Below are 72089 nucleotides of genomic sequence, written 5' to 3' on the forward strand. Positions count from 1 at the left end.
AGCAAGGGTACAGTCCAACCAAGGGGGCTACTTATTTGGCTGCCTTAATTTGTAACTTAATCTGTGAAGGAGCCAGATCCTAATTGGGGGCAGTGGACATCAGAAGCCGCCCGCAGTCACAAGGCAGCGCCACACACGCCGGCTGGGGCTCCCTCTCTCTGCCCTTCCTTTCCCACTCTCCTCCTTCTCTTTGCACACACTCTTCTTCTCGCCTCTGCCTCTGATCTGGTTAATAAAAATAATAAGTTACAACCTGCGTAAGTTTACAAAGGCTGCGCTGGTAAATTCAGGCGGCCGGGGGCGGGCCCGCTGCGCTCTCCGGGCCTCCTCCCGCCGCGTCTCCGGCTGCAGCCGCAAACCCAGGCCCCGTGGAGAAAGCGATCCAGAACCGCAGTTGCCCGCTGCTCCTTCTGTCTCGGATTTGCGCACACAGACAGCCCCTCCCCCACGTGTTGGCGACTGTTCATCATTCTTCTCTTCCAACAATCAGTCTCATCTCGATTCGGATCCACTGAGAACCAGTCCCCTACAAAAAAACTCCTCGCGCAGCCCAGCGAAGAGCTCTGCGGGACTCCGCAGCGCCCAAACTCAGTTCGGGCCCGGAGAGATTCTCTCCTACTGTGGGGTTTTCAATCAATTCTCATCTGTCGCTGGGGCATAGGAGAGGTGCGAGGTTTGGGGAGAGCTAAAGGAGAATGTGCTCTGAGGGTAAGCTTGTCTTCACTCCTCCCTCCCTCTCACCTCCAAGTTCTCCAGATTGGGAAATGGGAAAGGAAGGGAGAGAAGGGGTCTCTGACTGACCAAGACAAGGGAGCGGTGAGGAAGCAATGAACCTGTGAAGCGATCCCACGAAATCTCACTAGGCTGGGGCTGTGAGCTTCCCCATTCGTGGCCAATCTCCAGCAGTATCTGCTCTGCCTCCGGGTGATACCGCAATAATTTCTCACCCTGTGCGTGAAAAACTGCCGCCTTCACTTTCTCATTCAATGACCCTCACTACTCCTACAACCCTACAGTGAGGGGTTAGCAACAGAAATGGCCAAGAAGGGCACATTTGTCTCTGTCACTAATACCTGATCCAAATACAAGACGGCCTGAAGGAGGCAACGAAATTAACATCCGGATGTAAATGAATACCCAAAGCTGGGTAGCTGGACGTTGTTGATATCAAAATTGCAACAGGTTGGTTCTGACATAAATCTAACGGAGACAATGAATGAGGAAATTAAATAACATTCTTTAAATAGTTAATGGGCATTTTAATATCTTATGCTATATAAAACGATGTTTAAAATATGCAGCTTCATATTTCTTTAATTAAATAAGTAATGCTATTTTCTCCTACATTCAAAGATGATCTTGAGTCTGCTGGTTTACTAAAATGAATTGAAAATGGAACTAAGAATCCCTGTTTAGACTCTGTTTAAGAATCACTCGATATGATGTTTAGCTTTTCATAAAAATTATTGCCCTCTCTAATTGGCTGTAAATTGGGCCCTGTTCTCATATTTCACATCTGTAGATAGCGACAATTCTTAAACTGTGGAAATTTTGTGCACATTTATATAATCTGCTGAAAGTACAAACAATGAAGAATGTGCCTGGAATTTATTCATATTTTTGTACTGACAGATGAGGCGTTTCTGTTTCAGCTGAATGAAAGGACTTTTAACAGACATTTAAAGCCAGCACTGAGAACTGAACAAAAAGAAGTTCGTTATTGAAAAATAGTATTAGCATTGGTAATGAACCCTACATTTAAACACATGTGCAAAATTTTGACAACAAACTATGACTTTTCTACTTGACTTTTGGTTTTGTTTTGTTTTCACCTTTAATTGTGTGAACTCTCCCATCCTTTAAGAAGAGTATCATGAACAATTAAGATAGGTGGAAAATAGAAGAACTTAGGGTGTTTATTCCCCTTTTCAAGGTAAAAATATTAAACTTCATCTCAAATAAAATAGTCTTACTGTAATATACTTCCAACCTGGGTTTTCAGAAAGAGCCAAATGGGAATCTTCAAGCAAAAGGCTAAAGAATAATAAAGAGGAACACTACAAAAACATTTAGATGTTTTGGAAATGTTGCTTGTAAAGAATACTGAGCATATGCAATACTGCATTTCTGAATTACTGCATTTCCAAATGCAGTCTCCTGAATAGAGGGGGAGGAAAAAAGCTATCTCAGGCCATGCATAATAGGTGATGTAAATTTAGAATAACTAGCATTTCTAGAAAGCCTTGTGCTTTTTTATGTTAACCTTTAGTCTTTGGTGCGGGTTCCTTCTCAAATTACATAAAATGTACTTTAAGAAGCACTCACTACCTGCTACAGATGTCCAGGAAAAACTGCATTATGGAAGTCGGAAACATATGGCAGTTGCCTATTGCACAAGGAAGGTACATATGAAAGTTATAAATTTCTTTCTTTAAGTCAGCATTGTAAACGCATTTTATAGGGTTCACAGTATGTATTACAGCTGTAGATTTAATCTTTGAAATATACATTTTTTTGGAGATACTTGTGGCTTGGGATTCTAAGAGAAAAAACTCATCTTGATGTGTTAGAAATAAAGAAAAGCAATAACAAATAAAAATAAATATGTAGAGAGGCAAACATTTTTCTTTTAATTTCCCAGTTGGTTATACTGAAACAGACAGCAGACCCTCCATTGGCAAGGGATTACTCACAACACAGGAGCTGTCCGTCAGCAGAACAGGCTGCAGTTGCTGAGTTCCACTCCGAAGAAGCAGAGATGTCAACCTGGGCAAAGCCAGCTTGGGGCCGATATAAAAGCCACCAGATTAAGAATTGGATCATGCAAATGTCAAAACTCCACCAATTCAATTTGCTATTGAGAAAAATTTCCAATTACTTGCTGATCATTTTTCTATCAAAACATTAGATCTAATCTTATTTCATTTAACGCCTTTGAAACCACATGTTTTGACTGCAATCATAATTTAATATTACATATTCCATATTATCAATGGATACCAAGTACTATAAACTACCAAAGTATTTTTCCTTAAACCTTCAAAGTTATTTTAAAGTAATCCCTCCAATTTCCTACCTGAAGCTTCCTGTGGTATCTTTAAATTCAATTTTAATTTGTGGATTTTAAGAGTCACAGCTCTCTCGTTCCAGTTTATTTGGAGAAATGTTAGAAGCAAGTTATGTGAATGGTCTTGTTCAAAAAGAAGTTTAAACAAACATATACCTGTTTAAATACCCTAAGGATGGGCAGGTACCTACAGGTAAGGTCGCTGTGGGTTCGCGTCAAGATAACCATCCTCAGATCTCGGTTGTGGAGGCATAGGGAAACCCACGGGGCTGATCCCCGCTTTGCTGAGCTAGAGTGAAATTTACTTGAGGGGAGAAATGAAGCAAAATAATAGCAGACGCTCCCTTCTAGGGCAGAAGTTTTATTTGGTCGTGTTTTGAGTTCCCCTTCGTGATCAATTGCTGCGTGGTCGCTTCTATGGGTTTTCTTTTCTTTTACAGTTCCTGCCTTACTGAAGGCTAGTTCTGGCCGGGCTTTTGACTACTCGGTCTATGTGGACAGGTGAGAAATTGAGTTTTCATTATTGAGGGCTTCCAGATAGATGGGGGAGAGAAATCCCTGGGGCGCAGAAAAGACTTTCCGGTTCTTTTCCATCTATTCACAGAAATTTGGAACAAGGAAAGTGCCAGGGAAATTTCTGATTTCTTTCTTTTCCAAGTTTCAGGTCGCTTCCCTGAGCTCCCACCCTATCCCGCCCAGGCCATTCTGCGCCCCCTCGTCAGCATTTATAATTAGGGCTCTTCAAGGGGACCCCCAAAATAGCATTTATTATTCATTATTATTTAATAACAAAACAGCGATAACAGTAAAAAGAAGTTAAAAAATCAGTCCAGTTTCCGGGGGCAACTTAGAATCTCTGGGGCGGATCGGGCGGGTAAAACATTTAGGAATTCACCTTCTCGACAAGGCTCTGCGTCTAAAATTAAAACCCAGTTTAGGTTTCTGAAGCTCTTTTTGCTTTGGTCAATATCTGCGTTTTCTTTCATTCTGTTTCCGTTCCCTTCTGAGTTTGGTGCCTTTTTTTTCATTGCCGAAGACAATCTGATTTACAGTTTGACTGAGAGTTGCATTTCTGTTTAGAAGGTGAAACTTCCAAGTCAGTTAGCCAAATTATTCCCCGACGGCTCCAATATTGCGCCAGAGTCCCGGAGTCAGTTATTTTTATGTCTGACTGTATTTCAAATGTGCAGGGTGATAAATAAAACCCTCCCCAAGCTACAAACTATCTCAACGTGATGAGGAACAATCGACAAAAATTAACCCAGCCAAGGCGTTGGGGTGCTCGCGAGCGGCAGGCGCATAAATCAGGGTCGCGGCAGCTTCGGGAAGCAGCGCGCTCAGAGCCGCGCTCCCGCTGCCGCCGCGACTCTCAGCAGCCGCTGGGCTCGCCTGGCCCGGGAGAGTGGGGCTCGGCCGCGGAGGTCCCAGCGGGGATCGGACTCGGACCCGGATTCAAAGTTATCCGAAAAAGGAGTATGTTGGGGGAGAAAGGCATGGCCACGCCTGAACGACCCCCTCATTCATCACTGAGAATTCTCCAGTGGGGTGTGTGTGAGTGAAATCAAGGGGGACTAGAGAGGCACACTTGGCGGGGAAGGGGGAATTGAGCAGGGAGTAACAATCTCCGACCCTCTTTAGATTCTAGAGGAGTTTCTCCGATTGCTTAAGTCACTTGAAAGGGAGATTTGTCTCAGCTATTAACGACTAAACCCTTTTTACGGGAAATCAAGGCAGGCGCCCTGGGGAGCTCTCTGCGGCGGCGCTCTAGCCGCTTCGAGTCTGGAGCCCGACTGCATTTTCACTTCCCGGTGCACACGCCCCATTCCGGAACGCCGGCTCCCGCCGAGTCCGCACCCCAAGCCTCTGAGCGAGGTGGCCGGCCGCGGCACCCCCGGGACACGTGGGTCAAGCAGGGCGGGGGCGCCTCGCCACCTGTTGGAAAGGTGAAGCCAGGGACCCGCGCCGGCGGCGGCTGCGCGCGGCAACTGGCGGACTCGCGCTCAGAGGCCCCAGGGTGTCAGGGCCGCGGAGCCGCGGGTTCCTGTTGATAAGTGCAAAGAACAGCCCTCTCGGTGCTAAGTGCACAGTAAGTGCGAAGAATAAATACATCATCTCTCGGGGCGTCTGTCTTGAAAAGGCCTCTCAGCCCCCTGCCGTCCAGAGCCCGCCGAGCCTTATTGATTAGCACGGGCGCCCGCGCCGCGCCTGCGCCTGCCCCCGCCGGCCGAGGAGGGCGCGCAGCCTGGCCCCCGGGCGGCACTCTCCAGGCGTGGCGCCTGGCTCCTCGGAAGAGAACTGTAAGAAGGAGCATCAAGACCCTCAGAAACATCCCCAGGCCCATCAGACCGCAGCACCCTGACCGGCCAGCCCTGAGGGTGACCCTGACCCCAGCCACAGCGTGTGCGGCCCGTGTGCGTGCGTGTGCGGATTCGCCTCTGTTCCCGCCGGAGATCCAGCAGGGCGTAGAGAGGCGGAGGGGTGGCTCTTACTGTCTTCCGTGCCTTGCAATTAAGACTTTTCTTTTAACAGTGGGTTACAGAGCAAAGTGAGTGCCACTCCCGCCCACGGGGCGCTCTGGTTCCCGGTGGCGCGGGCCCCGCTCTTCTGCGGCGGCCGGGCGGCCGCGCCCCGGGGGAGCCCGGGCTACCCCCGGGCTCCGGAACTCCGCGGCGCAGGCCCTTCTGGCGCTGGTCCCGGCGGACCCGGGCGCTTCCTGACCTTGGCAGCCGCACCGCCCACCGCTTCCTCCCCCGAGGGCGTCCACCCGAATCCGCCCTGGCCCGCGGCCCGCCCGCTCCGGAGGGTTCGGAGCGGGGGAGGCCGACTGCGCTCCGCTCGCGGCGCCGCGCCGCCCATCATTTGTGAAGTGATCCTGCTCGCCGGACGGGTGGTGGCATAATATCTTCGGGGCGGGGAGGCGCATCAGGGGGGTTGGCAGGAGACTGTCAACCCTCCCGCGGTGTAGCTGTTCACAGCCCGCCCAGATTCGGGGCGGAGGTTTGGGGTCGTTCAGGCCCCGGCCTGCGACCTCCGGGAGGAAGGGGGCTCATAGTTCTTTAGGGTCCGCGGAGCCCGCCATCCTCCCGGCCGCGGGGCGTGGCCCGGGCCGGGCTGGGCACAGGGCGCCCCTGGGGCCCGTCGGCCGCACTGCCCCGAGCCCGGCCCGTGGCGCAGCAGCCTCGCCCCGCACGTGCCGCAGCTCAGGCGCGGCGCCGACCAGGCCAGCTGGCCGCGGGCAGCAGCCGCGGGAGACTCCGGAAGCCCGGCCGGAGCAGGATGGAGCGCCGACGGGACCCAGGCTGAAAGGGAAGCTCTGCAGGTTGTCCTGATGTGCGGACGCGATGGAGGCGACTCTGAGCAGCTCCAGAGAGCAAGCCTTGGCCTCTGACTGTCAAACCTCCGCGGAAATGGTCTCTAAAGGAAGAAGTCTCCCGACTCTTTACAAAAATGTAAAACCACCTAGGAAAGGAAGCATCCACGTGGATGGGGAGAAACAATTGAAAATAATAGGTAATTAGAAAGAGGAACCTGCAAGGAATCTTAATATACATTTTCTTTGCACTTGAGTGCAGGTTAATCCCAGAGTTTTTTAATGATATAAACCAACTAATCCTCAAATAAAAAAGACAAATTTCCCCAAGCCCTGGGCCTGCTAGTGGCTATTTCCCCGTCAATTCCCACAACCTGTTACCATTATCATTGCCCCAGACAGTGGGCGAGGAATGAGCTTCTCTCCCACTGCCATTCCCGTTTAAAACCCCTAGGCACTCCACCGATTAACCATCTTGACTTTTCTCATTAGTGAGGTTCTCTTTGGTTTTTGGTGGTGGTGTTTGGTTTGGTTTGTTGCTGTTTTGAAAGCAACATTTCACAAATTTGTAAGTAGGTCGACTGTTGCAAACTATTCCCATCTTAAATCATAGTAGACCAAAAAAAAAAAAATGAATATGAAATAACCTGTGTATGAGGTAGTGATCTAAGATGGCTATGGGCTCTCAGTTGCTTAGTTATTTCTAGGACTTCATTTAAAAAAATGAAAACCATTTTGGGGCAGTTACAGTTACATTAGTACATGTTGTGGAAATAAGCTTGCAGTTAGAGAAAAATTATTAGAAACAGCTGGGATGTTAATGTTTCAAAACCCAAAGTCCTCGGTATGCTCAGTATCTCCTTTTCATCATATTTTTTCTTGTGCATCCACATAATGCACTACTCTCTGTGTAATACAAGACACTTGTTTAATAAAGCAAATGTTAGTCTGTGTCAGGGAGATTTGGTCCTCTCTCCCTCTCCCGGTCCATGTGCAGAGCAGATCAAAGACTTGATTACCTCTGTCTTTCCAAAAGCAGCCAGATGGTGTCTTGATTTTTTCCTCAGATTTTTTAGCAATAGAATTCAAAGGACTAAAGAATCTGTGTGATGCTACAGATGAAAGCTCTACCCAGGTAAATTATTTTTTAAATTAATGTCATGCATACCTTACATTATTCCACTAAAGTTTTGAGGAGTCTCGTGAGAATACATATAATAAATAAATATGCAAATGGCGAGTAAAAGATTAGAACCAGGTAAAATAGAAATCACAATCCAAGGTCAAGATGAGAAGAAAATAAGAACTCTGATATGCATGTGGAGTACTAGACAGTGATTAAAGAGAAGCTTTAGATTTGTCTCTGAGCTTCCTAGCAGCAGGGGTAAAAACCAAAACATGATCTTCACTGAGCACAAAGGGAAATCGTATCAGTTCCTTACAGTAAGTAATACATGCCCTAAAGTGATAGTGATGGTGGAGATGATATTAGGAGCAGCAACAATGGTACGTTTTACATGCTGCTCCATTTGGGAGACCAGCTGTCCCCTTGCCCCAAGCCCCAACACACTCAGACGCTCTTCTTGGGCTGTTTTTCTTTGTTACAATTAGACTAAAGCTGCTTCTCTACGGAGAGCCAATTTGGTCTGGAAAGAACTTTGGAATCAGAGAGAGATGAATTCAGTGCTGGCTTCTGCACTAAGTATTCTGCTATAACCCTTGGCAAGGCACTTTATCGTTCTCTGTGAGACCCAGTTTTCTTTATAAAATGGAGACGATTTATCCCATAGGCTTAAGAGAGGATATTCCAGAGCCTGACACCAAGAAACTTTTTATAAGTGTTAGGCTGTTATTGCTGTTTTTATTGTCATTAACATGACACAAACGTTAGTTTCCTTTCTCTCTTTCCTCAGCTACACAGCATTCAAGGGCACTTCTACTTTTGGACCTCAGAGCAAATGAGAAGGCGAAAGTTCGGACTTGAAGACCCGTCTGTACAGTTAGGCGAGCAAGGTCTCTGAGCTCCCTTACCCTCCCTGCTTGCCCGTAGTGGTTAAATTTCTGGAGAGAGAAGAGAGTGTTGGTGAGATGGGCCTAGCCTTGAACCAGCAAGGGTATGAGTGGGTTGGTCCCTGAGGCTACAGGTCCCCAATGGACACTCCTAGTCACCTGAGGGGATGGCAGCTGTCTGGATCCCCCTGATACGGGATGAGTTACAGCATGAATGAGCTCCAGAGGAGGTGGACAAATCTCTGAGGGTTATTTTGGAGGGGACTGGAGCACTCCAGTTTGGCAGGTCACTACAGAGAGTCAGTATTCTCCTAAATATTGAGGGTTTGGGGCAAGAGCTAAATACAAGGTGACACTCTCCTGCCCCTGTCATCCCTCTCCCTGTGTAGAGCATTTAAACTGAGTACTTGCTGAGGACCCAACAGTGGTTCTAGGTTTTGTGGAGACAAGTTCTCTGTCCTGGATCCGCCGCCTAAGACTGTCGGGCGATTGGCCTCCCAGAGGTCTTCTCTTTTTGTCTCTCTTCCTTCTTCCCTCTTTTACCTGTTCAGTACCCATTAAACTTTCACCCTTCTCCTGCTAAATCTTGCAGGTTGATCATGGGTTAAATATCAGTCTAGTGTATCTAAGTTTCTATATTATATTTTCCAATGTTAGTTGTATCTTAGAAAGGTATGGAGATGTGTATGTGCATGTTTGACCTGTTCTACTAGATTGTAAGCTTCCCAAGGTCATAGTCTTCATGATGTTTATGCAATGATTGACTGAATTTAGAAAGCAGACAGTGTGTTTCAGGTTGAGGCAGCTCTATGCTTAAGCTGCCGAGAAGCAGCATGACATACAGGGTGGGCAAAGACTTGGAGACTTGGTCTATAACCTTTGGCTTCTACCTGACGCATTTAGATGAGATGATCCCAATGTTGCCGTGTTGCACCAACATTTTATGGTCCCGAGCCCACTTGCCAGCTGAGAGTAATCGCATCCTGCTCTGAATTAGCCCCCATGGCATTTTCTTTTTCTGTCATTTAGGCATGTAACGCATCCTACCTCACATTAAAATTGTTGAAAAGTATTTCTTATTTCCTCTATTAGATCATAAGCCCCGTGAGTGCAGGAACGTTATCTACAACAGCGTTCCTAAAAGAGCTAGCCCAGTGTTCTGCACCACTGTACCCAATGAACATTTTTGAGCAAATAAAATTTGACCCTTTATTCGTAGCATCCACTAATTTGATGTAAAAATAGTGCAGGCTAACACTCTTCCATTGTGTGGCAGAGGCCACTAAACTTTTGGGGGACTGGTGCACATGGGCCCCCCTCTCTGTCAAGTCCTGCTGTGTCTCCATGTCAGCCAGGGTGCACACAGTCACGCTTGTGCTTGTTGGTTGTGGGCTACAGGCCGAATGATCCAGAACAAATTTCCAGCTCCTTTCCTTAGCAAATTCACAAAATATGGCAGAAGGGAAGCAGGCTTTCTGATGGCTTTTCGTGAAGGAATTTTCCCCACCTAATGAGAGTAGATAGTGGGTGTCGAGCAGTGTGGTGTGCAACAAGCAACGGGGTCCACCTCGTCCTGGGAAAGGGCTTCACAGAGGCCTGCCTTTTCCTGTGGCATGGTTTTCTTGGCCACATTTGCCAACTCCCTGGAGCTCTTGCAGGGAAAAGGAGGTAGGAGGAAAGTGAGAAGACAGCTATACTTCATTAAAGTGTATGCATGTGGATTCTTCTCTTGGCTTTAATGGGTTCCAGAATAGGGCTACAGGCAGAACCAGTAGACTGTTTTCTAGAATAGCCCTGGTGGGAGAAAGATACAGTAAATTCTCACAAAAAGGGATTTCCTTGCTTCCTCTACCAGTTGGGTTACGGGGTCTGCAGCCCTGTCCCTCCCTCAGTCCCCTCTGCTCACCTTAAGCTGGAGCTCACCCAAGCATCCCTTCTTGCTGTGGCCCAGCCAGAGCCTCAGTCTGGGCCAGCTGGCACAGCATTCCTGCACTCCTTCTCTGGAAGACTGGTGCCTCTGGAGTTTCTAGTGCTTCTGGAGCTGCTATTGCTGGCTGCCACCAAGTTGCTGAACTTGCCTGTTGCCTTGGTTGCTGGTACTATCTCCATGGTCACCCCAACTTCCCAATGCCGGGCTTGAGTACATGCTTGGGTCTTGCATGTTAGAGGCTCTGCTGAAGTGCTCCCTTCTTGCCTGTGTGGAGTTGGGCTAGGGTGGTCCAAATTACTTGCCTTTTCCTCCTGCTGTGCACTCTCCTGCTTCTCCTTTCCCCAGCCCCACCCCCACATAGCAGGGAAAGTCCCTTTTAGTGAGCTAATGCACTTTGGCCATCCCTTCTGAAGGTCCCCTCCTTCACTGGCAGGCCCAAGGGTGTGGAGTGGCACTTCCTTTGCACCTCTTCTCAGAGCTGCAGGAAGTCCCTATGCACGCACATAGGAAGGCTGGTCTCCGTTCCCCTTCAGACCAGTTAGATTTTCTTGAGCTCAGTTGGATGCATATTCATCCCCATCCATTTATGGTGCATTTATCTTATAAATCTCTGGCTTATTTATTTCAGAAAATTCTAACATTCTAGAAGTTATTTATTAGTCATGGAAATTAACACTAATCGCAGGATCAAATCCCTGAATGACAGTGAAATAACCCAGTACTAGTTTACTTCTCACTTAAATGAGAACCCTGTGTGGGTCAGGTGGCATCTTTCCTCCAATTGGTGACACAGGAACCCAGGCTGACCCCTTCTTGTAGCTGTGCCATCTGGACTTCCATGTTTGCTGTGGAAGGGAGAGAGCATATGGGGAGAGTGTACCCGTTCTTAATTTCCTCAGCCGGGAAGTGACACTTGTGACTTCTGCTCACATTCTCTTGACCAGAAATCAATCCCAAAGCCCCACATAGCTGCAGAGCAATCTGGGAAATGTAGTATTTCTTTTTTTCCCAGGAAAATGGAAATAAGACAATTAAATGATTACCTAGCTTTTTCTCCATCACAAGTTTTGAAGGGAAGCTCCTCTCCTTTCTGTACAGGGGAACTTCCAAAGCTGGGATGCCCCAGACTCAAAGGACTGAGAAGTTAGAATCCGTTGTTTAATCAGGTATAAAAACTAGCATGAGTACTGTGGGCCAATATTCGGTTTTTGCTCTTACAGAGCTGGTTCAAGGACAAGGTTCCCTCTGAGGTCAGAGAGAATTACATTCCGTGGAATTGAAATGAGGTGTCTGGAGGAAGATGAGGATGTGAAGAGCCAAAGGATATCCACTTATTGTGGAAACAGCCACAGAAGTGTTAAAAGCCCTAAATCCATCTATTACAGATTTCCATAGTGTTTTTATTACCAGAGTAGTTTCCAGTGACTTGGAACTTCGGGAGGTTTAGCCAACAAGCTATAGTGATTTTTCCGAACCCAGGAATTAATCATGTCTTTTCTGGCCTTTTACTTTTAATCCTAATACATGCTATCAGCACTCTCCCTTCCTTCTCTGTCTTGGTTAACATTTTATTTGTATCTTTAATGATTTAACAGATGTCAGACTTTGTTATGGGTTTGACAAGGGCTGACGTTGCTCGAACATCTTTGCCCAGGTCTGGTTCATTTATGAGGGGATAACAAACCGCTGATGTCATTTTCATGTGCTTTGATGGAAGTTTTAGCGTCCCAACTCCCCTGTGGATGGCGTTTTACACTTCTAAAGTGGTTGCAGCCTTCTTGTTAAGTTCTTTTCCCAACACTCTCTTGCATGTTACCTTCTCACCGAACAGTATATTGTAATACCATTTAGGATAGTTGGGTCAACACCAGTACTCTCAAATTTTCCAGATGAGAAGTATAGTTAAGAGAAGAAAACTCGAAATCTTCCATTTCCAGCAGAGATGATGGACATTGCATGTTGATCTGCATTTCTAGTCTAAAGAGTCTAGAGAAACCTTTGTGTTGTCCGGTCTTAGAACAGTTGAATTTATTGTTGAAAATAGCCTGACATACTGTTCTCATTCCTGAACTTGTGCGGGAGTAGAAGGCCTGCCAGACCCTTAGAAACTGTTTGATTGGTTAATGTTCACTGGCCATATTCAGAGCACCCAAGGAGGGCTGTAGCCAAAGAGGGGAACTACATGGGGATCCATCGAGTGCCAGGAGACATATGCTGTGAACTGTGCTGACCACAGAGAAGACCCGGCCTACACCTTCCAGTGTTTATAGCCAAATGAACTGTGTGAAAAATCAAAAATAAATTAGCTGTATTAACAGGGCATGGAAAGCATGCTCAGAGACGAACCAAGGATAATACCCAAAGGAAATGTAGGTAAAAATATTTGACTGATATTCTTTTAGACAGAAATGTCAAAAAATGTCCAAGTAGGAGTCAGGGCCAAGCAAAGGAGTTGGAGCTGAGAGGTTGTTCTGGTGCAGATCCTTTCACTTCCCGACTGTGTGACTTTGGGGAAGTTCTTTAACTTTTATGAGGCTCCATTTCCTCAACTGAAAAATAAAGTAATGCAGACCCTGGCAAATACATTAACTGATTGTGTGGATCCGATGAGACAGTATATTTGAAAGTGCTTTAAAATGGTGAAGTGCTACATAACATAATGGTCAAGGCAGAGAGGCCCTGATTTTGTACTCTCTCCTCTCTGCTTTCTCCTGTATCTGCTCCCCACCCCACATCCACACAGGAACTGCGTGGTTCTGCACTGCAGCATGAGGAAAGAATCCAACAGGAAACAACTCTTTTGGGTGGAGGTGGCTTTTGGGTGGAGGTGGTGTGGAGGTGATGTTTTTTGGTGTGCTATTTGGCACCATAAGTATATGTGAAAACAGGAATTTTGGTGGAGATCTAGCCCCCCACCCCCCGGCCAAAGTTTGCTTCCAGCTGCTAAAGTCATTTACTGTGTGGATGGAAACATAATTTAACTATAGTAGGATGTGGCACTTGGTGGTGGTTCTAGATCAGTTCTCTAAAAGTGTTTGCCAAATTAGCACTTGCAGGAAACCATCAGGCGCTTATCTTTTACCGGGTCGAGGAGAGTTTGTGAGAGCCTGCTCACCAGCAGAGGTTGAGGCAGGGGCAGGGCAGACACCTGCAGAAGTAGAGAAGGCTGTAAAGTGTGTTAAAGGAAAGCTCACCCATTCCCATCTTAAATGTTGAGTCCTGGAGAATTGCTTCAGCGTCTGAAATGTGAATTCCGTGGGAACTTGATAACCGAGCTGCCCTATCAAATCGTCTGTAAAAACTACTCATGTGAACAATCACCAAAACTAAACTTTTGAGAAAATTCAACAAAAACTCAGAGAATTCAACCACTTGGTCGGACCAATAAAGGGTGACCATTGATTCAAATGAAAGTGAGTTGGGTCTAAACTGTTTTTCCCATCTGTGTCTGTGTGTGTGTGTTTTGAGGAATGGGGAGCACTGCAGTGGTGGCATTTAGGTAATGAACATTTTCAACACTGAGTGAGAGTTAGAATTAGGGTCATAGTTTTCTATAGTTTATGCAGGTTGGAGCAGGATCCAGAATGGCGTTGAAGATAAGATAGGAGGGAGTAAAGGCAAATGCTGGGGGTGAAATGGCCCAGAGAACCCAGTTGCACAGGGCCCACCGCATAAACACTGGAGTCCAGACACAGGCCAAGCAGATTTCAGAAGCACCCTCAGTGGGTTTAGAGCTCCGATTAGGAATGGCTCGGAGCTCGCTAGGTGGTCAGAGATGTGGGTTGATGGCATCAGTGCCAGCATGTGAGAGCAGAGAAGGACCAAGGCAGCTGATGCTGGACCAGAAGTCAGGAACCCCAGGTTCTGGCCCCAGCACTTCCCTTAAATTGGTGTAGACCAGTGCTTCTCAAACTTTCTGTGAAGGAGTACTTTTTAAAATTTCTAATCCATTTTGGACTGACATGTGACCTTGGTGTACGTGACATCACTCAGCTTGTGCCGCATGTGACTGACGAAGTGAATTAAATGACAATTGAACTGGTCTACACTCAGTTCAGTGAGATGAGTATACTGATCATGGGCTTGCATGTCACAGAATGTCAAACTACTATGAATCTTTAAGTGTTTTTTTTCTCAATTTTTGGTCTTACCTCTTTATAGATTAATAAACAGTTTAAAGACTGTCGCTGGAGTAGATATTCTGAAAGTTGTTTTGTACCGTGACACTTTATCAATGCAGATGTGGGAGGGGCACTAGTCATTCACAGGTGATGCTTCCTTTGTGGGTTGTTGGAGAATGAGATTGTGAAACTACATAATGGGGAATGCTTCTGAAAATAGAAGCTTAAAGTACTGGTTAAGAAGATGCTGGTTGTCTTCAAACCACCATTTCTCCTTCTTGCTTAGTATTGGAACCCACAAGCTTTAGATGGAGTCATGAACCCTGAAATAGAAACTACGTTTCCCAGCCTCCTTGCAGCTGGGTGTGGTCGTTTGCTAACTTGTAGTCAATAGAATGTAAGCAGAGGTGGTGTGACAACTTCTGGAAAGCCTGAAAGAGAAAGAACTGGGACATGGACATAATTGCTGGGGCTCCATCATCGATATGCTTAGCTGCCTTGAGAGGGAAGGCCCTGAGAAGCCCAGCAACAGGACAGACGAATCTCAGTCCACTTCACCGTGGACTCAGTGTGCCATGCCAGGCTGCAATATGAGAACAGGTATGTGGGAAAGAAATGAGATTCCATAGTTTAAAGCCAATATTATTTTGGTATTTCATTTATTTGCTGAACCCAATCCTAAGTGATATAAGTGCAATTTAAAAGTCCTGATATTTTTATTGAAATACTTATTTAACAAAACATAGCTGATTTCCCTACTCTTTAAACAGAAAATATAAAATGTGATTTAACATTTTTGTGATTAACAGGCGTCCCCATAAAGCACTATGATTATATGTGCTGTCATCTAGGAGACCACAACTCCCTGCCTGTGAGGACTGTGCTAACAAGACTGTTTTCTTTGTCAGCTCCACCTCTTCCAACTTTCAGTGTGCCTGCATCCAGAAGATAGAACTGTCTTCCTTTAAAATTCTTCTGCTTCCAGGTGGCTGCAACATGGAAATCAAATATATGAAAGCTGAGTTAGATCAATTCTCCCTCTATTATTAAACACCTACTAATGTGCCAAGCACTGAGCAAGATACCAGGCATACACAAATGAATCAGTATAATCCTTGCTCTCCAGTTGTTTAAAATCCAGTGGGGCATTGTTAGTGACATCAACAAAATATTCTAGGAGAGTGAAAGAGGGAGCTATTATTTGTCTGGTTTTGGAGGAGGATTGTTAGGAGAAGTGGGAAAGATTTCACGGAAAAGATGACGTTGGAGCTGGGTCCTGATGTGGGGTACCACCGGAGAAAAAGTGTTGATAAGGTCAGTCCCCACATGGTGACTTTACTCAGGAGAGCCATAGCGGAGAGAGTGGGTGGTGTATTGGGGAAGGAGCTCAGGGAGGCTGGCACACGTGACTGGAAAAGGAAGTTGAAGCCACATTTGGAAGGACTTTAAATGTTTTAGTTAAGAGTTTGGTCTTTGTAGTTAGTTAGGAGCCATTAGAGTGTGTTGTTTATTTGTGAATTTCTAAGCAGGACAAAGATATGTCAAGATCTCTAATCTTAGGAAAATATACCACACTGTGAAAAGTATATTGAATGGGAAAAAGAATAGAAAAAAGTGAGAATCTACTGCAGTATAGTATAGACCACAATCTCCTACAGTATAGATGAGAACAGGACGCAAGACATTGGCCATGAGGGGCAGAGATGCTTGTGAGAGATGTTTTCAAAGAAGCAAGGAGACTTGGGGGGATTGGTTGTAAATTTAGGATGAAGGAAAGTGAGGAGTCAGATAGTTTCAATGTGGGTAATAATACTTTTAACTGACATCTGACTCAAAAGGAATATCAATTTGCGGGAGAAAGGTGATTTTATTAAATCAGAGCATCTTGAGATAATGCCTTCAGAGCGTCAAGGTTTAATAGTCTACAGACATTTACAAATTTCACTTATCTGCTCCTGAGGGCAGGGACCATGTTTATCTTTTTTCCTGGGGTATCCTCAATAAATGACACTCGATGGTGCCTGCTGCACAGTAACAAACATATGTTGAGTTAATGTCTAAATAATTCAACTAATAGAAAGGTCTAGGGAAGCGATGGGGATTTGCAAGTCAGCAGTTAGCTGTGTGATGCTTGCGGCTGTGGGAGTTGATGAAACGAACAGTCAAAAGCACGTGCAGAGGTGAAAAGAGGATGTAGGAACTTTAGAAAATCTTATTTAAGAATGAAGAGGAGAGCTGGTGAGGATGTCTCAAAAGGGATGATCAGATAATAATGTGTTCTAGAAAACAACATAAGACAGTTTTAAGATTGAGGTCAGTGGTAAATTCTATTAAATGCCACCAAGGAGGAAAGTTTCTCAAGGATTAAGGTCAATGGATCTAGAATTAAGACTGACAGTGATCATTTAGAGAGCAATTTCTGTGGAGTGGTGATTCTCAAACCTCAGTGTGCATCGGAACCCTCTGGAGGGCTTGTCAAACAGAGTTCTGGGCCACACCCGCCTCAGCCCCAATTCTAATTCAGGAGGTGTAGGATATTTGCATTTTTAACACGTTCCCATGTAATTCTATTGTTGCTGGTCCAGGACCATACTTGGAGAACCATGCTATAGAACATCAGAGAGAGAAGACAGTGGGATCATTTGGGGATGGAAGAGAGAGAGTTTTCTAAAGGAAGAATTGCTGGAAAGAACAACAACAACAAAGGGCCCACTCTACCACTCTACTCACTGGTTAAGACTTCATCGCCTCCTGATGCAGAAGCAACAGAACAGATTTTTCTTCAGTATTTGAAGCTGAAGAGCTTTTGTCAAGATATGCAACCTCTTTGAACTTCTGTTTCCTGTTCTGTATAAATAGGAGTAATAATAAAGCCAACTTCTGTGCATTGCTCTTAGGAGTTAATGAAATAACATACCAATGGTATAGCAGCATTCACCTCAGTGTTTCGTCCTCAAATAAATGATTATTGACTCAGAGCATACATATTATTTATCCAAAGGCAAATAGCCTGTACGCCTGTACGTAAATTAATGTATCCGGCAATAATAAAAACTGCCTGTACGAACTTCCAGCAGCCCTCCAAAATATGTTTTTATAGTTGGCACTCCAGTGACATCTATAAATTATAAATTGAGCAAATATAAAAGGCTTGATGACTGTTTTCAGGGACAGTGGAATTTAATACTACATACCACAAAGCTTTTTCCTTCTTTCTCTTTGAATAGGTACCATTCCAAAATTTGTCTCCTGAAATATTTTCCTGTGGTCACTTTTTAAAATAAACACTTAAGTTAATCATTTAACATTTATTTCATTAATGTGATGAGTGAATATAAATCACTAGAACGTGTTTGAGGAAAGACTACAAAAATCTATTAAAATAAAAAATGTGAATGTTAGCTAAAGAATTTAATTGGAAGCCAAAACAAACACTGTCAATATTCTTTATTAAACAAATGAAGTCTTCCTTTAAGTTATGCTATGTTTAAATAATGCATCTACAAGACTAAGTAATCAAATCAGCATTTTGAGAAATAAAATTTAAATATATCTTACAAATATTCTAATCCAGTAATTATATTTAGGCAGGGCGTAGTTACTGAATGTATTTTTTATGGTTATATAATAACAACATTTTAAAATTGTGTCTGCATATTAAGAGAAGTAAAATATTATCTGTGATAATATTGATCTAATATAATTGTTCTGAAAATTAAATAATATACATAAAATCTTTAGATTACTTGGAACTGAGTAAGTATAATAATAATAGCAATAATAAACAAAATAGCTATTCTTATTTTTGTCTGAAGTTATAGTCAAGCCATTACTACCTTAGTCTAGTTTAATCACCGTGTAATAGAGAATATCATTAGCCTCCTTTTACAGATGAGGGGAATTAAGCCTTCGTGAGGTGAATAACGTCCCAAGTAACATAACTAGTAAGTAATGGAGCCAGTGTTAGAATCCAGGCTCTCTAGCTCCAGAGCTCCCCCTTTCCCCCCACATAACCACTACAATATAATGCCTCCATGTGTTGAGGTGCACAGTATGCATGAATCGAATAGAAATGTTAATAAGGGAAAGCATAATACTGAATACGTATCCAATGCATTTAATTTGAAGGATTTAATTACTAAAAGCATGCTTGAAGCTAACGTGAATACAGAAAATGTGTCTGAAAGGAGACTGCGATCATGTTGATGATTACCAAAACATGCCAAATAAAATGCTACACACATTTTTAAATCAGTATCTCAAAGAGATATTTGCACTCCCATGTTCACTGCAGTGTTACTCACAATAGCTGAGACATAGAAACAACATAAATGCCTATCAAGGGATGAAGTGATAAAGAAAATGTGGTGTAGATAGATACACACACACAATGGAATATCATTTAGCCATAAAAGAGAAGAAAATCCTGCCATTTGTGACAACATGAATGTACCTGGAGGGTGATATGCTAAGTGAAATAAGCCAGAGAAAGAAAAATACTGTATGATCTCACTTGTATGTGAAATGAGGAGTTCCTGCATGAGAAGAGAGGAAGATGGAACATAAAAACTGAAGTGGATAAAGCCGTGCATGAATGCTGAGCTCATCAAGCTGGGAGAAGGGACCAGAGAGATGTAAAACTGAAAGTGCCAAAGTTGGGTGGACCCAGAAATAAGAGCAAGTGCAAGAAAGCCAGAAGCAGACATCCTGCTTCATAATCATCTGAGATGATTTTTAAATCTTCATGCTGCTTAGTATGTAGAATGCTGGAAAGAGCATCGCTCTCAACTTACAACAGCCACAAAAAATGAAGCCATCAGAAATCTGAGATCACAGGACCACCAATTAATCCAAAATCTAAGGAAACACAGGTACCTCCAAGGGCAGGAGCAATTAGGGATTACCTGGGGCTGATCTTACCAGACGCTGCACAAGCTGATATGAAAAAGTCTGCTAAAAACTTCAACAAATTGCTGAAGGCCAAGTGTGGGATAGCGTGAGAATACAGAATGCCTGAAAGCAGTAGACAAAAGGGGAGATAGCATCGCTTTCAGGCTCTGCTTCACAGACCTCAAGAAGCTCTCACTAAAAACAGTGAGGGCAGGGTTAGAGTCCTGAGAAAGCCATCCTAGGATCTGGGGAAGGGGAAGAGCAGCCACAGTAGGAGGGTCAGGAATGCCTGCCTGGGTCCTTCTATATTTTTTTCTAAGGAACAAAGGCCTTAAGCTGCTAGGGAAAGGGCAGCAACCCTTGGTGCACTTGGGGTATTGGTGAAGACCCGTTGCAGCTGGTGGAAGAGAACAGAGAAATCCTTACCTCTGAGGGAGGAGCAAGAACTCTGGTCCTAGACCATTAGATGTGTTCTACAGCTGGGGCAGGGCAGGATTACCAAGAAGACCCCATCCCTACAACCCAAAGACACAGTTCCTGCCTAAAACTGAGGTGTAATGAGAGCAAGAGAACAAGCATTTCCCCAACTCCCTTAAAACACAGACTAAGAATCTTCAACAGCTAATAGCAGACTACTGCTTGCAGAGGGGCAAGGGTGTGTAGAGAGACCCATCTGAGGCAAGGAACAAAGGAAAGACCTAAAGCTGAGGATGGGACAGATATTGAGGAAAACCCTCTGGCAAACCAGCCACCACCCTAAACACAAAGTAGTTCTATGGGAATTTGAAACATATGGTTCACTGAGAGTAACATTAGCAGCAACATCCTCCATACCCATTTAGACTCCTGACAAAACTGACTCAACCCCCGATACTAAAGGCCTAGAAGAAAACGTATGCCCATTTCCATGCATAAAATCTATTTATCTTGGTCTCTACTGTATTGCATAAGATGTCTAGCTTTCAACAAAAATTACAAGGTATACAAAGAAGCAAAAACAAATACAACACAATTTCAAGAGACAAAGCAGTCAACAGACTGGACTCAGACATAACACAGATGTTGGAACTATCAGACAGGAAATTTAAATGATTACTATGTCAATGAATCTAGTGGAAAAGGTGGACAATATGCATGATTAGATGGATAATATCGGAAGAGAGATGGAAAGTATAAGAAAGAATCAAATGGAAATATTAGGAAAAAATCACTTTAGGAGAGATGAAGAGGGGGCCGGCCCCGTGGCCTAGTGGTTAAGTTCACACACTCTGCTTCAGTGGCCCAGGGTTTTGCTGGTTCAGATCCTGGGCGTGGACATGGCACAACTTATCAGGCCATGCTGAGGCGGCGTCCCACATGCCATAACTAGAAGGACCCATAACTAAAATATGCAACTATGTACTGGGGGGGTTGTGGTTTGGGGAGAAAAAGCAGAAAGAAAAAAAAGAAGATTGGCAACAGTTGTTAGCTCAGGTGCCAATCAAAAAAGCAAAAGAAAGATGAAGAATGACTCTACTGCCTACTTGAGTCATCCGTAGAGTCAATCCAGCCAAGGGAAAAATCAGTGTACTTGAAGATGGATTGATAAAAATCACCCAAACCGAAAAAGGAGGAGAAGGGGAAACAGAACAGAACATTCAAGATCTGTGGGACAATATCAAAAGTCTAACATATGTTATTGGAACATATGTATATACAACACATATGTAATTGGAATCCCAGAAGAGAAGAGAGTGAATGGGGCAGAAAAATGTTTGAAGAAATAATGGGTGAGAATTTTCCCAAATTAATCAAAGATTCCAAGTGACAGATCCAAGAAGCTCAGAGGATATCAAGCAGGATAAAAACAAACATACAAAATAACCAAATATAAACACATATTCAAACTACTGGAAACCTAGGACAAAGGGGAATCTTTCAGGCAGTCAGAGAAACAAAAGACAAATTACTAACAGAGGAACGAATCAAAGAATAACACTAGATTTCTTACCAGAAATAATGCAAACAAGAAGACAAAAAAGGGCCACACCTTTAAAATGCCAAAAAAGAAAAAAAACCCTATCAGAATTCTATACACACAAAAATAGCTTTCAGATATGAATAAGATGTAATGACTCCAAAAAGCAAAAAATAAGAAAATGTATTGCCAGAAGATCTGTGCTGCAACGAATCCTGAGGAGTGCTATGCAGGCAGAAGGAATGTGGCACCAGACCAACATTTGAATATACATAAAGAAAAGAAGAGTGCTGGAAATAAACTAAAGGGCGAAAAATATAATTCATTTTTTCTTAATTTTAATTCCTCTAAGAGATAAATAATGGTCTAAAGCAAGAACAGTGAGGGCGAGCCCAGTGGCATAGTGGTCAAGTTGGCACGCTCCTCTTCAGCGCCCTGGCGTTCATGGGTTTGGATCCTGGGCGCAGACCTACATACCACTCATCAAGCTGTGCTGTAGTGGTGTCCCACATACAAAATAGAGGAAGATTGTCACAGATGTTAGCTCAGCGACAATCTTCCTCAAGCAAAAAGAGGAAGATTGGCAACAGATGTTAGCTTAGGGCCAATCTTCCTCACCCAAAATTAAAAAGAAAAAAAAGCAAGAACAGTGAGAATGTACTGTGTAAAATGTATTATGTAAATGTATTATATAAAAATAAAACATATCACAAAAAGAACACAAAGTATAGGAGTGCAAGACTAATAATACCAGTTGAGAGTGAACTCTGATTAGCTAAGTATCTAAATTTTAAACGCTGTGGAAACCATTGAAGCATTTTAAACAGGGGTATAAATAATAACAGTGGAGATAAAAGAGAATAATAAAAAATGCTCAATTAATATAAAGGAACAGAAAAAAGAGGAAACAGCAAAGAATAAATGGAACAAATAAAAAGCAGCTGGTAACATGGCAGACTTTAACCATATCAAAGATTATATTAAATATAAGTCATCTAATCATACCAATTAAAATATAGGGATTCTCAGATTGTATAAAAAGTGAGACTCAATTCTATGCAGTCTAAAAGAATCCTCCTCTAAACAGAAAACATAGACAGGTTGAAAGAATGAAAAAAGATATACCACACAAACTCTAATCAAAAGAAAGCTGGAGTAGCCATATTAACATCAAAGCAGATTGAAGAACAATATCACCAGTGATAAAGAGAAACATTTCTTAATGATAAAGGGGTCAATTCATTAAGAGGATATAATAATGATAAACGTTTGTGTACTTAATAATAGAGCTTCAAAATCCATAAAGCAAAAACTTTGCTTGAAAGAAGATATCAACAGATTTACAAGTATAGTTGAAGAATTGACACCTCTTTCATTAATTGATTTAAGATGTAGATAGAAAATCAGTAAGAATATAGAAGATCCAAACAATACTGAAGACAAAATTGACCTAATTGACTTTTATAAAACACTCCATCAACGTCAGAAAAATATGTAGTCAAGTACTCTTAGAATGTTTATCAAGAATGACTATTCTGGACCATAAATCAAACCTTAAAGAAATGTAATAAAATTGAAATTAAACAAAGTATATTCTCAGACTGTACAGAATTGAACTAGAAGTCAACAACAGAAAGATATTTTTTTAATGATAGTAAATTCTAACTTTTACTTTGCTTGTTAGAATTTTGTCATCTGTCCTCATTACTACTTCCTTTATGTTTTAAAAAGTATTGGTTGAAGAATAGAGAGTCCTTGCTTTATGATGAGGGGGCCAATGACAGTTGGTCGGAGGGATTCCTGGTAAGGATGGAACAAGCAAAACAGGTACAGTCGTCAAGGACCAGCAGTTACACTCGGTCAGATAGGACAGCAGGTCAGATATCCAGGCAGAGGAGGAAAGGATTAACAAGCAATCCAGCACATACAGATGGATCAGAACAAGGAGGTCAGGACTCAGAGTGCTAAGACCAAAGCCCTAGGCTTTTCAAGGTTGAAAAGCCTGGTAAACCTGCAGGTCAAACTTAGAAACTTAGAATATTTAGGGCTTAGAAATTGGATTCTGAAGCAAAGATTTGCTGTCCCCTATCTCTCCTTTGAGGACAGAAACTGGACTCAGAGCTTGGTTTTGCTGCCATGTAAGAGCTAATACCCATGGAAGGAAGATAGTTGTGCCTTCTTTTGTTGTAAACAAAGAGGTTAGCACCTTCTGGAGGTTCTGGTCTTGAAGCAATGAGGGAAGTTTGGGTATAAGCTTGGACATGATAAATTGAAAGGGTAGCGTAAGGAGAATTTTGAATGGTGTGTTCTTCGCATGGGTAAAGGGTCAAGGTGCCTGGAGCATCTAATGGGTTGATGAGGAAAAATCTGATCCTTGTGGGCTCTTCCCTGCCTCTTAGTGTGTCTTCCAGTCCCTCTTCCATTTCATTATACGTGGATCACCTGGATCAGCACAGTTAAGACACGTCCCGACGTGCTGACAATCCTGTAGGGGCTTCCCGGTGTCTGCAGAATGAAGTCCAAATTGTGGTCTATGTCAGTGTTACAAGCCTCCCTGCATCTCCACGCAAATACCTCATCACTTCCTCACAAGTGCCTGTATCGCTGTCACACGCAAACTTCACACATTCTCGGAAAGATTGGGCTCGTTTAAGCCTCTGTTTCTGTCGCACATGCTATTCCCTTTAACTCAAATATCCCTCCACTTACTTTTTACCTGTCAGGCTTGTATTTATCTTTAAATATTGATATCAAATGCTGGTTTCCTATGAATGTCACTGCTGCCCCGCTCCCGTCACAAGAGTTATTCACTGTTCACTCCTTAGCTCTTTGTTCATAGCTTATTACGTTACATGCTTTTCAGATTTCAGTTTTTGTATTTAGCTTTAATTTTTATAAAAGTTATAGAAGCACATGATTTAAAGATGCAATAGTTCTACAAGACGTTATGAAAACAGGAGTTCACTGTCTCTGCTATTTCTAAGTTCCCAGTGGAAATAATTTTCTATTTTTATTGCTGATTATTTCAGATTTGCCTTCATATCTCCAAATTTCATGTTTATCCTGCTAATTCTTAATTTTTTTTATTATTAAGGCATTATCTATTGGCTTTCAAGATGAAAGATGAAAACTTAGGCCTCTCTCACACCTCTCCCTTCTCTCCCTCACCACTCACTTGCCCACTTCCTGTCTCTGCTCCTTGGAACATACTTATATCATAATTTTAGTTATACTTGTATTCAGTATTTATAATATCATTACAGAAATGCTATTACGGGTAAGCTTATCTGTTACCCAAATGTCAAATCCTCCTTTTAACACATTAAAAGGACTTTCTGCCAGATTTATATTCCTGAGCCTTGCGACCTCTTCCAATATGTACTGGTTACTCTCTATGTGCAGTTCTGCTTCTAGGATCAAAGGAATCCTGGAGATTCCCTTTTCCTGTCTCTGTTACTGGATCTTGCATTGATTGGACTGCATGTTTCCTATTTCTTGCTGTACTGCCTTGATTTGGGGGAACGCTTCCTTCCATAGCTTCCTGATAAAGAACAACATACAGGGTAAAATTTGTCAGAGAATGTTTGAAATGCATTTGCTTTACTCCTTCATTTGACTGATAGTTTTGCTGAATATATTTCAGAATGAAAATAAATTTTCCTTGAAATTTATTATATACGTTATATTCATTTTCTTCTCTCTTCCATGTTGCTGTTGATAGATGTAGTTTTCTGATCCTTGATCCTCTGTATGTAAGCTGCTTTTCCCACTGGAAATTCTGTAATTTCTTTGTTCCCAATGTTCACGGTGATGTGCCTTGGTGTAGATCTTTTTTAATTTATTATGTTGAACATTGGATGGGCCCTTTCAATCTAGAAACTCAAGTCCTTCAGATATGAAGAATTTTCTTGGATTACTTTGTGAACTTTCCCCTTATCTTTATGTCTTTTCTTCTCATTTTCTCAAATTCCTTTTGCTGGACTTTTGAAGCTGCTGAACTGACCTGTTAATTGTTTTTACCTTTTCTCTCCTATTTTGCCTCATGTACTTCTCCTTAGGCTTGACTTTCTTGGAAATTTCCTCAATGTTATCCTCCATCTCTTCTATAAATTTTTTCATTTCTGCTATCATATTTTAATTGCCAAGTTCTCTATATTTTCTCTAAATATTTCACTTAAAAATAATTCTGTCTTGCTTTATGAATGCACGGTCATCTCCTATCTCTCATCTCATTGTAATAATAGCTATCCTCTCTGTGACTATTAATAACAGATTTTTTAGAAAGTTTTCATCTGACTACACTGTTTCCTCTAAGATGCTGATTTTTTTCATGGATTTACATCTGCTATGCACTGAATTGTGTCCCCCTAAAATTCATGTGTTGAAGTCTTAACCCCCAACTATCTTTGGAGATAGAGCTATTAGATAATTAAAGTTAAATGAGGTCATAAGGGTGGGGCCCTAATCCAACAGGATTGCTGTCCTTATAACAGGAGACACCAGAGAGTTCACTTTCTCTGTCTACCACGTGAGGACACAGAAGGTGGCTGTCTGCAAAGTGGGAAGAGAGCTCTCCCCAGGAACTGAACTGGCCAGCACCCTGATCTTGGACTTCCCAGCCTCCAGAACTATGAGAAAAAATTTCTATTTTTTAAGTCACCCAGGCTATGGTATTTTGTTATGGCAGGCTGAGCACACTAAGACAGGATTTTTCATAATAGAATCTTTTCCTGTGTGTCTGGAGTCCTTGATTGCTCCAGCACCCAGACATGGTCTCATGGAGAAGCTCTGGCTTTCCTAGTAGCTGCTTGGAGGAGCCTGGTACTATATTCAGAAGTGCTGGGCAGTTAACGCCTGTTGGGTCAGTCTTTGACCAGCAGAAGACTGAAAATAGAAATGAACCAGCAAATCAATTGCTCACTTTGCCTCCTCTTCCCTCCCCAAAACAGACAGTTCCAAGCTGTTATGGTTCCATGTAGACTCTCTGGAGAGAAGCCACGTGACCAGTTGTCCAGCCTGTGCTGTCTTGAGAGGCTGTGATGAATTGCCAACGCGCCTTCTGGCATTTGCTTCCTTTTTTCCCCCTGCCTGTTTCCTCCTCCCCTTTCTGGTGTCTCTTGAGGTTGTATTCTCCAAAAAAGTGGCAGCATATTCGTTTCGTTTCAGGATCTCTTTTAGGCTAGAGCAAAACTCCTCACATGTTAATATTCATAAGAATTGCCCAGAGAATTCAATAAAATGCAGATTCTTCTTCAATATTCTTGGGTTGGGGTCTCAGATTCTGCATTTCTAACAAGCTCCCAAGTGATGCCAACTGCTGGTCCATGGATCAGATTTTGAGTCAAAAAGCTGTAGAAAGCACAGGATAAAGAAACTGGGGGCCGGCTCCGTGGCCGAGTGGTTAAGTTCGTGCGCTCCACTGTGGTGGCCCAGGGTTCAGATCCTGGGTGCGGACATGGCACCACTCGTCAGGACACGCTGAGGCGGTGTCCTACATCCCACAACTAGCAGGACCTGCAACTAAGATATACAACTGTGTACGGGGAGGTTTGGGGAGATAAAGCAGAAAAGAAAAAAAAAAAGATTGGCAACAGTTGTTCAGCCCAGGTGCCAATTCTTAAAAAAAAAAAAAAAGAGGAAGATTGGCAACAGTTGTTAGCCCAGGTGCCAATCTTTAAAAAAAAAAAAAGAAACTGATATGAGAGGCATTGTGGTAGCACCCCTGGTGTGCTGTGGCCTTGCACTTACTGAAGCTTTCACCTCTTATTAATTGGGCTGAGGTACAGGTGGATGACAGAGCATTAGAACATTGTGTCTCCTGCACTTTAACATTACGGGAATGATGATAATTATAAGGATTGTGCTGTTGTGTGGCTGCTTTTGACATCATCAGAAGCCTTGCAAAAAAAAGAATTATAGGCTAAAGACAACTTTTAACCTCTGTCATGTTGTAAGAGCCAGAGGACCTGTGGCAGCTTTAGAAAAACTTTCATCTCCTGCAGCTATGGGGCTGACTAGGCTGAAATTCAGGCCTTTGATCTGAGTATAAGGGAGACAAATCTGCAAAGAAAACTAAATATATTGCCTCAATCATTCTTATATGTCTGAATCGGAACTCTGACAGGGAAAGAGTTGGGATCCTGAGAACTAGGATAAGAACATTTGTGTGAATGAGCTTGAGAACCATGAACCCCCAATTTCTCTGAATCCCCTAGCCATCAGAAGTAAGGTCCTTACTCCTTGCCAGAGGCAAGCAGCCTCCCTTACCTGGAGAGTGTGTATGACCTCACCTTAAAGGAGGCACCTCAGAAGATGATGCTTGCTGTCATCATGGTCTGCCCTGCACCATATTTTATTGCCTCCAGACAATAACCTGGGTCAGATCTCAATACACCAGGAGCAGAGAAGTGCAAGGCTGATTCCAGAAGAAGCAGTTACATACCGAAAGAATTGCAGAACTGGGACATGCACATGTGCAAGCAGATACATGGGAATACATGAAAATATTGAGGGGGTGAACTAGGGGAAGCTGCAGTGTCTAAGTGCACTTCATTGTCTTGGGGACATATAAATTCATTGTCATGGAGATCTCACACATGACTCAGGATTCTTTGAGTCTTGTGTGTTCTACCAAGTATGTCTATAGCTGGCCTTAATTCACTGAGATGGCTCCTTAAAGCTTGGGCATGGCAATGGCATATAGTAAATGAGGTATTGATTCTGGAACTTTCTTGTCAGAGGATTAAAGAAATGGTCAGAAGGCTCAATGTGGTGGAAATCTTAGAGTGGATGGATTTACTATGTGGGGCACCTCACTGTGTTCCCTGAAAGCAACAGAGAGCAATTCTTTCTCTAAAGCAATAAGAAATGCATTGGTGAAGGGGACCCCAAATATCTTTGAGGAGCTTGGCTGCGACAATGAGAGATTCTGCCATGGAACTTGGATCCTCGATGTCAGTGAGGATGATGGGATTTCATAACAGAGGCTGGTGACAGCACTAATTATCAGAGGTAAGGGGACATAATTATTGTAATGGACAGCAAGACAAGAATGGCAACCAGTGAGCCTTGACCCATAGACCTATGATGATGGCTAATAGATTACAGATTTCTTAGCGCTAAGATAGAGGGGAAGTTGACTGGAGTGTTACTTAATTTGTATAATAAAAACAATTGATACTCAGCAAGTAGAATGCAGATGTCACTTGTAGCAACAGAAAAATTATGGTACCTTACCCAGTTTCCAGATATAGGATAGTTCACAGAACCAGAGGCTGTTGAACAAGAGGCCAGTCCTCTTGAAAAAGAACCTGAAATGCCGCCTCAAGTACATGTGATAAATATACACTGGTCCTTCCCTTAATGGCCCTGTGTTCAAGGTAATTGTGCTCTGTGGAATACCCAGACATTTTGAGTACCGTAAGATATAAGGGCTGAAACTTGGAGACCTGAAATACCATGCTGGTTCTCTGGTTAGAGCGGGGATTTATGAAGGTCAGATAACATATGGACTTTTAACCCAAGTGTTTTCATCACGAGTCCAGTGGGCTCACAGATCCAACCTGTAGTTGTACTCCAACTATATACTTAGCAGCTGATAGAATTCTTGAACAGAAGGACCAATTGAAAGCTCCTGTAACCAATCCCTGGCTCTCCTTGGCCAGGATAAACATATCACAAACATTACAACATCCTAAGAGGTACTGAAGAAATTAGCACCACTATCACTTAAAAGATGCCAAGTGTGGTCTCATCATGTCTCCATTCAATTTACCTACCAGACCTCTGCAAAAGCCAGATGGATCACAGTCCATGAAGGTGGTCTATTGTAAACTTAATGTGCCTGTGTAGTAGTGATGGGGGCATTGGTGGCTTCTCTCTCAGCTGCCATAGCATCAACATGACTCTGACACTTGGAATGCAGCTGTTAATTTGGGGAATGCTTTCCTTTGATTCCCGGCCGTAGGAAGAATCAAAAGCAATTTGCATTTATGTAGCAAGGATAGCATCATGCCTTCCCTGTCTCCTTTCATAGATATCAGACCTGCATTGCACTCACTCTCACTGCCTATTCCAGTTCCTTTTCCCACTATCCATCACAGGCTTTTCCCCCAATAAATAAATTGTACAAATAATCCCATTTTGGAGGGGGACATTTCTTGGATGATCCAAACTAACGTAAGGTGGGAGTAAGATTGATCCTTTCTGACATCATTCCCAGTCACCCATTTATGGAATTGCTGATTCTCCTTCCTCCAACCTGATGCTCTGTTAAATTAAAGTTCCTTGGTCATAGATGGTGGGGTGCTTCCTATAGGAGACAAAGTAAGATCCACTGAACTGGAAGCTGCGATTGCCACTTGGCCATTTTGTATCAAGTGTAACAGTGAACCAACAAAGCCTGGGATAGTTAACCCTAATTACCGTGAGGAACTTGGGTTAGGTCTACAAAATTGAGGGTCTAGAATAACTATGTCGGTTACCCAAGGAAGTCACTGGATTGTCTATCGGTGCTTCTGTGGCCAGTGATAAGTGTGAGTGAACAACTCCATCAAACATAGCAAGACAATTTGAGGCTTAGACCGCTTGGGAATGATAGTCTGTCTAATTCTGCTAAGTCAGCACAATGCTGACCAAAAGTGAGGGAAGTCTAGGATGAGGCAGAGGAGGGAGATGATAACTACCAGGTATGGTTCCAAGAGCAACTGCTGTAGCCTCAGCATTATAGCTTAGATTGATAACCCTATTGTCGTCTTTCTAGGAGATTGCAAGTGGCCATTATTTTCAAGGATGAGACTTGCATCTGTTCTCTCAGGAGGGAAGTGAGGACGTCTTGTTCTTGTGTGAGATCTGGTTATCATAGAAGGGTCAGAGAAGATCTGAGAGGTGCAAGGGTGGGCAGTGCTAGACCGGTTAATGCACCAGTCCCTATTTGTTTGACATTTTCTGTCCCCTAGCTCTCAGGTGTTACCTCGATTCCTAGCCTGGGCAGTCACGGTCATAAAGCCCCAGCTGCTGCTGTTTCACTTTATCTTATAATACCACTGATTGCCACAGCTTCCCCTGAGGGCTGTTCCGAGAGACAGTTGCTCCAAACAGCATCTTTAGAGACATCCCACGTTGACTGACAACCAGCTGCATTTTCTTCAGACCCTGTGGCTGGTCTTGGTAATGCACTACTTAGTGTTTGCCTCCCCTTTTCCCTGCCTTTCTTCCCCTTCCCTCTCACTCTTGCTAGCCTGGAATTGCACTTGCTGATAAAGTATTAGCACATAAACTGCCTTGGGTCTGTTTTCCTGAGAACCAGGCTAAGGTAGCCATGTGTAATAGGAATGTTTTTCAATTGTATTTTAATGATTTGTTTTCCTGTCTCTCTTCCATTTTAGATTGATATTTCTAAGAGCAAAGATCGTATCTTAAATCAGGGTTCAGCAAACTTATTCTGTGAAATGGTCAGATAATATTTTTTGGCTTTGTAGGCCGTATGGTCTCTGTTGCAACTGCTTGACTCTGCTGCTGTAGTGAGAAAGCAGACACAGATAATCTGTAAACAAATGAACATGGCTATATTCCAATAAAACTTTATTTACAAAGGCAGGATTTTGTAACATAGGCCTTGGAGTGCTGACCCCTGTGTTAAATTAAAGCAGCATGATGTGATGGAAAGAGCTAGCGTTTTGCAGAAAAATAGATCTGGATTTGATTCTTAATTCTGTCACTTACTGCTGTGTGATTGTGCCATTTGCTTTATTTCTCTGAGCCTCAATTTTCTCGTTTGTTAAAGTGGACCTGGTAATCTTTCATGTTTTTATAATAATTAAAGGATATGATGAGATTGTGTTTGCAAAATATTTGACATGGTATAAATACTCCATAAATTGAAACAATTGTTTTATTTTATTTTACCTTTTCTGAACAGCACCTGGCGTTTAACCCAGAATATTTTATGTATTCAACAAATGCTGGTTAAAGAAATAAAATATATAAAATCAGCAAACTGCTTTCTGTGCACGATGGGATTCCCTCAGCAGGCTTCCTAACCTCCCTCCTGTCCTTTGTCTAAACTCACTGATGCCCTGTGCATCAGCTGGAACCCAGACTCCTACTAGTAAATCGTTAAGCTGAGATTCTGCCATCAATCAGTCTCACGACTTTCAGCCACGTGAGTGAGTTTTCCAAAAGTCTGATCACTAGAGAACTTATTTCGTCACTGATGTTCCCGCTTGAAGCTCTGCAGATCGAGTGTATTGGAATATAAAGGCTGCCTGAAGATCTTTCTTCTCCTCCAGCTCTAAGTGTGAGAGAGTCTGGGCTATTTCTGAGGCTTACAGTATATTAAACAGTGAAGAAATGCCAAATGTGGTTAAAATAAGGTGGTATATTTTAAATGTTTATGTGGAATAAAATAAAGCTTTTAACCCTCAAAATAAAATGTATTATGTTCTTTTTACTGTAGACTGTCAAAGGTCTAGATTTGAGGCCCATCGTGCCTGTGAGCCCGGGGCAAATGGACCTCGGGTTCCACTCCCCTGAGCTTGACCCTGCTCCACTCATAAGACTTCCAACTTGTTAGCATTTTAAAGCATTTTTCAACAACTGTTTTATGCTTCTGAGAAATAGTTCTACACTTCCATAAAATGCACCTGGAAATATGGGTGCATTTTGGATAATAGCTTTCGTATTTCAAAATTAGATCTGATAACTTACTCTATGGTGGAATGAGAAAAACAGAAGCTCAGCCAGAAGAAATACTATAAAATGCAGTTTAGGCCGATATACCTAAAATCGTGCATGGGTAAAGAGTAATATCACCCTACTTGGGAAAATATGTTTTGGAAAGAAATGTTATTCCTTTTATTAAGTTTAAAGGATTGACATATACATAAGCAGCATTAAAAGTATATATCAGTGTGAGTTTTTAATGTGGGTTGGTATAAATTATCCGTGGAGTCTTCTTGAACTAACATGCTTTCCTCCAATCTTTATGGGTGTGACCATGCCCACAAAATTGAGTAAGAGAGACTATGGGGACCACAGGCACAGAATCTTGTCGTAGACAAGAGATTCAGGAGATGGCAAGAGAATGTGCCTCTCTTGTGATTACATCCAGCTGAACATCCTTCTGGCTGTCAGAATTCTATTTTATCGAGCAGGATTTATAGAGCAGTACATGGTGGCAGGCACTCTGCTGCGAATGTTCACTTAAGCATCCTCAAAGACGGTTACTGTTTCTTATTTATCACTACAACCACAGTGCTGAGGACACAAATAAGAGCTTAGTAATTGTTTGTGGAATGTTTTTGAATGAATATGCTATCATATTTCATCCTCACACTGACCCTGTGAGATATGTATTATAAACCCAATTTTATCGATAAGAAGCTGAGGTCAAGTAGCTAGTAAGTAGTAGAATTAAGATTCAATTTGGGATCGACTATGCTGAGATGTCTGGAGGTCAGAGTATTGTGACACAGGCATATGGAATTGGCTTGATGGGGCTTTATTTGCATATAAAACACACGACATGGAGAAGCCTGCCTGATTTGAACACTCGTCTGGTGCCAGAAGGTGACTAAGTGCGTCGCTTTGATCCAACTAAACTTAAGCGGTCATGACATTGTTCTTCCATAGTGTCTATTCTTATCAGACACTGGGACAGACATTGGCTTATGTTGTTTCTAATTCTTAGACCTGTGATGTTTTCCTGAAAACCAGGGCCAAGACTTTCATGGTCAGCTAGAAGGTGTTTAGATTGTATTTTAATTATTTGTCTTCATGTCTTTTTTTCCATTTTAGAGCCAAATATTCAAGAGCAAAGATCATGTCTTATAATGAGAAGCAGCACGATATGATGGAAGCAGCTGAAGTTTCACAGTTAAACAGATCATCTCATTTTATGGGCAGTGAAACTGAAGATTAAAGAAATGAATCAACTTGTCCAAAGTCACACTGCTGTTAAGTGGTGGAGCCTGGATGAGAATCCAGGGTAGTATAATTCAAAAGCTCATAATATTCCCACTTCCTTCCTTCACACCCCTGAACAATGACAAGTGATCGAACTATGTGACGGCGATATTGTTTGATCCTAACGTGTACTTGGATCCTTTCTGCACTGGTCAGGGCACATATCTGGATTTATTGATGTCTCGTGTTTTTACACTTTGAAACTGGGAAGAATAAATTAGAGAGTGGAAGTAAGTACAAGAGTAACCAACACATTAGTTGCTGTGTATGGGTGTTTGCAGGTTCAATCGTTTACGTTAATTGTGCTGTAATACTTGGCTTTCTATAAGTGGTACACTCACATCCTGGCTGTAGCTTTGATTGCAGCAGCTCCTTCCAGATGGTGAAATCAGGCTTGTGTGGCTTGATAAGTAATGAATGATCTGACCCAAGCTAGTTTCTGGTCAGGTTGACCATAGTCCTATGTTAGAGGCTTCTTCCCTCGGTCCAGGGCAGACATAGTTCTGTGGACCTGCTAAAGCGATGCTTTAAGTTAAGACTGAAGGACCACATCACCTAAAGGGACGTTTGGCAGACTAGGCACCTCTGTGGCAAGTGAGCAAGGTGTGGGGCTCCAGCAGTACCCCAAGCCTTTAGGGAGCACCTAGGTTGATAATTCTGCTGTCGATAACTCTTCTGACCTTCTGTGGAGATGATATGTGCCAAGAACTCTACCCAGAGTAGACTGAAAGCCGATATTCCAATCTGGTTGCAGAGCAGTGAACACAGAGACTGGTCCTTGCTGGGTGGTCTGAATAGAGTACTGTTCCAGTTCAAAAGAATAACTTGGAAATTTGTCTACATACACGTTCGTGAAATGGTCTAATGTGTCTTAGAAGACATCATTCATAAAGTGCTGCATTCTGAGGAGATGGTACATAATCCAAGCATCAACACAAAATATTTAAATTCATTTCATCATTTATTCTTTCATTCAACAAGTATTGATGGGCTGCCAACCATGTTTCAGGCACTTTCCTAAACCACTGAGGCTCAAAGATGAATGAGATACAGTCCCTGCCCCCAAGGAGCTCACAGTCCAATGGTAGGCAGTATATTAACGGACAATTATAAAACAAGATGGGTGTTATTGGCCAAGATAAAACTGCAGGGGATATTATTGGAGCACCAAGAAAGGACCTTTAAACCAGCCCTGTGTGCAGATGGGGCTTCAGGAAAACTTCCAGGAAAAGATGGCTCTTGTGTTGAGTCTTAAAAGAGATTCTGTATTACACCTGGCAAAATATAGGGAGAATAGTGTAGTCCATGTAGAGGAGCTTGGAGCAGTCAAGCACCAAGCAGTGATGTGCCTTTTTTGAGAATGTCATGGAGTTTACTGTTGATGGAGCACAGTTAGGATGATTATAATATGTCCGGAAGGCAGTCTTCTTTGTCTAAAATCATAGCCATATTGCTCTCTCTTAAGTTCTAATTTGGTGTGATCTACAGGTATCCATAACTTGAGTAATAAATCAGACCTCAAGAGATGAAATTTGAATCTCCAGTAATCATTACAACAAAAGAGCTTGTCCTTTGTTTCTAGATGAAGATGCCTAAGTTTGATAGGACCCATCTGGTTTCTGAAGGGACCAGACTGCCAAATTAAACAGAAATATAGCTGGGACCACCATCCCTGCATCTTCTAGGTTTTGATGGTGGCACTAATCTCTATCATCCCTCCTAGTTTGTAACATAGTTTTTGATTTGCTGTCTCGGTTCATGAGACAAGAGCAGTTTCCAAGGTTTCCATCTGGTTTTTCCCACTATGATAGCTCTTAGTCCCTAAGCCAAGGGCCCAATGTGGCATTACTTGAACTGCCTAATAAGTCAATTCCAATTATAAGGTAGTGAACTGAGGAAATGACCACTGGTGGGTCCATGGAATTTGTAGGCTAGACTGTAACCATAACTGCACTTATTACCTGGCATCTGTAAGTCCCCACTCTAACAGGGGGACAGTGATGATGCTTTGGGTCTCTGGGATTCAATGTCAATTCAAACTCTGAATCCAATAACCTTGGTATGTCTGGGTGTTCCTCTTTCCCCAGTGTATCCAGTCAGCTAAATATACGGCCATAGATCCCACTGGGGAAGAACTGGGAAAGTCATTACAGTATGTAATTGTCACAGTGTTGCAGTGTTCTTCCTTCTAGGGACCCCTTCAAGTCAAGGGATTCTGGATCTGAAAACTGAGCAAAGGATCATAGCTTTCTTTATGATTGAAGACGTTAAGCAGTACCCTTGTTGGCTACTGGTCTCTTTTGCCCCTACAGATGCCATGTTACACTAATCATCTCCACAACTCCCTGTGGGTCAAGACCCCTTGACTACCCCTCTGGTCTTGCATGTCATTATGATAATTGTAGCATCTTGGCTTTTGGTGCTTAAGTACCCCCAACTAGCCTCTAGGACTTTGGGGTTCCATTATCTCCCATGAATATTAACTCAGGTCAGTGACTAACGCCCCTATAATCAGCCCCAGCCTACAGAGGAGAGTCACCATGAATTCTTAGTGACGCTCATGCCCCTCTCACCATTGCATTTTTAATGGCCTCAGTGAATGATTTGCTCTCTAGGCTTTACTTCTCTAGGCTTAATCTTCTGGCCCTTTAATATATTCATTCCATCATGCCCACTTTCCTTAGCCTCTTTATTTCTTCCTCTACCATCAGCCAGGGCAACCCAAGCAGATCCATTTCTCTCAGCTTGGCTTTTTCCAAGCATCTGAGAGCTGCTAGGGTAGTGAGTTTGCTGCATCAACTGGAGTCTTTACCAAGGTATTAAATATAAATATATCTGCTTGGAGAAAGTGCCTCCAGGCCAATAAATTTTTCTCTTTTAATCTTATATTCTTGAGTCCTTGATACACATTCTGGATACCTTATATCAGACTGAGTCTAATCAGGAAAAAGAAACTACAGTGTAATATGAACAGGGGATTTTTAATATAAAGAATTCTTAGACTATATAGGAGAGTAACTGCAAAGTTGTAAAAAGGACTCTAAAGGGAACCCTAGGGCTGAGGAAGCATACCCTTGGAAGGAACAGCTTAGAAGGGAGGCTCCCTCCCCAAGGCTGGGCTTCAAACCTCACTGGGGTAGGTGTGGTTGCAACTGATGGCCAAGATGTTTGCTAGGTTTCTTGAGTCAGAGTTGGTCTGCCATTGTCAGGCAGCAGGAAATAACCAGTTGGAGTGTAGAAGACCTGAGGCTGGTGGGCAGGCCTGGAGAAGGAGCTGGGGTGTCACTTCCAGTGCAAGACCTGGGGTGCACCAATGTTGACAACAGGAAGACTACAGCGAGGTGGTCACCAGGCCCAGGCAAGGGCTGTGAGGTCGCCAACCAAAGCTGTTCAGCTCCACAAACACTCCTGCACACACCTGAGAACTCCCATGCAGCAACAATACCACTTCCTATTTCTTCCTAACAAGATCGAGCTATCCTTCCCACAAGTGAAGAAATTCTTGCCCAAAATAAGAAGATACATAGTCCCAACAGTTTCAAGGGGCTCTGCAGAGCAAACATCTTCAGGGGCATCCATCCAGGGGCCTCCATGTGAGTTACCAAAGGTATGATCTGGATCTCATATGTGGCTTTTTAACTGCCTGTTAATTGCTCGGAGATTCTCATCATCCTTCTGTGGGGCATCAAAACAACTTAGAAGTAAGCAGCCACCTCCTCTCTTCTTGTAGTTATTGTTATCTCACTTCTTTCAAAAATACCTGGATTATTTCATCTGCAAAGGTGTTTGCTTCTACTCAGACATTTTCCCAGGCAGCTACTAGAGAAATCTCTAGCAACTGAGCTGCTGACTTGTTCCAGGGACTACCTGTGCCCCACTTACCATTCAGGATAGCATCCTCTTTGCCTTCAGGTGATGAATAAACCAGTCTCATGTTCTCTTCTTACCACCTGTTTTCTCAGACCACCCTCAATACCACTTACATTAGTTCATGCCTGTTGAGAAGCAAATGCTGAGATGGAATTAGACATGTAACAGACTTACTGGGAAATGGAGCTGGAGAAGGTGGGGAGGGGCTTCAGACCACATGCAGGTCTGACATCTATGGAATGTGAGAGACAAGGAAAGGGAATTGGGAAGGAGGAGTCTTGGATGGCAGTGTGATTGCAAGAAAAGTTCATCCAGGGTAATGAGGAATTCTCAAGCAACATCACCCATTGGAGAATCCCCACATCTTGCCAGATTGGGCTGTCTGAGTGCCCTTGCTGTGCTCAGTCATTGTCTGGGAGAAGCCTGTGGAAGTGTGGCGTCATGTGAAAATAGTCCAGAGAAGCAACAGTGGAAAGAGGGGCATTAGCCAATTATTCTCCCAACTGTAGTGAATTTGAACAGCGCATTTTCATTACTGCCTCAGAGAGTCTGCTCCGCAAAGCACTTTCCAGCACTCATCAAGGGGATGATTGATGGATTGGGGCACCAAGAGCTTGAGGAGACAGCAGCTTGGGTTTGAAGAAGTTTAAGTGGGACGCATAATAGAGAAGGGACTGAGGCTTGGCAGGGTCGCAGGATGAATGGTGTCCTGACTTACCCCAGCTTTGCTGGAGCCAGGTCGTGAGCTGCAGCAGGCATCAGTGGTTGATGAGCTGTTAAAGGTGGGTGGGAGGGCCTAGTACCATCAAAGTGTGGGCCTCACCAACTGAGTTGTTAGAGTTTTTTTTTTTTTTTTTTTGGTGAGGAAGATTGTTGCTGAGCTAACATCTGTGCCAATCTTCCTCTATTTTTTTTTTGAGGAAGATTAGCCCTGAGCTAACATCTGCCATCAGTCCACCTCTTTTTGCTGAGGAAGATTGGCCCTGAACTAACATCCATGTCCATCTTCCTTTGCTTTATATGTGGGATGCCCACCACAGCATGGCTTAACAAGCTGTGCATAGGTCCACACCTGAGATCCAAACTGGTGAACCCTGGGCTGCTACAGCAGAACATGTGAACCCAACCGCTGTGCCACTGGGCTGGCCCCAATCCTCCTCTATTTTTTTGTATGTGGGACACCACCACAGCATGGCTTGATGAGCAGTGTATAGATCCGTGCCTGGGGTCTGAACCTGTGAACCCTGGGCTGCTGAAGCAGAGAGCACAAACTTAACCACTACACCATGGGGCAAACCCCTGAGTTGTTACTTTTAAATACTGCTAGAATCAGAATCAGGAAGATAGTATGAGGTAAGTGGTTTGTTGTTTGGAATCTGGTATACCTAGGTCTGCATCTCAGTTTACTTACTATTAGAATTGGGATAATAATAATGCTGATCTCAGCTGAATGTGATGATGAGGATCAAGTAAGATCATCCACATAAAACTCTAGCAGAGAACATGACTCATTGCGCTCATTAGATTTCCATTGTAAAAAAATATTCAACACTTGGTCAAAGACTAGAACCATTTCATACTACAAAAGTGGAAGAAATAATGGAGTGGAAACAAGGAAGATAAGCAGGGATGTCAGAATATTTCATTGATCACATTCTGTTGCTAGGAGGTTTCTTTTTGAAGATGGGCATCTCAGTGTCTTTTAGTCCAAAAGGCAGTTCCTGGATATGGCAGTGAACAAGCTAATTAAAATATCTGTGCTAATGGAGCTTACATTCTAGTGAGGGAAGGCTGTGTGTGCCCTCATTTCTGTAGAAACCATTTCTTCCTGAATCAGAGGAGCTCTCTGCAAAGATTAGGAGTTCAGCTGGAGCAGGGAGGCTGTAGGTGGATTTCAAGAAGGGTCAAGGAGAGAAATATCTCTTCTCTTGCAATCGCCATTGGTTGCTTTACCAGAATTTTCTTTCTTCTCAGCAGATAGCATAATGGTTAAATGTGTGAGGTTTACTCAGATTTGCATTTTGTCTTCACCCAACTGAGTCAGCCAATGGGAGATGCTTCAGAAGGTCAGAGAGAGAGAGGAGAGAGGTCAGGATATTCATCCTCTCAGCCATCTGCAGGCCACAGTTTGGCCGCGGCTGGCCCTTCTATCAAAAGCTGTTGGCTGATCTTGCGATGTTCCAGCCTGGGATGCTAAGGACTTCCTGCTGGGTTAGCCTCTCTCTCACCATTGCTTGGTGATTTCCCCCAACCTTGCCCACAGCTTTGTAAATAGTCCCGTCATTAAACTCTTTATTTATCCCTTTTGAGGGTGCCATCTGTTTCCCGCTGGGATCAATCTCAACTGGCACAGTTGTTTTCATCCCTCAATCTGTTTCCTCATTTATCAAACAGGGATGATAATAGCACCTATAGCATAGAATTCTTGCGATGGTTATATGAGGTAATGTAGGTAAAATACTTAGCACAGTGCCTAAAGCATAGTAAGCGTTCAATGAATGTTAGCTGTCATTATCCTTACTGTTATTATGATTATCATTTTTATCTGAGACCCAGATATTGGGACTGAGATAAGAATGCTGAGAGCTGGGCTTTTGACCAAAACCTCCGCTCAAGTCAGGATACTTGGCAACAGTTAGTGCAACCAAAGGTTGCGTCCCGTTAGGCCTATTACATGATAAATTCTTCTCTGCCAATATTCCTGTGACTGATACAACTCGCAGCAGGAGAGTTCTGATCATTGTTATTTCTGAGTGTGTTTATAAGACCAAAGGTTAGTGCTGTTCTCATTTATGTATCCCTTGATGCAAATTAAAATAATTTAGGGAAGGAATTCTTAATCAGTAGCATGAGGTAGAGGAAAAAACTCTTGAAGCACCTAAAAAGGCACTGTTACAACCCAGAGAAGCAAGGCTTATTTCACCCTGAATACTTATCATTATATAATATATTACAGTGAAAAGAGAGCAATGCCTAAAAGGACTGCTGCAGTTTGTCCACTTTATCTGTGTAATCATTCTTGCGGCCTCACCTGGGCTTGGATCAGTTCGTTTTTTTGGTCATTTAGGAGATAATAGTCCTAATGAAGCTGTACTGCAGATTTTATCTTCGTGTAGGCCTCATAGCACAGAGAAATCTGCTCTCTGACTGAAATCTGTACTCACAGCCTGATATTCCAGTTCACAAATGCATGATGGTCACCAGAGGAACGGAGAGAAAGTGGAGGGAGGGTTTGGTACCTATCAATTCATGCAGCAGAAGACAACTCCAAGGCCATATTTTCTGGGAGTAGGTAAATAATATTATTTTCCTATGCAAAAGGCTAATTTATTTTGTATGTGAGTGGAATACATTGTCATATAAAGAAAGGACGATGTCACAAACACATAAGTTCTAGTAATACACCCACAGTGTCTGTCTTAGCTTCCTAGGGCTGCTGTAACAAATTACAACACACAGGGTGGCTTAGAAACACAGAATTTTATTCTCTCACAATTTTGGAGGCTGTAAGTCGAAACTCAAGGTGTCGGGGAGGAGCCTACCTTCTGGTGGTCGCCAGCAATTCTTGACTGTCCTTGGCTTGTGTCAGCATCACTCCAGTCTCTGCCACTGTCTTCACGTGGCTGTCTTCCTTCTGTGTCCGTGTCAAAATTTCCTTCTTCTCATAAGGATACCTGTCATATTGGATATAGGACCCACCCTAATCCGTATGACCTCATCTTAACTTGATGATATCTGCAAAGACCCTATTTCCAAATAAGGTCACATTGGTTCTGGGTGGACATGAATTTTGGGGGGACATTATTCAATCCACTATAGTGTCTGTCACTCTAACTACTCAAGGGTTGGTTCATCTCTTAGTGCTTCTTTTCGGTTCTTCTTTCCTTCTTTGATACTTGATTCCCATCTTTTTAGCCTTTTTTATCTTTGATATGATTTGCTCATCCAGGAGAGAAAGATTTAAGTTATGTCGTTTTGGTGATTACACACCAGACACACTCTGCTTGTGGGGCAGGTGGTTTGTGCCCCACCCCCATGTGGTATAGGCTCCTATTTTCGCTATCTCTTTGTACACAGAGGATATGGGTTGGCGGTGGGGGGAGGGGTGGAGAAGAGATCTCAGTGAATGATGAGCCATCAGCAGCCTTCTCCACATCACCTTTCTAGTCCATAGACCTCAATGAGATGCCCTGCCAAGTAATTCCGAGTTCTCTGTTGCCCACCTGACAACTTCCTCCTTCCTCATGTTCTCCTCCCTAAAGCTACTCCCCAGAGGACACCCTTAGCAAGCAGACTTCCTTTTGGCCCCATTTAATATATCGCTTAAATATCCCAGGGGTTTGTTCTGTGCCCTAGTGGTTAAGTTTGGCACAGTCCACTCTGGTGACCTCAGTTCTGCTCCCGGGTGCAGAGCTACACCACTTGTTGGCAGCCATGCTGTGGTGGTGACTCATATACAAAATAGGGGAAGATTGGCACATATATTAGCTCAGGGCAAATCTTCCTCAGGAAAAAAAAAAAATCCCACATGCCTTTCCCATTTCCCAGCATATTGTATGTTTACCATAATTAAACATGAAGAATTGATAGATTGTTGGGCAGAGAGGAAACATGGAAACAGAGAGAGAGAATCTTATACCTTTCTAGCCTCTCTCTGCTCAGCCTCTTCCTCATCTGTCCCCAAGTATGGAAGAGTTGATAAGCTGATTGTTCAGTCTGGGACAATTGATTGGCGGTCTGATGATCAGGGTTACTGTGCTCATGCTCATGCACTCATGGGCTGTCTTCTGTGGTCCTCCACCGTGCAGCTGGTGCAGCAAGAAAGCCACATACTGTGTTGTTGCTCCCCTCAAAACATGCCTGCACTTGTTGGTCATTGCTTTGATTTCTGTACCATATGACTGGCCAGAAGATGGTGGGAGCCTAATATGCGTCAGGAGTTGGGGATAAGACGAGGCTCCACTCAGGTTTAGACAATGCTGCATACACAGTTCAACCTAGTTTTACCTTAATTTTGCACTGGAGATAACTGGGCAAGGCTAAGCTGATAAGAAACAAACAAAACCCCCAAAGCTTTGCACTTTGTTTCCCTTTTATGTGTCTTCGTGTGTGTGTGTGTGTGTGTACTCCAGCAGGAGCCTCTAAGGAGGGGTGATTGTTGGAGCAGAATATGGGTATTTTGGATCCTTTTGTCAAATATTGTGAACACCCAGCAACACTTCTAACAAGGATGTTATAAGCAATGTCTAAAATAAGAGACCTGGGTTTATTCGTTGCCTTAATGTATCTAGGCCATTCATTACGTCAAGTAATTGGGAAGTGGACACATTGCGGCAGCCCATGGTATGTTCTAGGCGGGTCATTTCAAAGGTGACACTATGTTACACTGTTACTGAAGGTATGAAGCATGTACTTTGAAAATGGCTTTGCACTTATTCGTTGCATTAATGTACAAAAAAAGAGAATACAATTTCTTAGTGGCTCTGACTAATGTGTTACTAGTAATCGTTAGACCCTAGTGCTTATACTTCTGTATACTTAATTTTTACAGGACACAACACTCTCTTAATAATGGTGTTAATGGAATATTTCTTCCTTTTTTTTTTTTTCCTTAAAGATTGGTACCTGAGCTAACATCTGTTGCCAATCTTTTTTTCTTCTTCTTCTCCCCTAGGCCCCCAAGTACATAGTTGTATATTCTAGTTGTAGGTCCTTCTGGTTGTGCTATGTGGGATGCCACCTCAGCATGGCCTGATGAGTGGTGCCATGTCCGCGCCTGGGATCCGAACAGGTGAAGCCCTGGGCCACCAAAGTGAAATGCTCAAACTTAACCACTTGGCCATGGGGCAGCCCCCTGGACATTTCTTATTAAACTTATTCAGTGGCTAGCTTTGAAGTTGTGGTAATATTTTATATCTTAAGTCGTTAATTGAATATATATTGGAATCTAGTTCTTTGTCTTATAAAAAACAAAGGTTGTTTTAACTGTGAAGACTCCCATGTATGAAAAATCTATTACAGGATCATTAGCTAAAACAGAATTTAGAAATATGGCTTATTTCAAGTTAAACCAAAATATATATTAAAATTCAGAAGCCATTAAAATCAGCAGGATTCTTAACCATCTTTATTTATCTATTTATTTACTTATTTATTTTAAAGATTGGCACCTGAGCTAACTGTTGCCAATCTTCGTTTTTTTTCTTCTGCTTTTTCTCCCCAAATCCTCCCAGTACATAGTTCTATATTTCAGCTGTGGGTCCTTCTAGTTGTGGCATATGGGACGCCTCCTCAGCGTGGTCTGACGAGTGGTGCCATGTCTGCACCCAGGATCCATCCAGCAAAACACTGGGCCGCCGAAGTGGAGCCCGTGAACTTGACCACCAGGCCACGGGGTCAGCCCCAACCATCTTTAATAGATTGGTTAAACAAAGCTAAATTTGAAAATACTGATATAGAAAATTTTGACATAATAAAATAATCATTTGTTCTATTTCATAAGAATGAGTATAATATTTTTAAGGAATTAAAATTTTACTTATCTCCAATTTTAGTTGTTTGGTTACTCATTTAACATTTGTTTTTATTCCAAAGGAAGCCAAGCTGATCTAAATAAAGATTACTAGAAATATATATATATAAGTGAAACTATTAGAAATATTTTGTCACTGGTTGGCTACAATTATTACCTGTAGATTAGTATAATAATGGCTGACAGATATGATACAGGTAAAAATTTTCAATAAATTGAGAAGAAAGAGAGAAACCTGTTTTTGTGGGGCCCTTTTTCCAGAACTTGAGTGGACTCTTCAGTGGGACAAACTACCTGTTTTTTCCCGTAAGATCATGAAGAATTTGTCCAGAATCATTAGTAACAGTGTATTTGTAATTGCTTATGTATAAGATTATCTTTGGGGAAACTAACGGTAAAGTTCTCACATAGCTTTTATTTCCAAATGTACCTGCATGTCCCATGGGTGTCAAAGGCAGCATCTCTCAATTATATTTTCCCTCTTTATGGCTTTGTCAGTGAACTTTCAGGAAATGGCAGAGTAGCTTCATTTTGAGTCTGAGGAAGCAATGACTATAACCAGCATCCAGGAGATCTTGCTAGGGGGAGATTAAAGCCCACAAAAATTAAATACTTATCCATGGTGACCCAGAAAATCATTAGGCCCGAATCCTCTGACTCTTGAGACAAGCCATCCTTTTTCTCTCACTTATGATGTTTTGTGCTTCCCTGTGGCACCTTCTGAACATCCCTCTCACTGTGTGCTTTGGCACGGCTAAATTTATTGAGGCTGTTAACTGGACCTTGAAATGCACGTTCCATTTTGTGGTGTTAGGCAAATTCAGATATAAAATCTGAACTGGGTCCTTATGACCACATACTGCCTTCAAGCCTTTTGGACAACTTCAACTTAATATCACTGGGAATTCCTTGCATGATCACAAGCAACATGTGACCCTCAAACTCTTCTCACTTCATTATAATCACCTCTTCTAGGGCATCTGACTGGATTTTTTTTTTCATTTATGCTGTCTTCTCTCTTAATTGTTTAAAGAAATATTTGTATGAAAATGAAGGTTGCAACTGAAAAATATTCAAAGAGCGTTTGCGTTGTTTTTTCTTGGCTTAATTGTTCAAGTTGAGTTAACTGCAAAGTTACCAATTCATTGCTAATGAGATTGTCTGAAATCTGCCAGCCCACTCCATTCTTGTCTCGGGGTCCTGTGCTACTGAAGTGCTTCTCATGGCATAGGCATTGTTCTTCCTTATATCCATGGCTGTGTCTGTTAAGACCTTTTATACAATAGCCTCAGAACTCTGGTTGCAATTAGAGTTTTGATTAGCTGTCAGTGATGTCATAGCCATGGTTATTTTAAATCCACTGTGCTAAGTGTTTTCCTTTTCTTAATGTACTGTAGAAATTCCATTTCTTGACAGCAATAAGACACTTCAGGCAGTGTGTTTCAGGGCCAATATTGCACTTCTCGTGGAGTTAAGACACTTGGCCTTCAGCCTCATGACTTATAACACAATCTGAGTTATGCTATAATCACCCAGATATATACATGGCCTGTTGTGTTTTATTGCTTAAATGGAACCTATCCCAGTGCCTCATCAACTGACAAGGTGGGAATATAGCCCCAAATGACTGTTCAGATTCCCACTGGGAGCTGCATTTGGTCAGATCTCCTTCAGGCTTTCAGGGATTGCACTGAAGGTCTCGAGGCCTTTGGTCCATTTACCACGCAACAGAAACCAAACCCTCCAGCATCTCAGCTCTCACTGCCAGACTGCCCAGCTTAGGTTGCCAAATATCTCCCCCTCAACACGTTTATTGAACTTTAAAACAGCAGAACAGCATTGAATGAGGTCCAATAATTTTTATAGGATATATTTTAGTCACTAGACTTTGAAGACTATTCCAGCATTAATTATAAAGTTTCTGTGTCTGGATAACATATTGTTAACAGTTATTTTGCAAGTGCTAATGGCAAGATGGAAGATTTCCAAAAATTTTATTGAGGAAGTGGCAATTCAAATGTTGAGCATTACAGGGTACATACAAAATAAAAATAATCTTGCAAACACGGCACTGTACTTCATGACAAAAATGGGGATATACTTTTTATTTTCTAATCGATTCATATCTATTCAGCATTTCCACCTCTTGTTGTTCAGGGAGACCAAGAGGCCTCCTTTTTTTTGTTTGTTAATATTTAAAGGCAGTGCAAAATGCCAGCACTCCAGGCTGGTTTGATATTATTTACCACAACATCATGAAGTGATTTTAAGACAAGTTGTTGTCCATATTTCTTTCAATAGCAAATATCACTGAAATGAGATCATTGGCTTCATGTGACAATTTATGACTCTGGAAATGCAAGAGCTATCTTTTCTGCAGACTTTCAAAGCCCTCATCTAGCACGGTTTTCCCTCCAGAGCTCTCCTGTGTGACCACCCATCTTCCGAACTCACCCTCCCACAGTCCTCTGGCAGCTTTGGGTCGTTAGCCTGTCAGAACCCAGAGAACAGAATAATGGATAGCAGAGGCAGGAGGCAGGATGGAGAGGACTCCCGTATGTATGGTGTCAGGGCAAGACTCAGAGGGTTGAAGGACCTGCCCAAGGTCACACAGCTGGGGGGCAAGAGACGGTGCATGTGGGTCGAGGAGGGTGTCGTCTTCACCACATTGCTTCCAATCATTTCAAATATAGAGTGCAAATTATTAGTTGCAGAATCAAGACCACTGGGTTCAAAACAAACTGATTTTCTGTCAATTTGGTGCTATTATATTTTGAAAGGGATTTTAGACCAAGAGTACAGCTGCTTTCCAACTTCACTTGATTACCACTTTCTTTTTTAGGCATATCCTGATTGTTAGACAGCTTCGGACTAAGTTTCCCTCATTAATGCGGTGAAATAATTTTTTTACCTGAAATGTAGTCCATATTTTACATTTTGTTTTAAATCTATAATTGGAATGCTTGTCAACATTGGCTAATGATATCAACTATATGGTGCTGGAGTATCACTGCGTGAAGTTCCCTGCTAAAGCATTTTCCTTAAGGTTCTGCTTTTCTGGGGTCAATCTATACTTCTCTTGATTTTCCTTTGTGGGTAATTTCTTTAAAACACCATTTTCTCTGAAGGATCATACAAGAGCAGCGGGATCAGGAGCTGGCTGTCTCTTCTCACTCAGGAACAATAAGTATACAGAAACTGAAATTATCCAGGAGATTTTCACCCACTTTTGCTAAGTCAAAAGAGGGTCTTAAAAACATTGTTAAGGGTCAATAGCCAGCAAGGGAATAATTCTCATTAATGGGGTTTCTTCTTATTAACCTAGGTATTTATGCAATTAATTCTTATATTTTCATATTACTTGTTTTACTCATTTATATAAATCCTAAATATTAAAGCAGATTATTAGATTACTCTTTAGCTTTCTTAACTACTTTGTTTAATAACACATCAAAGGCATATGAGTTAAATAACTCATTTCTGGAGATTCACGATCTAGCCTAAAAGCAAATACTTCTTTAGTCTGCCATCCTATGAGAAGATTTATCATTTGTTGATTTATTGCTTCTTATGAGAGGACTTATTTGCTATTTATTGCTTAGGAGGTACTCAGTTTATGCTGGGTGACTGTATTACCTCTCTGCCTTTACTTCATAGGGGACATATCCTTTTGTCATTTTTATGCTCAATGTGTTATGATGTCTTCACCTAATGGATGCACAAAAAAAAAGGTGTTCACAAACCAGTGGAAAGCTGAAGATATATATTTAATTCATCACATTTGTTTTTTCATTCAAGAAAATTAATCGCTATTCCTGAGTTACAGAAGCCCTGTGTTTAGAAAAAATAATGATTGTTTATATGTAAATGACATTGACAAAATTTTCTGATTTTCCAAGCTATTATTAAGATTAATAAACTAACACAACAGAGCACGGAAGAGGGAGAAGCTTCTGCATAAGAACCAATATCAGGGGTTAGATGATAAACTTTCAGTGAATTTCAGCATAAAAATGTCACTCTTCTATTTTGCTAACATACCTCAAAAAATATGTACAAAACTGATTTTGAAACGTAAGATTTTAAAGCTAGAAACAAAACTTATGTAAATAGGATTTGGTTGCAAAGATGACCTTGGAAAATAAAGCAGTTTTCCTGTTGGTGGTCGGGCCCCCTGGGAGCCAATTAGTGCATTCTTAATCGAAATTATATGTTAGGTCCTGAAACAGTGAACCTCTAAAAGGTGTATAGTTTATCCCCAGGATTGATGTAGGTACTCTGCGATTGGCTGAGTGTCATTAAAGAAAACTTGGAATAATTGTTACCTATACAGGAGTCCCTGGAAAGAACAGTAGTTATCTGTTACTGACACTGAGAGTTTTATGACTAATACTCCAGAAATCTCACTTCCTTCCTCTTGATTTCATTCCGTGTCCTCATGACTCTGTAGCTGTTCTAGCAGATATTAAGAACCGAGGTTTGGACCAGACCCAGTGTAGCCAAGGAGAGGAAGAATCCTCTAGAGTTTGATGGCTTGGGCTTTGGAGACTGAGCTCTGGGTTTGATTGCTGTCTCTGTTCTCCTATCTATGACAAGTTGGAAAATTCCCTTTTCTGTATTGCTTCTAGACAGGACAGAAAGACAATTACAGGGATTGAAAGGGCAGACTATATTTTCAGGATGTATTAAAAATATGAGATGTCTTTTTTTTTATGGCAAGGACTCTTTATATCAATAACCCACTTATTTCATGATCTTGTTGAATCATCTATGAAGAAAATTTTTGAAGGTGCTCTTATTGAAAGTCTGTTAGCTGAGGCAACAATCTAGATGATCAATAAAAGCTTTTCTTCCTCATCCAAGGCATTCAGCCAGACTGTCTTACTCTTAGGTGTGACTGGGTTACTGAGTTCTAGCCAATGGAATGAGCAGAAGTGATGTGTAACTTCCCGTGATGGAGTCTCTATACTTTTTTCCTTCACACAGATTGGTGCAGAGGAGTCTGGTAACCTTGGAAGTTGTGTGTTAAAGCTGGTGGAGCCACAAGGTAGAAGGAGCCCAGGACCCTGAATCAGCGCCCAGAGGTGAGCCCCAGGTGATCAGGAACACCCATTTGACTGTATGTGACTGAGAAATAAGCGTTTGAGCTGTTAGAAGCTTTGGATTGCTTTTTCATAGCAGCAAGCATTACCTTAACTAGTATTCTGTCTGATTAGAATCTTGTATAGAATGTATTTTCTTTCACAATTTATTGCCTATGAATATTAGAAGTGCTGTTTGTCAGCTTTCAATGACATCATTGCAAATGAGGGAAACAGTTCACACTGAATAAATGTTTATCTGTCTGACCATATTGTCACTAACTGATTGTCACTCTTTTCTGCCATCCTTGAATTTACTAAAATATTCAAACAAGCTAGTCCAATTTCAATTTGTCTTTCACTGAGGCCACATATCCCCCCATCCCCACCCTGCCACTGGAATTCTGCCTAAAATGAAACAGCAACAGAACAGAGGTCAGGAACTTGGAAGGATTCAGATGGAGGAAACTAGGTACAGCTTGATTTAATATCAATATTTCATATGTTCAGAGAGTGGAGTTTCAGGCTACAAGATAACAGCCCATCATTTTTATGCCCTTCCATCTGTGAAAAGCTGTTCCTCAAAGCACAGTGTATGAACAACCTAGCAGCTTTTCATTTTAGGCACCATATTTTCAAAAAAAGAGATCTTTTGATGCATAACCAGACTCAGAAGATAATTGAAATCTATGGAGTTTTAGGGCCAGACTCATAAAGAATGCAGATTCCCCCTGGAATATATTGCTGGGGAAAGGTAGAGAACGCAAATCTTTAACATAATGAAAAGTTCACCTCCTGCATGTATAAAACAAAGACTACACCGTCTACTACCTGCCAGTGAAGAAACTAGTATGCACGTTTAAGAGACAGTAGACTAGGAGGAGCCACAGGGATAGAATAAACATGCAAAAGGATGGGTTTGGCTGGGGGAGGGATGGGTAGGTGGGATATGCAGGGAAAGTACTCTGTATGATACTACGATGATGGACATGTGTCGTTATAAATTTGCTCAAACCTATAGAATACACAACAGCAGGGGCGAATCCTAATGTAACCTATGGACTTTGTGTGAGTATGATGTGTCAAAGTACGTTTATCAGTTGTAACAAATGTACTGCTCGGGGCGGGGGTGGATGTTGATAATGGGGGAGGCAGTGCATGTGTGGGGGACAGGGAGTAAACGGGAAATCTCTGTAACCTTCCTCTTAATCTTGCTGTGAACCTGAAATTACCATAAAAAAGTCTTTAAAAATGTTTTAAAATTAAGTCAAAGCTATAATACGTTTAAATTTACAGCGTAATGTTTTGTTTAAAAAGTATGAATAATAATCATACAGATAAACCCCACTAAACCAAGTCTCATTGGAAAATCGCAAAACATAATATAGGAGCAGATCCATATGCTCTTATTTATAGAGGAATTCCTGGAAGAATGAAAAGCAATAGAAAAATCAGGGGTTTCTATCCCCTTCCGTCCTCCTATCACTCCTGTGGCATTGTGGGAAGCATCAAGGCAAACCTTGGACCAGGGTTCTCAGGGACTGTCCCAGGTCAGGAGCTAATTAGGAAGGTATCTAGCATCCCATTAAGGCACTCAACAGAACCCACAACGTTTGAAACACTGGGGGACACTACAGCAACAAAAAGGCCACTTAGTTTGAGGGTGGCGCTTATAGCTCCAAGCCAAGCCGGTAAATGGGGTTGTTGCCCTTCATAGGATGCTTTTGCAATCACGTTTTCCCATGGGAAGTCAATGTGAATAATTCACTTCATAATTCCCATAGGAGCTGCTTTTCAGAAAAGTAGTGCTTTTGTTGAGTCATACCTAAACCATAACAATAGAAAAATTCCAACAAGAATACATTTTTAAATGAATCATCTTTCTTCCAAAGATGATTCCATCACATCTCTTCCATCACATCTCTCATCACGCGAACTGTAAGCTATTTCAATATGTTATTCAGGTAAATCATAGAATATCCTTTTATTAAAAACATCTTAAGTATAAGGAAAATAGATCTCTGAGATGCTTTTTGAGTCATTGTTCATTCATTCAAATTTAGCTAAAAACCTACTCTGTTCTAGGCCCTGGCTACTGTAAAGCCTCAAGGAAAAAATAAATAAAAAATAAACAAGCAAATCAATAAACCAAAGCAGCTAACAGTTAGTGGACATCATGAAATGGTATGAAGTGCTGGACAGCCATCATTTTCTTTACTCTTCACAACAACCCTCTAAAGCAAGTACTGGCGGTATCCTTGCTTTCCAGATGAGCACACTGAGGTTTAGAATAGTTAACAACCCAAGCTGGTACAGGGCAGAGCCCAGGCTTGTTCTACTCTAGATCTGTGCTCTTAATCTCCACACAATCATGTCTCCCGAGGTCTCTATTCTGGGATGCCACTGTACACTCTGTTGGAGGGGACAAATGTGCAACCAAGTAGTCTGAATGCATCGAGAATGCACATTGTGATACGGGAGCACAGGAGAGGGAGAGCATAACTGCACTGCAGAAGTCGGAAAAGAGGTGCTATTATGTAGAGGTTGCTGGACGGTGATCAGGGACAGGCGTTGCAGGCAGTGGGGAGTTGTGTTCAAACCCAAAAAGATATGAGATGGAGCCCCAGCGATGACACTCTCACTGTGGAGGTTAGGCTGAGAAGTAGGCAGAGGCCCCATGGTTCAGAACTCTAAATGTAGAACATGTTGAAGAGATCCTTAAGCAGAGATATTAGGTGGATTTTTTCAAAACAGCCATTTGTAGTACAGAAAACGGACAGAAGGGGGCAGGGCTGTTGGATGGGCGAATGACCACCTTTGTGTAGTACTTTCATTGTTTTTTGTTTTGCTTCTGAGGATCCTATTTTGTAAGAAAGAGTGAGATTTATGTCTTGTGGAAGGAACCATATGTAAATAAAGTATAATGTCATCTTCCATGTCTTAAAGGCCTACTATGAGCTAGTTGCTCTGTTTGAAACTTTGCATGTGTTATTTTACTTAATCCTCAAAAATATTTTTGCAATTATACTTCATTTGTATTCTGTTGGTAAATACCTCTGGGAAAAATCCATGTTTCATTGATGAGGAAATGGAGGCTCTGAGAGTTTAAAACACTTACCCAAGATAGTACAACTCTAAGTAGCCAAAGAATGAGTTCCGATTATGTTCTGAACAAGGAAGGTAGAGTTAGATGACATTTTCAACCTTCCAGAAGGCTTCGTTGAGATGTATCAGTTCTGGCAGGTCCGGTTTTTAGAAAGTTTCAATACTTTTGTAATCACACAATACTTGGTAAACATTGGTCAGGATGAATTTTCAGTCTTCTCATTTAACAATATAATTTTGCAATTGGAGTATGTTCATATTACACTGAACTTTAAGGGAAAATACCAGTGACAAACATAGAACAACTCTCTTAGATTAATAGCAACCTATAGAGCAAATCTAAAGAGATCATGTAGTAGTATCATCAAACATATTTTTTACATTGATTTCTGGAACCAGGCACTGACTGCTTGCCATTCTCTGCAGTGGGAGTTCAGGCAGCATCCAGCCAAACTAAAACAGATTTTGTGAAATCAAATTGAATTTTTTTTGGTATTTGCCCTCAATGTAGCACCATTTCTCATATACTTCAGGCTGACCTAAGTTTGGGAAATTTGCCAATCAATTGTTCAGACTCCTTTCTTTATTTTAGAACCCATAGGATACTACTGACCAACGCAGGAAAACATCTGTTATAAAGAAAGCCAAAAGCTACTAAGAACTTAATAATAGACAGTCACCTTGTCCTTTTTATAGGCTCTCCAGGGTTGAATATTAAATTCAGTCAACCCAGTTATCTTTAACTGATTACACCCTTCTAGGAGCTGATGCCTCACTTTGTCCAAAATTTTCTAAGGTAAATAGGATAATTTGCCTAATGATTCCAGCATTTGGAGTAGAGCTGGAGAGTGGGGTAGCAGATACAGCACTACTCATTTTCACTCCTTAGCAGAGGGTTGAAGTTCAGCCAGAGGTCTTGTATAATAGGAGTTTTTAGAGGATATTTAGTGAGGTCCCTATTGGAATGTTATCTATATTGCAAACAATCGTACATCATTTGGTAATCATGGGCAAGTTTCAGCTTGGGAAAGACCTCACGTTCATTAGCTTTATGCAAAATGGAGAGGTCCCAATTTCAAGGATGCCAGCATATACTTCTATCCCATCAAATCCCTCACGTCAGGCAGGATTATCTACTGGAGGAGTGGAGGAACAGGAAAGGGAGAGAATTTCTCGAGCCATCCCTGGACACCAGGAAGTTTTCACACACCCTTCTTGGCTAGGATATAAAATAAGGGGGTAGGCTCCACGGTATCCAAAATCTCTTAAAACGTTAACACTCTCTGCTCCTAAACTCTGTTACTTGCTCTCTCAGTGTGAAGGTGGGGCTTGAGCTGTCCAACCTGAATGGCCAGGGAAAGATCCCAGCAGGGCCACCTGTTGCTGGTGTCATGGAGACAGGGCCGAATGCTCCACGCTTCTTACATGCGGATTCAGCTAGCCCCACTCCCAGGCAGCCGATGGGAGCTCAGCAAGCAGCTCACGTGTTTTGTCAGCCACAACATTCACAGAAATGGCGTAGCCACCCAAGCTGGGCTGCAGCTCTCCATTTTCATTATTTTAATTCTTATAACAAATCTGCCCTGGCCTGCTAATTCAATGGCTTTCAAATTTTGGGAGACACCACCCACAGTAAAAAACAAAAATACATTTGATACACACCTATACACAAACACACAATGTACACAAAAGTTTCATAAAATAGCATTTAGTGTTATTCCATGTGATGCCCTCTGATACTTTCATTTTCTATTTTATTTTCTTTTGAAAGAAGGGCTAAATTGATATCATAGCCCACTATAGATCATGATGAACAGTTTGACGGGCATTGTTCACACTATTCTAACTGGATTAGGCACTCATTTTTATTTCATTTTCTCTTCTCAAAGGATATGTAAACTAAGGGCAAGGACACAGCATGAGAGGCTGTCAAGGACTTGTATTAAGTACGGCAAATAAATGCAAATTCATGACGGAAACTAGACGCATTTCCTTGCTGTCAGTATTACTGCAGTGCTTTAAAAAGCTAGCCTGTACCATTTGGAGGATCCGTGCACATCATCCAGGTCCTGGAATCGTACCTGAAATTCACAGAATTAGAGTGCTTTCACCCAGCACTCAGGTTTCATTTCCAGGACGTAGGCAGTAATGAAGTTCCTCACCATTCCTCGTGTTCTGTCTCATTCCTGCTCAGGCGTGTTTATTGAACTTTAAGTTATAGCAGATAACTTTTCCATGGTTAGGTATTAATCAGCATAAAAATCTTCTGTTTAAAAAGAAAACAATTTCTATATATACTTTGTTAACTGAATCGTATCATGGGTTTTTTTTTTCATGCTTTTCATAACTAAATATATGTTTTTTGAGAAAATGTAAACACATTCACTCATTTTTAAAGATGATTATGGTTTTTGGTGTGCACTTTTATAATACTTTTATTTAAATTCAGTAGTTTCAAAGCGATCTTAGAAAAATTTCCCAATATTTTTCCTTAAATCTTCACTATGAGTTAAGAGATTTTGTGGATGGATGACACAGGGCTCAGCATGCTTAAATTCCTTGCACAATGTCAAACTAGGCATAGGGGGAAAATATCCAGGATTTCAGACTTCTAATAAAATTATTTCCTTAATTAAGCCTGTTCTATATTAAGGCACTTGATAAGAATTTAAGTGGAATATATTTTAATTTAAGCTTTTCGGTTTTCTGAGTGTGACTGGTTATAACATGGTGCTAAAGAAAGAAAATGCACAGGATCCCTCCACAGACTGTTCCACAGCCACAAACTGTATTTTTATATCCTCAACTCACCATTCACCCAGCATTTGTTCATTCTTTCATCAGGTGGTCCACCAACATATGTTGAGTGTCAACCATGTGGCGGGTGCTACACTTGGCAAAAAAAGATGGATTGAAGACATCTAAAGATGTACAAGACATTCTCTTGGTCCTTAAGGAACTTACAAGGCTACAAAGTTATAAATTACTATGATAACAATTGCCTGTTGGTGGTACAGCCATTACCTATACCATGTGTGGCAGGAATTCAAATAACCAATTTAATAAAGTCGAATTGTTATGGAAAAGACTAGGGAGATTCTGGCACTACTTTGAAAAACACAATGAACATTTGAATGGAAAAATCCAACAAGCTTCCAAACGGAAATATTAGTCCATAAGAATTCAATTTCTCTACTATGAATGATGACTCCTCAAGATATCTACTGAATACTAATAGGAAGAATGTGGGAGGTTTGTATGAAAATGGAGAATTAAGGTAAATATTATACTAAGAATTTTCATCAAAGAGCAGAATCCTTTGTCTTGATGTAGTTGTTAAACATGTTAAGTAGTTGTTAAACAGGAGTTGTTACTCCATGAATTTTTATTTTGATATAAGTAGGATAGGGAATGCAGACAATAATCTCACCACAATTAATATTACTCTAAGTCTGCATGTCATTAGCAGACGAATGAATGTTGAATGTACATTGACAAATAGCTTTGCCCAATGAGAATGCATCAACATTGAAAAGAAGGGGATTTGAGAGAGGAACCCTTGGGAACACAAGAGAAAACTGGATCCCAGTTCATCTCACAGATTCTAACGCTATCCACTGTGGAGAAGCAAATGCAGAGAAACAATACTTTGTAGAGGAATGTGCTTGAAGGGTTCAACCATTAAACAAACTTCATTTTACCAGTTGCTCTTGAGGCATAGAAGAAAAAGGACACATAAAGGCCCTCTGGAATTTCATGCAAGGTTACCGTCTGACCTCCCTGGCACTATCTCGGTATAACAACAAGAAGAGAGAAACAGAAACTATTCACACAGATACTGCTGGAGGGATGCTGACCCAGCTAGAAGACTGTGATTCACTGGGGCTCAAATAGACAACCCGAGATGGTCTGCTCAAACCAGTCTCACGTGGCGAAATGGACCTGGCTGTCTGATGCACCTACAATGGACAATTCTGAGCCTATGAAACTCAATTACAATACTCAGAAAGAGGGATCTACTTTAGTTTAAATCTTAAACAATATCAGTGGCATGGAAAGTTATTAAAGAACAACCACCTTCCAAAGAAAACAAATGAGTAATTCAAAACTAAATCCAAATGCCTAAACAATTTGAAAAAACTCCAATTTTGTAGCAATAAAAACTTTAATTTCTAGTAACAGCAAGAGGCTATTGTTTAGCTTAATAGGACTAATATTAATATAAATGGCAAGTTTGACTGGTGATTCAGGAACATGGGTACTCATGCTTGTCATGCTGATTTCTGGATAAGTTAATGATCTGTATCTAAATAAAAATACTTATTTCCTTGCTTCTAGCAGTTCTGCATCTAAGAATTTATTTAATCCAAGAATATAAGCATAGATGTACTCAAATGTTGATCTATAAGGATGTTTCTTGTAGGATGGGTTATAATGGAAATTATACAAAAAGGAAACAGAACAAATGTCCTGTATTAAGGGGCTGATTTGCCCTATCCTGGCACCTTCACATGCTGGACACCAGCCCACTGCCTCAGCCTGAGCACTGGACTGCTCCCACCGCAGGTCACCATCATCTCTTACCCAAACTACTGCAATAGATCTTCACTGGTCTTGGGGCTTCCACATTTGTCCTGCTCCAACACATTCTCCCATAGCAGCAACACTGATCTTGAACTATTAGCCAGATCACGTCATTCCACTGCTTACAACCATCTGAGTGCCTTCCATTGCACTTAAAATAAAATCCAAACTTGTACCACAACTTCAGAGTCTCTGCATGAAATGGCCCCAGTTACTCTTGCTTCTGTGTGTGCATCCTTTGTTGTTTCTTTTTCATTTTATATTGAAGTGTAATTTATACATGGTGAAATGCACAGATATAAGTGTATAATGTGATGAGTTTTGACAAATGTATTCACCCATGTAACATATACCCCTATCATGGTATAAAACATTTCCACCACCACAGAAAAATACTCTTCTCAGTTAATCCTTGCCCTACTCCCTAACTAAGGGACTATTGTTATGATTTCTATCACCATAGCCTGTTCTAGAATTTCATGTAAATGGAAGCATATGGATTAAGTCTTTTGTGTCTGGTTTCTTTTACTCCACATAATGATTTTGAGACCCATCCATGTTGCTGCCTGTATCAGGAGCCTATTCCTTTTTACTGCTGAGTTTTTTCATTGTATACCCAGGTGTTAATCTCTTGCCTGCCTTTGACCACATTTTATGGTATCTTCTCTGTACTCACTAAACTCCAGCCGCACTGATCTTTGATTTGTTCTTTGAACAAGCTTCTCTTGAATCTTCACGATCTTTGCATCTGGTGTTCCCTCTGCATGGAATGCTCTTTCCCCATTCTTCGCAAGGCTGGTTTCTTCTCATTTTATGTTGCAGCTAAACTGCTACCCTCCTCAGAGGGGCCTTCTCTGACCAGGCTATTTAAGCACCTCTGCGTAAGTTTTCTCTGTTATTCCTTTCTTTCTGTTATAGCACTGATGACAATTTGCACTTGTTTTATTTATTTTCCTATTTACTGGTTCCTTGTCTTTCCTTCCAGAACATAAGCTCTCTGAAGGCAGCTACAATGTCTCTTGTTCATGGTTTCATCCCTATCACTTAGTGGAGTGTCTGGCATCGGGAAGACATTCAATAAATTTCGGGTAAGATAAATTGATTTAAATAAATAATGATTATTTAAATTTGTATTATTATTTCTATAGCTACCAAAAATTCTTTGAGGAAAAATATTTAATGTCACAGAACATTTAGGTTAGGTTACACAGCAATATGCATGGGAAAGACTCATTTTTGTGAAATATAAAAATTACATGTGTCTGTGTATAATTAAAATATTGAGTGGCATAATTTTTATCTTCTTCCTCACACTTTTTATATTTTCCAATGTCTTTGCAATGAATATTAACTATTTTAATACTTGAAATTATTTATTTATTTATTTTGGTGAGGAAGATTGGCCCTGAGCTAACATCTGTGCCAATCTTCCTCTGTTTTGTAAGTGGGATGCCACCACAGCATGGCTTTATGAGAGGTGTGTAGGTCTGCACCCAGGATCCAAACCCCACTAACCCTGGGCTGCTGAAGCTGAGCTCGCAAACTTAACCACTGTGCCACCAGGCTGGCCCTTAATAATTTATTTTTAATCAGCTGCCTGCATCTCCAGTTCAGTGCCGTGCCAGCACCCACATCTTCCCTGGCCTGGATTGCATCACACAGGCACAGGCTGAGTTCAAATTGGAGGGAGTTCATTCTGAATATTTCATCAGAGGTATAAGGTGACCTTTTAAGAAGCAGAGAAGTCAGGGAGTGGCTCCAAGTAAAATCGTTTCCTCTCTCTAGTGAAGGGGTAACCAAACTTTATCTGTGAAAGGCCAGATGGTAAATATTTTAGGCTTTACAGGACATGTGGTCACTGTTGTGAGTCAACTCTTAGCGTGCAAGCAGCTAGAGACAAAATGGAATGGAATGGGTGTGGCTGTGTTCCAATAAAACTTTATTTATTAAAAAAAGGTGGTGTGCGGATTTGACGCAAGAGTCGTGGTTTGCTGACACCCTGATCTAGTGAAACATCTCCAACTTCATTTCTTCATCTTTCTTAACGATCTAGTGGAGTCAAAGCGTCTGGCTTCACTATTTGCAGGCAGTGTACTCTGCTGGGCATGTTACTTTATCTCTGTAAGCTTCAGTTTTCATGCCTGTAAAACAAGGATAATCCTAGTACCTACCTCACAGAAGCTTAGAAGTGCTTGTTCCGGTTATTCTGCTTGCTCCCACATCCATTCTCAGTCCTGCTCTGCCCTGTGCCTGTGAGACTGGCCTCTACACATGGTATCACTGGCCCCTCCTGCTGGCTGGCCCCCATGGAGTTTGCCCAGTAGCCAAATAGGAGGCACTGGCCAGAGACTGCAGCGTGGAAGGAAGGAAAGGGCTGGAGGTATTTCGTCACCTCTGCCTCCCGATTTCCGCAGTGCCTTCTGTCAGCAGTGGGTCTCTGCCCAACAGGGAGACTGCCCCATGGCCCCTGCTCACTCTTGGTGGACTCTAGCGTTTCCTTCCCCTGCACTCTCAGGCTGCCCACGCTCGCTGGTCTCTGGATGCCTTCACATGCTTTGCTTATTCCCTGTGTCTTTCCAATCTAATTTCTGTCAGCTAATACCATGACTTTTGGTACTTGGTAACTGAGGCTGGGAGAAACCTTGAGAGGTCGGCTAATTTATTTTCTTGCTACGCTGCTGTGCCCTTTATCCCCTTCATGTAGGGAGAATTAAATTACAGTAACATAAGCCCAAAGACAAGTTTTCCAACGGTATTAAAATCACACAGTGCATAGAATGATGGACCTATTCTTGTGGCATTCCTCTTCCTAGTGGTGGACAGGCATAGGGTGATAAACAAGGGTAAGGTAGCAAAAGCATTGTAACTCAAGGCTTTCTGGAGCTGGAAGTCCCGGACCAGGTATCTAGGGATGTAGTCACAGGTCTGTGACAGACAGGCATGGCAGCTATCTATGGACTGAGCCCTGGTAGAGAGGCTCTGAGCTAGGATTGTCCAGTACCCCTCTCTGCTGCCTTCCTGAAGCTGAAACTGGGCCAGCTACGGTCCTTGTTCCTTGGGGCTGCTGCTATTTGCCTTCTCTTAACTAGCTTCAAATATTTTGAATGAGGTATATTAGCATTGCCTTACTTGTATTTTTCAAAATAAGCCTAAGAGAAACTATACTTTTAACACTGTCCATTTAGATAACACAGTACAGGACGGCACTAAATCTGACTTTTGTTCCAATAATACTGTTGAATATATCTGCAGACTGGCCAAGAGGTCTAAACAAGATCATTGTATTTTATCATTTATAAAGTGAAACTTTTAGTGATCTTTTTTGCATATATATGAATACATATGTATTTATTTTGCCAACTATGTTTTCTTGGAAAGGATTGTCCTTTCCTCTGAGATACTTTCTACGTTTTTGGTATTAAAATAATCCTTCTTTTATGAAATTACAATAATGAGGATGATAACAAAATGTGTCAGGCATTGTATAAGTGCTTTGTCTGCGTGTAGCAGGTGATTTATCTGTAATTCCCCTGAGAAGCCTATGAGGTGAGTACAGACACCATCCTGGTTGTAGAGAGACTAACGCTGAGACACAGAGTGGTTAAGCCTCTTCCTCAGGGTCCCACAACCATTAAATGGCAGAGTTGGGATAAAACCTAGATAGTTTGACTCTAAAGCCAAAACTTTATATTTTCTGGTAGTAGACTGCAGTTTCTTTTTGTTCTTAGTTGGAAAGATTTTACTTGTCTTGAAATCCTGAAGTCTAAGAACCAGTAGACTCTGCCCTCTGGTCACCGTATCCGCCGCTGCGTTGTGCTGAGGCCTGAGGGAAGGGTCCAGTGTGGGCCAGCTTGACAGCCCCTTCTGGGCCACTGCATTTCCCGAGGGGTGCGTACAGTGAAGGATGGCAAAGGCAGGTGAGATTCTGATATGATAATGGAGCCTTCCACAAAGTCATTGACCACAGGAACAAAAGGGCCATGGGGAGGTTTTATGACTCTCATGACGCCATGGTGGGGTATTATCTTGATGCCACTGCCCCCTCCGTCATAGGGAGCACCACCCTCACCATAAGCAAGCAAACTTTCTGGAAGCAGCACATGCTGAGAAAATATGGCCACAGTGCAGGAAGCTGTCTCCAGAAACCACATCCAGCTGAAAGCCCTCCCCTTAGCTGGAAAGTCTGGTTATTGTTTGGACCAGCTTGTAAGGTCCCCGTGGGACTCCTCTGCTCTGTCTGATGGTAGCAATAGAGTGCACGCTCTGGGAAGCTAGAGCTTACATGCTGCTACATTCCTCGCCTAATATCGGGGCAATATATTCTTGCCAGGTGTGATGGTGTGATGTGAAAGGTTAAATTCTCTTATAGTCTGTGTATGCTTCTAACAGAGTAAAGGTACTCTAGGTGAAGCTTTTCCTAGATATGGGCCTTGAGGGGAATTTGGAAGCCATCTACTCCATCCCGCCACTACAGAGAAGTACATCTACACTAAACCACTCTTGGTCTATAACTGGCATCTTCCTTGACCTCTTCTGGTGAGTTCCCTTTGTGGTTGCCTGTGCTGTATTCCAGGGCTTCTCAAGACTAGGGTCATACCACCACCCTTCCTTAGGACCTGATTCTGTGCCCTAAATCCCATTGGTGTTCCTGCTTGGACCTTGGAGATTGATAGCTTCATGTTTTTCCCAACGCTTGTCAGTGTGGCCTCTTGTTACCTCCCAGACCATCTCCTGCATCAGTCTAGGACTTCTTCACAAGTGTTCTTACATTAAGAGTAAAACTGATTCGTTGCTGATAAACAGCAAGGTACCATACAACCAAAGTTGCCTCATAATGCCAGGGTCCAGACTCAAGGTTTCATGAGATACTTTTGCAATGTTGAGAATTTTGCAGTGAAGAATCTTTTCTCATTTTTTCCTTGTGAGTCTTCTCACTTGCACCTTTATGGGAAACCACATCACTCTTCCATATTTTGACCTAAAGTTCTATTGTAAATCTGCTTATCTGATTAGGTCACTCAATAGTTCTGCACAAAACCTTTGGGCCCAGTGTTGGTGGTAGAGGTGTGAAGTAACTGGAATAGTTCTCTCCCTGCCTAAATCAGGGCCAGAATTGTTAGGAAGCCATCTGGCTTTTTCTTCTGTAGCCTCTTGCCTTTCCACATAAAACAAGTGGTGATTTTAGTGTCTCTGGAATTTTGTGGCATTTCTGCGGTGTTCTCTTTGTGGAGGAAATATGCATGACTCTACTCATTTAGCACTTCTGGTCAAGAAATTTCCCTTAGTCTGCCAGCAAGCCTGTCAGGTCAGCTTGCCCTCTTCCATCTGTCTTCTCAAATTCTTCACATCTTTAAAATTTCTTGGAAATACTTGTTTATTCACCTAGTCTGCAGACCTAGTTGCTTCATGCCCACACACCCAGCCTAGAATCTCCGCATGGAGACGGCTCTGTCTCATAAAAGCTTCCCACAGACTGCAGCTTTTTATCTTCTGTAATTGAGAAAATCCCTCTGACCTCATGCTTTTATATTCCCCAGCCCTCAGTCTGTTATGCCCAATCACCAATCAAATGATTATTTAATATTTCCCATAAACATACAAGTCTCAGTAGAAAACACTGTGCCAAAACCACTATGAAGTCTGTCCTGAAGACTGCACATTCTGATGGCCCTCTGATGGTTATCAACGTGTTAGGACCATAACCCCACGCTGGTGCCACAGAAGAGTGCAGTCCAAGAGGGCAGCTTCGCTTCCAGATTTTTCAGATCATTGCAGTCATTTAGCTCATGTGAGTGAGAATTCAGGTCCTTCATGGAAAAGTCTGCACTGAGCAGACCTGCCCCTTGACACACTGCAGCACGCCTGCAAGTCAACGAGAGCCTCTGGGTTCTGGGAGTCGTCCTCTCCCAGGTTATTAAACTTAGATAGAGTTTTGATAAAAGACAGTCTAAGCTATTACAGCTCGCTCACTTAACCCTTCATTTGGAAGTCTATCACCCCGGAGTTTTCTAGTTCCTGCCATAAAGGCTTCCTAGCAAAGCACTTAAAAGCCCTGCTGGATGGATAACTAGGCATTCACATAGTCCTGGATGATGACAGGAAACTTTTATAATTGGTTCTTCAAGTAGCTTGAAGGAAAGAATGAAATAAAGGATATGGGCTTTCCAGTCAGTCAGACTGACATTTGAATCATAGCTTACTGTGGGCAAGTTTCTTATTTTCTCTGAGTCTCAGTTTCCATCTCTGTAAAATGGGAGTAATAGTATACCGCATATGATACTTGACAGAATCAAATATGCAAACACACCCTGCAGAGTCGAGGCACCTGGTAAGCATTTCCTGCTTGTGAAGTGGGCGATGACACTTCTGCATGCAAAGCCCATCCACTAGGATGCTTGTGTGAGTGCTTCACAGTTAGGAACAACTGACACACGTGTCTCAGTGGCCTTGCCCTTGCAAGCACTAGAGATTCAGAATTCGTCCTGCTGTCCCTCTGCTTCACCCGGTCTTGGCTAAAGGAAGTGCAATAAAGCAATAATACTTTAGAATGGTTTCAAGCGTGCTCATAGAATATGGTAACATTCTGGAACCATAAGATTCTTAAATCTGTGGGGGACTAATATGGAGGTGCCAAAGAGATTTCAAAAAAATAAGATTTACATTGTGGCTCAGAAGCATCCACTATGGTCAAACCTGACTCATTCTTCTTCTTTCTGTGAAAAGAAGCTTACAGGTGACGTCCAGGAGGGCAGGGGAGGGTTTCAGAGCTGGACTCTTCAGGTTTTCTGGACCAGGCCAGCCTCTCAGTTTCTCCCTCTATTGAGAGGCTGAGTCTGTGGGTGTCAGGAAGGAGCATGTGCGTAGGGTGGGGGGTGCTGGCAGTGTATTTCATTTAAGAAAGAGTAAGATTTAAGAGTGGATTAATCTTTCATTGCTTCCTATCCTATTCAATGCTTCAGCAGCATATTTTCTGCACTATTGTGCTTTGTCATTTTACCTTGAAATTACAACCTAGAGAACTTGATCTGTGGCCTATATACAATTATCTTAAGGTCACCAGATATTAAGGTCACAGCTCCATGAGTAGTTTGAGATATCACTGTTATCTGTTTTAGATTTTTTTTTAATAAAGAAGTAAATAAGCAATCTTAAAAAAAAATCTGTCAGAACTGTGCCTAGGTCTCACTATGGTATACAAGTACTATTTAAAAGGTTATTTAAGGGCTGCTATCAACGGGGTGGTCTTTTTATTGTATTTTCTTTTCCAAAGTTAATTGGCTATAAGTTCACTTTTAAAAATCTTGCTGTATATCTAGCCTTAACATAGGGAAAAGAAAACAAACAACAACCTGCTATCTGACATTGCATCATTATTGTTAAGATTTATTAGTAGTCAAATTCTACCCATACCTAAAACTCACAAGTTCTATTGTCACTTCTAAACTGTTGCGTATGAATGCATGCAATTAGAAATTCGCCGTTAAAAAGAGAGTCACGCTGATCCTCTGTCTTACTGTTAAGCATCTAAATGACGTATGAAATTTTAGATGACTATGAGGTATAAGACAAATTCCATGACATTTGTCACAGCTTCAGAAATTAATGAGCTAACATTTTGGGCAGTTCTGTCGATACGTATTTTTTAGTCAATAAGAGAAATATTATTATTTCTATTTTAAAGAATATATGTCTTTAGAATTGTTGGCTTTATTTACTTATTGAGTTACAGATGACATCTATTTTTGGTTGCAGTGAATGTGGACCCAAGTGACAAACAAGACTTGGCAGATAATCAGTCTGTACCCTGAATAGATTTTTTTTCCGTATGATAATCCTGCAAAGTCTAGTGCAAGCCTGGTGTCCTGGTGTTAGAGGGACAGAAATGTTAGAATTGAGGGAAAAACAAATCTGTCGTTGTTGAAGGAACATCACTAGGATCTCAAACCCAGAACCCACAGCTTGGGGAGGAGACGATAGGAATTTTAAAATAACTCGCTGAATATTTTTAAAAGGATTTTAGGAGTAAAAACTTAGAGTAGGTGTGTGGCCATTCTACATTTAGCCTAAAAATTCGTAAAGAAATAGGAAAAAGTGAATCATAGAAAGAAGCCAGAAGAAATTGATCTCAAATTCATCTCTAGGATCACCTGAGGACCAGTGTCATAGGCATCTTCCTTATTTAAATCGTCCTGGAGAGCAAGTCACACAAACTCCTTCAGTTGCTCCCTGCAATATTGAGCGACTATTACTGTCAGAAAGTTCTTCCTTATGTGTAACCTCATGTCTCATGGTGCGTGTTAAAAACCATTCTCTCTTGCATAGTTTTCACTGGAGATAAAATCAGCTAGATCCCAACCTCCATGGGATAAGGAGAAAGAACTGAAGAGAAAACAAAGTTTAAATGATGTTGCGAGTACATTTCGATTAAGTGTGAACTTACTCAAAGCATTCTTGGTAACATCCTCGATGATGGATTTAGACCATAGGATTTGCTATGTCTCAAGACAGAGCTGGGTGTCTGACCACCACTTCACGGACTTGTGTATAAGCCAGCAACCTCAAAGGCTGTGCAGTAAGTGATACCTTCACAGAATCCATTCAGTCAATGTGAACTTTTATGTATTTAATACCATTCAAAAAACAAAAAGCCATTCAAATAATGAAATGAGAATGTTTAATTGGAAACATGCAATTATTCTCATGCTCAATCCCTATTATATAAAAGAAGCAGGGAGTAAGATGTGCTAAGAGGGTGGGCTTGGGGTTTGTCAAAGTCTTGAACTTTTTTTAACATAGGCGATATCATAAATAAAGGGAAAAAAAAGAAAACAGTCGCGTGCAGCAGTTGGGTCCGGGTTCTGGAATGGCCTTGTCTGTATGCTAACCCTGCATGTGGATAAGTGCTTTGCATCTGCTGCCATCTCACCAGCATATTCAGAAGAGGAACAGCACTGTCTGCAGAGTGTTTCAGTTCCCGCAGAAAACACCACATAAATAGACGGTAATGTATAAATAGAGCGGAGGCCAAAAACCTCGTGCCAAAATGATCCTCTAAAATTTTACACCTATTTCATGCATTAAAGGAGAAATGTGTAGCATATGCTTTCACTTATTTTACGATTAGCTCATCAAGTTTGTGTTTTGCGGGGACAGAAAGCCAAAAAGCCTGTGTCTCTCACGACCCTTCCACAGCCCCTCTGCGGCCTCACTCTTCCAGTGTTGTTTTAAAGAGCTGCTCTCACAGGTCCTCAGAAGTAAAATTAAACTCAAACTCAATAATATGAACTTGCATTTGTGTTGATCTTTAAAGTTTACAAAGTGTGTTCACATAATTTCGTTTGGTTGTCACAACTGCTCTACAGGTTAGCAGGGCAGGGGGTAATGTTCCCATTTTACAATTGTGGAAACTGAGACTGAGAGAAGAAAGGCGCCTTGCTTCAAATTATCCGGCTATTAACCAGCAGAGCTGTGTCTTGAACCCAAGTGCTCCAGCTCAATTCAATGATGCTTTGTCTACTCTGCCCAGGCTGTTTGTGGTAAACAGAACTCTCACATGCTCCCTAGTGACCCTCACCTTTATATAATCTCCGCTCCTGAGTGTCTGTGGAACCTGTAAATATGATGAGATATTACTCTTGTAATTACGTTACTTTATATGCAAAAGGAATTTTGCAGTTCTAATTAAAGTCCCAAATCAGTTGACTTTAAGATAAGCAGCTTGTCTAGGTGAGCCTGACCAAATCATAACAGCCCTTAAAATTGGGGTCTAGAGGTCAGAGATGGAGGACGTCAGAGAGATTTGAAGCGTAAGAAGGATTTATTGCAAGGAAGATTCTCTGTTGCTGGCTTTGCAGATGGAGAGGCCTCCATGGCAATGAATGCCGGCAGGCTCAAGGAGCTGAGAGCAGACTCTGCTGACAACCAGCCAGAAGATGGGAGCCTCTGTCTTAGGACTGCAAGGAACTGAATTCGGCCAACTGACCAGGAAGAAAATTCTTCTCCAGAGCCTCTAGATGAGGATGCAGGCTGGGCAGCTTGGTGATCTTAGCCTTGTGATACTCTGAACGGAGAACCCAGTCCCATTGTGCTGAACTTCCGAACTACAGAACTGTGGCATAATAAACGGGTATTGTTTTAAGGGGCCAAATTTATGGTAATTTGTTGTATAGCAATAGAAAACTAATAAACTGCCACTCACAAATGTTGATTGAATGCTTATTATGTGCAAGACAATAATTTTTATTTCAGATCATTTTATTTTGTGTCTGTGTCTAGGAGGGTTAGTTAAAAAAAATTCCCCAGACTTGCTGTGATACTGTTAATGTTTCTCCTTACTTGTGGGAATATAGAGAACTACAATCCCTGTCTTCTTGAAGGTAAGCATGACTGTGTCCCTTATTCTGACCAATGAAATGAAAGAGAAGTGACATGTCTCTTCTAGGACAATGGCTTCAAGTCACCATGTTCTCTTTGCCTGTGGCAGGAAATCCTAAAGCTCTGATGAGAAGGGAGTGTCCCACGATGGGGAGCACCTGTCAGCCTGGGTCTGGGGAGCAGAACCTCCCCCCACCATCTGCTTTGGGCATATAGTGTGAGCGAGATATAAACCTTTACTGTTTCCAGCCCCTGGGATTGTTGGGTTGTTTGTTTCCACAACATAATCTAGCCTGTCCTGACGAGTATACTTGCCTTGAATGCAACACGTAGCATGGAGCTTCGTAAACGCTGACCACCATCCTACTACAATGGCAATGAAAGCCGGTTACCTGTTCCTAGGACATTTTACTGAACACTTTTTGAGTAAGAAAAAAGTAGAGCTTTATTTGACACCATTTTTTCCTCCAAGTAGGTGAGGAGTGGGGAAAAGGATGGAAGAAGTAGGGTAAGACTGAGAAAATAAGGAAAACAAGAAATAGCATGTGGTTTTCTGACTGAGCAACAATTACTGAGTGGCCCTGACTAGACTGTGTGCCATCCCCAAATAGCAGTAAAGACAGGCCCACTTTCCATGAGACATTGATAACCCAAGTCAGTCATTAATGTTTCAATGAGTTCAAATGAAATTATGTACCTTACGTATATTAGGATGGTTCTGTTCTCCAGGTTTGCTAGAACACACTATCCTAATTTGGGAGAAGGAAATCAAGCCTGTAAGCATTATGTGGGTTTTCACATTTCATGTTTCTCTGTTTTATTTCTGTAGAAGACCCAGAGAATAGGTCTATGTGATAGCTAAGTTAAAAAGCAATTTTTATATTTATACAAGAACGTAGTCACTGACAAATGTAACAGGTCTTGTCATTTTGTTTGCAACTAGCCTTATAATCGTTCATCAGCTATCTTTTTTTTAAGCAGCAACATTAGTAAAATACTTCCTTCCTGTTAAGATAGTCACTAAAATTTAGAATTTTAAGTGAGTCAAATAGAAAAAGTTGGTCTCTTTAATCATACACAACAAACTTATTTTGAAAATAAACTTTTTCGAGGGTAAATTCCAAGTAACTGCTAACAAGTGGAGGTCAAAGTTAGTGTCTGTCAAAAACATTATTTCAAGAAGTTTTGATACAAAGCAGAAAAACTCTACATACTGTTTAAGCTCTTGGTTTCCAGGTTCATTCCGTCATCACTATTTTTCCACTTATTCACTAATCAAATTAATCAACTCTATAAGAGGTTTCTTCCAACCATTTGTGAAGTTTTTCAAACTAGATTTTCTCAAACTAAAGTTAGAGGATTTCTTCAGAAAATTCAGGTGATTTCTGGAAATCAAAAACAAATGGACCATTTTTTTTTAGTTGACTATTCTTTCTTTTTTAATTTATTTTTTTATTGAGGTACCATTGGTTTATAACATTACATAAATTTGAGGTGTGCATTATTATATTTTGATTTCTTTGAAGTCTGCATTGTGTTCACCACCCAAAGTCTAATTGCCATCCAACTTTTCTTTCTTCTTTTCTTTTTTCTTCAGGGAAAGATTCACCCTGGGTTAACATCTATTGCCAATCTTCCTCTTTTTTTTTTTTAGTGCATGGTTGTATATCCTAGTTGTAAATTGTTCAAGTTCTTCCATGTGAGCTGCCGCCACAACATGGCAACTGCCATATGGGTGGTGTGGTTCTGCCACCAGGCAGCAAACCTGGACCACGGAAGTGGTAAGAGCTAAACTCTAATCACCAGGCCATAAGGGCTGGCTTGACTTGTCTTTCTTAAAGTATAAAAAAGAGGAAGATAATTTCAAAAGTCTGGTTTGATTTTCCTCTTTCCTTTGCAAATCAGTCTTTCATACTTCAACATAATTCTGAAGGGATTAGAAGGTGAATGTCCTTCAAGGTCACGCTCTCTTTCCCTAGTACTATCAAGTCAGCATCCTGAATAGAAGGTTTGACTTCCATGGTACAGTAAGAGGTGTTGATTGTTAATTCTGAAGATGCCCTGACTCTAACTGCAGAGCACACTTGGAGTCAGGAATGAGCCTTTCCAAAGCAGCGTCTTGGCCGGGGTAGGGGGAAGGTTACGGTGAAGGAAGGCTACACTACATAAAACTGGTACCTGGTACCTCATGACATTTTCCATCCTTCCCCCACTGCCACATTCAACTTCTTCCTCAGCATGTTCATTTCAAACGTTAGATGACTTTTCTTTTAATGAGCCTATTTACTTTTCAGCAAATATATGCAACAACCAATCTCAATCTGGCCGTGAAACAAGAGTGCCATTGAAGGCCTAGAAGGACCAAGCTTTTAAGTGCGAGTTTTTCCCTTTCCTTCACAAAAGAAACATACATTTAGTATTTCTTTATTTAAAGACATGCTCGCCCACAAACATCTGAAAAACATCTGTAGACAAAATGCCAAAATGCATAGTCGAATTTTGACTCACACCTCACCACCCACCAAGACCCCTGTCAACTCACAATAAACACCTTTCTAGCATCTGCCCCAGAGAAAGAAACGCCACATTACCCAAAGGTCAGAGCAAACAGATGTCACTTATTGCAGACCCTAATCATATCCATATCCAACCTTAGGAGGCCTGCGGTGAAAGCCGACTTCTGGAGTCGGGGTTCCTCCAGTTAGAGACGCTCATCCCTACGTCCTCCCTCTCTCTCACTGGAGCAAGGGGGCCTTAGGAGCAGTTGTCTCTAGGGGCCATCCCTGTGTCCTGCTGACAGAGCCCGTGATTGAACACTGGGGTTAGGCAAGCAGCAGGAAATTCTTCATGGTTGGCCAGCATCTTAGCTGTCTTCCTGCTTCTCATTCTGACAGACCTGGAATACTCTTTCAAGAGCAGCTCTTGCATCAACCTCCCAGATTCCCTGTGGAAGACTTAGACCTGCTCTTCTCTGTTCTCACAGCCCTTTGTCTCATCTCTGTACCTCCTTTTATGGAACTCATCATATTGAATAGCATCACTTTATATCTCTGACCCCCAGGGGACTGAGTTTCAGTTGGAGGAAGGAAGAAGAGAGGGAAGGAAGGAAGGAAGGAAGAAGGAAATAGAATGGAAGGATATGGGATTTATATGAAGAGGTTTAATAAAGAGACAATGTTGGCAGTGTAATTTAGAGGGGGTTTTTTGTTTTGTTTCATTTTTGTCTTTATAAACTGATACAGCATAATGCTTGTCAGTAACTACATATTCAGTATCTATAAAAGATTTTTAAAAAGATAAGTGTGTGGATATTTTCTGTTTGCTCCTACAGACCTACCCTTTACCTTTCTCCCATCCTGATCCCCCTGTCTCAGCCCTTCGGGGCTGGCCCAGATCATTCAAAGAGAAATACAATGAGGATCATAAATAATTTAGAAATTAGGAAACATCGAGGTTCAAATCTCATAACATAAGCCTGTACATTTGAAGAATTCTTTCTTATAATTGCAAATAAGAGTTTGGAAAGGGTTTATAGTTGAATGTGATATAAAAATAAAGCCAAAAAACAAACAAAAAAAAAGAGGAACGTGGCTCACTTTCCACAGCGATTTTCAATCTCTGCCTCCCTCAAACTCACACAGATGCAGATACTGTGTACCTGCAGCCTGAAGGCTCACCTTTACCCGTTTCTTGAGACCTGACCATGTCTGTCAGTATATTAGGAGCTCCATTCTCCCAGTGACTGAGGTCTGAAGGCAGTTATGCTGTCATAAGCCTAGTGCCTAGTGATCCTGGAGGGGCTCCACGTGCTCCCTGAAATCTTTCCATCTTAGTGACTGAGCATCTTTGTACGTGTTTGTGTACCAGTTTTTTTCCCCTCTTGAACTAGAACACTAGTCTGACCTTTAGATCGTAGATTGGAGCCTTCCTTCCAGCCAAGTCTTGCCAACTTACCTCTCCTGGGGGCTGAGCCCTGCTCTCTGGCTGGACTGTGTTCCAACGACAGCAACCACTCCCACTTGCTATTTCTGCCAGGGCCTCCTTTTACGTTATTGGTAATTCTCACCAAAACCATTCAAGGTACACAGCATTGCCCCCTTGTGCAGATAAACCACAACTCAGTATTGGAGATATCTAATGTCTTAACCGAGGCAAAACAGCTGAAGAGTAGAAGAGGCAGGTGTCTCTGATCCCAGAACTTATGACCTTCCCACCCCGTTTCACTGCCTCCTGTCTGGAACTTTGACGCTATTCACCCGCCATCCTTAAGGATCTCTTCTTCCAGAGACGCCACCACATGGCACCTCAGATATCAATGCCAGACAAGACTGGACCCAGATTGGGACAATGGGGAAGAAGCAAACTTTGCTCCACAGTCCCAGTTCCACCCGGAACAGCCTTCTTCTCCTCGCAGACATTAAACTTAGTTTTAGATTATGTAATATTTTAGGACAATCCCACAAAGCTTTCGCGTCATCCCGAGGGCTTCTTTAAATATTTTTTCTTACATGAGAAAAGACGGATACACAAAAATGTAGGTTTTTAGGAATTTTTTTTCATGCAAACATAACTACCCTGAAACCTCATCACATTAATGTTGAGTTTTAAAGGAGTCCAATTTCATTCCTGGTCACTAGAGTTTACAGAAGTGAAGTTCAATATTCTTAAAAGTTTGAAAAATTTACATAATTGCAAGCAACCCTTGTGTGCTCTGAATTGAATTATCCCTCTGAGGTATACTGAGTCTTCTTGCTTCCCTTTCCCTCTGCTTCTGAATTTTTCAAGCAAAATCTATCAAATAAAAATAATTATTGAACATCTCTGTGCACACAGTGCTGGTCTACACAGTATATTCATTTTTCAAATATCCAGTAGTAGATTTTATATCCTTATGATGCTAAATCAGGTTCTTGAGACTTTTGTTGATAACTTAGAAAAATAAGAGATGTGCTTTCTGAGTGATGAGCTTCTCCAAAAGAGTTGATGAGGTATTTCCTTGTTTGTTCAAATCTCTCCTTTCCAAATGCATATTTAAAAGTTACCTACTTACAAGTTTGCCAGTACAGATAGCTACCTTTTGTATGGACTTCTCTGGGTGTTTTCAGGGTGAAGAAAGACCTATATTACAATATACAGGTAATTTGCAGGCAGAACAATGCTAGCTGCTGTAACAAATAAAGCTGCAAATGTATAATGGTTCAAATGCAATAGAGGTTTATTTCTTGTTCCCATAAATTCCAAAATAGATGTGTCTGATTAGCAGATGGCACTTTTCTCAAAGGGCAGTACAGGGA

The 72089-nt window shown here is 41.8% G+C and overlaps 1 long non-coding RNA gene across 1 annotated transcript; it reads left to right on the top strand.

Annotated features, from left to right (window-relative positions):
• Window positions 1-384: 384 nt before the first annotated feature.
• LOC138915790 (uncharacterized) lies at window positions 385-17737 on the top strand. Its single transcript, XR_011422071.1, has 4 exons — window positions 385-708; window positions 3508-3568; window positions 8291-8390; window positions 17024-17737. It is a non-coding gene; the product is annotated as an uncharacterized lncRNA (long non-coding RNA).
• Window positions 17738-72089: the final 54352 nt, after the last annotated feature.

The sequence above is a fragment of the Equus caballus genome, chromosome 10, assembly GCF_041296265.1.
Source record: "Equus caballus isolate H_3958 breed thoroughbred chromosome 10, TB-T2T, whole genome shotgun sequence".
In the NCBI taxonomy this organism is placed as follows: domain Eukaryota; kingdom Metazoa; phylum Chordata; class Mammalia; order Perissodactyla; family Equidae; genus Equus; species Equus caballus.